Consider the following 72,089-nt stretch of genomic DNA (forward strand, 5'->3'; position numbering starts at 1 on the left):
TTTACCTACCTTTTGTGCCCCCATAAAAATTTTTGCACCTTCATAGTGTTGAGTATCTTATGTACACCAAGAAGTAACAATACCAATTAAATTCGCATCAGTTCTTGGTTGTAACAACAAATTGTGGAAAAGTCAAAGAGTTTGTGTGATTACAGTTGTCTAGCACTTCCAGGTTTTCATATTACTTTAAATGCATTATCAACCTGTAATCGTTAGAAGACAGTACTATTACATGGCAGTTGCAAGGCCTGAGGCTGAGAAAGTGTGATTCATCTAAGTAAGACTACATAGTGAAATTATGGCACAAGTGGAATTAGAACAAGAAATTTAGCGTCCTTCTACACTGTAGAAATACTGCGGTTTGACACCATTTTAAGTGCTGTGGCTCCATTGTATGGAATCCTGGGATTGGTAGTTTTACATTTTGCTTTCATTACCACACAGAGTGCTGGTGTCTCACAGATTCCCAGGATGCTGTAGGATGGAGCCACAGCAGTTAAAGTGATGTCAAACTGCAGTATTTCTACAGCATAGATGCATCCTTACTGATTCATAGCTCAATCTATTTATTCATTTAAGGAAAAACTAGAAGTCTAATATTGTCTTAGAAATGATTAGCTGATGTTCATTGAAATTTTGGTGACTTGATATATACAGCTAGCCTACAGTATCATTGAAATAATTTCTGCACACACACAGACACTCCTACACACACATATGCATAACAATGTCAAATGGCTGTGTGTAGGTAAAAGGTATATTAAATATATAGTATTTAACTGGCCTTTCCTCTTCCAGGATTAATTGCTTTATTTCACCTCCACTGATGCTTTAACAGATTCCATGAGATGTTAGAGTCATTCTGCTATTACTATTTTTCCCTCACCCATTTTTGACAAATAACACACAAATGGCAGGCAGTTTATAAATACTGAGAGCACACCAGAGCTTCCTCCATTACTCTGTCATCAAAGATATCAGCCTTAGGCTGGGCTCTGAGCATTAGCCCATGTAGCCTGATATGAGTTCATGAGCCAGGAATTCAAAACACTAACCAGCTGTGGGAACCCGGGAAGGAGCCTGTCACACTAAATGGTATCCAGATTAGAGCTGTGAGAATTCGGGAAAACCCATCTCACAAACAAGCCTCACTTACTTAGCCCAAGAGGTGGGGAGGGGGAGAAGGCGGCTAGGGAGAGAGAAGAAGAGGAAAAGAAAAGAGGCCCTCCGGCTGAGAGGAGTCCCTCCTCCGCTCAAAAGTAGCAAGTCTTAAATTAGCTGTCACTGACTTGAGGGTGGCCACTTACAAGTTCTCGCTTATTATTATTTTTTAAAGGAACACACTGAGACAAAAGAAGCCAAAAGAAGTCGCAGATCTGCAAAAAATGTACCCATCCTTATTTGCATGTGTGACTGAAACTCCAGAAAACAATTGCCACAGTTTTAATAGGAATAAGCTGTGTTTCCTAATAAATGGGGAAGGCTGTGATAGAAGGGCCTTCCAGATGAAACGTTTATTGTGCCAATAGCCTGACTCAAATATGGAATTTTATTGGGGGTGGGGGCATTTCCAGATGATGTCTCCTTTCAATTGTAATCTCCTTTTTCCCCCAGTACTACTTCATTTATTTACACATACATGCACACATGCATTCACACACATCCATTAGAGGGGGAAAGAAGGAATAGCTGCACAAACGCCTTTCTGACTCTCAGCACTAGGAGCTGGAGTCAGAGCCATAGCCATGTTAGTTTGAAAGATCAGTACCCAAAGGGATCTTGTAACATCTTTGAGACTAAGGGGCTCAACAGACCATCCCTTTGAAGCACCCCTTTCAGTGCTGGATCAGGGCTGCAGCAACTACATGCTTGGCCCTGATCTGGCACTAAAAGAAATGGCAAAATGCCGTTCCTTTTAGCACTAGCAAAAAGGCGCCCTTGCCACTGTGATGGCAGCTTTCTTGGCAATCCTTTGGCACAGCACATTTAGATGTTGCACCAATGGAGCACCGTGACGCCCCCCCACACACACACCATGCAGTTGGGTGCACGGTGTGACACCAGCAGGGAGTGGCATGGGGGTAGCCAGCATGCATACACCACACCCCCATGCCATATAATGCCAGTCTGTTTAGCCCCTAACTGAGCAAAAAAGATTGTAGTATAAGCTTTTGTAGGCTTGGCATGATGCTCTGTTAGCCTCAAATGTGCTACAAGTTCTTTGTGAGCACCAGGGGTTGTTTGTAATAGGTAGCCCAGGTGACCAGTGTACCTGCTCAATGCCTTGTCAAGGTAATGGATAATCTCAAGCCCCCTGCTTGCTCATCCTTTATATACTTCTTTGCTTTCCAAAAGCAAGCTTGGGTTGTAGAGATCTTCAAACAGACCAAGGATGGACAACCATGCAGGGGTCAAATTTCTTCCCTTCAACTCTCCCCATGGGCCTCATCCTCCCCAACTGTGCTCCCAAGTACCTCTATCTTCCTTGAGGTCTGACCCGAAATGATAACCACAAATGGTATTGCATGACTTCATGCTGCCATTTTTTTTTTTTTTCTTTATCCTTTTAGAGATGAAAATAAAGTATTTGGGAATACTAGGAAGATTTCTTTTTGGGATTGGGGAGTTTGGGCATACAGTATTTGGAGAGTATCCTGCCTGGTTTTCAGGGGGGGGAAATCCTCAAAACAGAATGCCCCAAAATTACAGTTGGTATGGTTGGGGGTTTGCGGGGACAGGGTGCAGCTTCTAAAGCCTGTTAGCTGGGCCCACCCCTGAAAGAGAGGCGTTTGACTTCAAACAGAGAAATCTGCTCTGCCATTTCAAAGGACCATCTCTGTAATAGAGGACACATGAGCAGATGGGGCACAACAACAATGAATGTCCATTTGTGGTTTAATTATCCCACTCAAAATATACAAATAATGTATTTCCCTTCCTCTCCATGATGGGTTGAACCCAGAACAAGTTGTCAGAACCTTGCCCCCTGCACCCCAGAAAGTCCCCATTTTATCACAGAAAATATTTAGACTGGAAAATGGACACAGCATCTCCAGCTTGATGAAATATATGTGGTGAAACAAGCTAGTTTTGTTCAATACAGTCTTTTCAACATGATTTCATCTTATGTGCGGTTGTCTCATACTCTGAAAGTTAGATCTGTTGAGGTTCTGCACAGAGGGAGCCAACCATGTCTGGCATGCAGGTGCCTGAGTTAAAGGGAGCAAACAAGTGAGCTAGGGCTCTAAAGTAGCAGCCAGATTTCAAGCAGGGAGGCTGAGCATGGAGAGACCACCCATTGTGTAATGCAGAAGAGAAAGAGATGGAAGGAGATGGATAGAAGCTTATGTGGTGTACCCACCCCACAATAAATTCCATGCTTGGGGGCAAAGCTATTACTCTCAGGCTTCTCTTTTGAATCTGAGCCACAATAATATTTTCTGCACTTCTCCACAACTGAAGGCACCCCCTTCCGCAATGAAATGGTATTTATGATCTGCTCTTGATGGATGTTCCAATCAGATTTTTTGCTTTACAGCATGCTTGGAAAGAATCTGAGTATGATAAAGTAAAATGAGGAGCATGGAGAAAGACGAGAAGTAGCAGCTCTTCAGTGCTACAGAAAAGCAAATAGGTATCTTCACTGGAGTCCAGCAGCAGTCAGAAACAGAGTGACTGACCATATGGCAAGGTCAGCCCTTACAGAATGTCAACTGGTAATGCTCATAGTTTTCTAGCTCTTCTGCTATTGCTCCTGCTTTTGCTGTTGCTCCTATACTCCTACTCCTACTCCTACTATTACTACTACTCCTCCTCTTCACCATTGCCTCTGCTTACCTGTTCTCTCCATACATACATGCAGTGACAAGAGTAAGGAGACAGGGGACTTTTTCACACGGGAGGCAAGCATCATTAAATCATGATTCAATTGTGCTAATAGCATGATCGGGGGAAGATTATCACACACCCCATGCATTCTCCTGTTTGTGTCCTGTGCATAAACAGTAATGGATGCATCATTGGGTAATAACGGAAACTCCCATTATTACAAATGATGCATCCGTTATTATTTACACACAGGGCATGAATGGGAGAAGCATACAGGGTTGTGATAATCTTCCTCTTGATCATGCTATTAGCATGATTTAATCATGATTTAATTATGCCTGCCCCCTCCCTGTGGAAGAGCCCAGGGACTTAGGCCAGTGTAAGCAACTGTCAGGGATTCAGGGGCCACATTGACTTCCAAATAGAACATGGAGGGCTGCAAATGCTCCCCACTACTATCTTGGGCACATGGAATCAATTTTGCTATGTTGGAGGGTTGGGGGTCTCCAGGTCATTTTAGGCTCAGTGAAGGCCTCTTTTTTATATATATAATAGGAGGTAACTCCCTGTTTTGGGAAAAAGGCCTCACCAATGCCCAAAATGTCTGTAGGAAGGGCAAAAATGTGGTGAAATTACCCCACCCCCCAGAGAGTACACTTTGGTTTTTCTTTAAAAATAGGTTTTGTTTTTTAATTTGGACCCTGGGTACTACAGTGGGGTGCATTTTCCCCACCCTAACCTAGATGGTGCTTTAGCTGTCGGGCACTTCAGTCTACAGCAAGAGATCAAGTGAATAGGGAGCAGTGGAAGTGGCAAGGTACACATACACAGCAGCCAGCAAGGACTCAGCTGCTTGTTGCTGTTGTTGTTTTTCCAGTTTGGTTTTTCAATTCTTGGGTACAAAAGCAAGCAAGACTTTCTTCAGACTTTTTCAGTCTTCATTCTAGTTCACAGTCTCTATCCTCTCAAGACTTTACTGCCTCTTGCTGACACTTTGCTCAGAATTCCATCTTAGAGCTTGCCACAGGAGTTTTCTTTTCTGCACATGCAGATTTTCTCAAGCTGTTATCTCAAGAGTCTTCTGCCTTTGCCCACAGTCTTCTGTCAACACTCTGCCTAGACTATATTTCTCAGTCCACCTCATCAAAATCTACTTTTTTTTAATTCATTCCATCCATCCATCCACGGAGTTTTCTCTTATATAGAGACAGCTACTGGTTTTCCATAAGCTACAAAATGCCAGTTCATGTCCACTTTGACAATTTGCTGTCATGACATTGAAATACTGTAAACTTCTCCAAACCAAATCCTCAGTAAATCATATCATTCCCTCTCACTGGGGACAAGGGTCTGGACACCATGCCTTATGAGGAGAGACATAGGAGTTTCATATGTTTAGCCTGGAAAAGAGAAGGTTAAGAGATGATATGACCGCCCTGTTTAAATATTTGAAGGGATTTCATACTGAGGATGGAACAAGCTTGTTTTCTGCTGCTCCAGAGAATAGGACACAGAACAATGGATGCAAGCTACAGGAAAAGAGATTCCACTTCAACATTAGGAGGAATGACCTGACAGTAAGAGCTATTGGACAGTGGAACACACTTCCTCAGAGATTGGTGGAGTTTCCTTCTTTGGAAAGCTTTAAACAGAGGCTGGATGGCCATTAGTTGGGGGTGCTTTGATTGGGAGGTCCTGCATGGCAGGGGGTTGGACTGGATGGCCCCTGTGGTCTCTTCCAACTCTATGATTCTATGATTCAAGAGCATCTTCAGCATAGCTTAAATATCCACCCATGTACTTGTGCTAGATTGCACATCTCCACCAGCAATTAAACAGGCACAAACCTGAAGCTGGTGATTCCTGTTGTATCACCATTTACTGTTAGGGGCACTTGCAATCTGGTGTGTTAAGGACTGCATTTAGGTGCACTCAGAGAGAAGCTCAGTGGGTTCCACAATAATTGTAGAACCACTTCACAGATGTGCTTGGGACACTTTTGTGGGGACAGAGAAAGTCCAGTCACTGGCTAAATGGAAGTAGCTCCAACTTTATCACCCAATATTATCATGATTGTTGTAATTAATTCTTTCTCTCTCACATCATGTTCCAGCATCAATACATTTAAATGTATCGAGTCAAATGTAACATAAGCAGCACAAGATCCTTCACAAGGATCCTTCACAAGATTCCAGCTGTGTTACTTATAGAAAATGCATATTGAGAGCCAGTTGAGTCAATCTTCATGAAAGTCCTAAGCATCAGGTTTCAAATCTTTGAGGATGTCACCACCTTTAACTTCAAAAGGGGGTGTTCAAAGGCAAGAGTTGTTTCTGGAAGTAGGATTTTTCCCCTAGGCCCTTGGTTGTTGACCCTGAACACAACAGCCAAAGAAAGAGCTAGGGCTTCCTCTCAAGGTCCAGGGGAATATGTGACTGTCTGGTTGATGTTACACCTGTTCAGACTTGTGGAAGTAGAGGATGCAATATGTCTAATGAAATCCTCATTTGTGATTGCCCCCTCATTACAATCAAGTCACTTTAGACCTTAAACTTTACTCCAGAGTCAGTGGGAAAGAAATGGAAAACTGTTTCCTTCTGTCAACATTTTAATCGATTCGATAATGGAACCAAATAAATAGTCCCCATCAAAAAGATTTTGAAATTGAATTTACTTTTGATCTTTTCACACAAGCATTTTAGTTGTTGTTGTTGTTGTTAAAATAAGTCAGCACCATAAAAACAAACAAGGTCAAAGAAAACATATATCTGCATACTTTCTAAACACACACCCCAACAGTGTTTTGCAGTAGTGAAGAAAGAAATGATGATACACTAGAGATAGCAATAAAGCTTAACTACAAGTGTGCTCGAATGGCTGTAATACTGTTCAGGCTCACTTCACAGGAAGACACATTTAGACTTAGATCCCAATAACAAATCCATTGGGTTTTATTGCATGTCAAAACCACTGGGAGAGAATATGAGCAGCTCCATAGCATCCCAGGACTCCTGTGTAAGGATTGCTCACAGAATGGGTGAGCTCTCACTCTACATTTCATTTGGCCAGATGCCAGCCAGAGTTTGCCATCCTGCCAACTTCATCTTGCTCCCTATAAATAAATCAGACTACATAAAACCAGCTTGCCAAGAATGCACAATTAGTCCTTTACTTTAACTCAAGATATTAATGGAAGCTTAAGATTCAGCTAGATGTGATCTGGCAGATACATGAAGTGTCTCCAAATTTATTTATTTTTAAATTTTCCTTTAGCCTCATGGGGAGCTGAATTAGAGCAGAGAAAAGAAAACAAGGGAACTTCCCAATGAGAATACCTCTGAGCTAAAAATACTCACCCACAAATTATTTCCCCATTAGATAAAACACATACTGATCCCACATCTTTTCCCACCTGGCTCTGAAACTATTTGTTTGAACGGGTGAAGAGTAATGTCGATTGGAAAAACATTTCGCCAGGCAGAGACATGGGAATCCTGTGGCCCTCCAGATGTTATTGTATGTCAATCCGATTGGCCCCAACCTGCCTGACCAATGATGAGAGTTTATAGGGTTAGCGTTTTGCTAAAAATGGGGCAGGGGGATAGGTTCCTCTGCCAATCCCTTCAACAACTTTGGAAACATCCAGTGCATATCCACATAGTGATGCATGAAACATCAGTCTCTTCACCTGACTCCTGCCCTATATCAGTCTGCATCATGGAGATGTTCCAGATGTCTACTTTGGAGGATAATCATGCCAATAGACAGATGGAGAGAGCAGTAACACAGCTTTCTATCTTGCTGGGTTTTCACTTGCCATGAAAGCAACAAATGTTGTTGAAAGGAATCACATTTTCTTGGCCTGTTAGTGACAATGTTTGATGCAAATAGCCCTGGAGCCTGATTACACAGGGTGTGTGTGTGTGTGTGTGTGTGTGTGTGTGTGTGTGTGTGAGAGAGAGAGAGAGAGAGAGAGAGAGAGACAGAGACAGAGAGACAGAGAGACAGAGAGAGGCTCCAGAATCCAAAATGTGAAGTTGCACTTACATTGTCAGGGGCTGATATATTTCTAGTGCCATAGTATATCCAACCTTGCAAGAAGATGATTTTGACACACTGTAATAGCTGTCAAAAAACTGTCAAGCATAGCAGAGTAGTTGTGAGATTTTTCATATTTAGTGACTTTTCCAAATGTTTCATTTGCACAATAGCCCATATAGTTCCCCCCCACCTCAAATCAACCAAGGATTGGGTTGGGGGGGGATTTTGTTTGTGGGAAACTATTTTTGTGGAACTGATTTTGCATACACAATACACATACACACACACAAAACCTTCTCTTAAAAATCCCCATAAACTTTCACATAAACTACATTTTCATGCACACACAAAAGTTCTGAAATGCAAAAAAAAAAAAGGGGGGGGAGGGACAAACCTCTCATAATTTTACCCTGAAGAGAGAAATACAAGAACAAAATATGACAAGATCTCTGTGCCCCTACATCTTACAAGGGGATTGTTGTCACTAAGTGGCTAGGAATATATGAGCACTGATAAACTTGGGTTTAAATTGTGGATGTCCCTGTAGTGAGCACTGGAGTTGCCACTAAGAAGGGTGAAAGAAAGGCTCCCAGATCTCTGGGGGGATGTGACAATCCACTGTAGCTGGTGCGTTACTTTTGGAACCTGGTGTAATATGCCAACATAAAGCTGAGTTGTTGGTTTTGACTACCTGAAAAAGTTGTGCCCAATTATTTTTCATGGCTCCTTTTCTCTTGTACACCAACAATTTTTTGTGGCCTCTCTTCTCCTGGAGCAGTTTTGTTGCCACTTCTGGCAAAGAATTGCCATGGCCTTGATAGGTGGTCATGACTGCTTTTTTGGAAACATTGTCTTTGAGTATTGTGGTTGTTGCCTCCAGTATGCACTATTTTTCTGGTTTAGATATTGGAATAGCACTTGGATAGGATTGTTGTAATTTTCCAGAAGTTGATATCAGGTCATTCTGAAGACACTGAAGGAGGTCTCTGGCCAATACCTCACTTATTATTTGATTTAGCTGGAAGTCCATTTAGCTCACCAATTGCTGACATTAACAATATTGTTAGCATTGCTAATAATAACAAAAGGGTACCTTCTTTGTACATGACAGGTATAACCTAAATCTTTGTGCCCTCTAAATAATTTCTTCCCTTCAACTACTTATAACATACTTTCCTTGACTTATATGGGATTGTTCATGCCTGCCATACCTATTTAAGCACAGGCCTGAATGAAAATCGCCAGTTTAGAAAAGCAGACCTTCTTCTGAAAATGTTTACATACTTCAAAAGACAGATTGCCCTTTTGTTTTCAAAACCAAGTGTCTTCGATATTTTAGCCATTCTTACAACTTTTTCTATTGTAATTCTGCATTTCATGGTTATTTTCTTATTAGTGACGTAATTCTCATCTGTTAAGCATTTGCATCTTCTATTAGAAACATCAAAGACCTACAAACTTTTTATGTCAAACATCTCCATCCATGCTTACCAACAAGAAAAGGGAAAATCCAGTGAGAACATATTCAAAGAAAACCGGTGAACATATAGAAATTAGCCATTAAAATTGCCTTATACTGACACTGGCCATCAATAGAGCTAGCTCTCAGTAGGTTGTTTCCATTCCCTTAGGACCTTCTCCAGAAAAAAATAACACAGAAAAAAATATGAAGATTTTGTGGAACAATAATTTTTGCAGCAAAAAGTCTAAAAAACATGAAAAATCATGAAAAATCTACAATAATTCTTTCAAACCTACCAACTCAGGGTGCATCTACACTGTAGAAATAACCCTGGGATTTGTAGGTTTTTGAGGTGTTTTGCCTTCTGTTCTAAAGAGTGTTGATGCCTCATAAAACTACAAATGCCAGGATTCTGTAGGATAGAGCCAAGGCAGTTAAAGTGGTGTCAAATTTCATTATTTCTACAGCGTAGATGCACCCACTAGAGAAAACATTTGACATTACTCCAACTTGCACATGAGAACAAAATAGGAAAGATGTGCATCCTTACTCTAACCTTGGGCCATTTCACACTACACAGGTATAGAATTATGATTTTACTTTAACTGCCATGGCAACATCCTATTGATTCCTGGGACTGGCAGTTTAGACCTTTAGCAGTTATCTGCCAGAGAGCTTTGGAAGCCCCAGGATTCCATGGAACGATGGAAAGGCAAGTAAAGTAGAATCATACAGTAGATTCTGTAATGTCAAAGGGCCCCTTGTGCAAGCCCAGGACATATCTTTCCTTGTTTTGATGCCAAAGTCATCTCAATCCTTCTATATGGAGCCCAGATCTGTACTTACAATAACTTTGATAAGTTTGAGATACTACAGACAAAATTTCTGAGAGGTATATTTTCAGTGCCATGTTGTGTGTTAAATGCAGCAATGCGCCTTGAGGTGGGCCTGATCACCATCAAAGCACGAGCATGGACTCTGATAATTAATTTCTGACTTAAACTTATGTTTATTCCATATGGGCTGGCTCTACTGGTTTTATCAGATAATTACTACTACTCCTGGAAATCGATGATAAACAGCATCTTAAGTATGTGTAGATTCTATCAGATAACCCTGATACAAATGGGCTATGAAAGGGCAAAATCAGCCTTTAGACAGCATATCTGAGATATAGAATTAGAGAACCATAGGGGTAAAATTAGGAATATCCCCATTTTAGGAAGACTGGAAGTGACTTTTGCTAGGCCAACCTATTTGGCCAAGCTTACAGCACCCAAACTTAGGGCAGCCTTCACTAGCTTACTTGCTAATTAGCTTACATGCTGTTCACCGCTATGATCTTTGGAATAGCGGTATATAAATAAAACAAATTATTATTATTATTTACAGCTCGTTTTAACGTCCTTCCCTCTGCAGTTTTGGAAGGAAAATCCCTTATGAGAATGAGACATGCTTATGTTCTGATACTTCAATTGAATCACTTCTGCACGTTATATTGCATTACCCATTCTATCAAGGTGTGCTCTCCTTTTTAATTTACCCAATTTTACAAAAATTCCTAGGACAAATGGCTGATTACTACTTGACATTATTGTTTGAGGATGTAGACTCACAAATAACTGAGAACATGGCTTGATTCTGTGCAGCTGTCATTGCTACACATAGACAAATCACTAAGGACCAAATTACTGTTAAAAGTTGGAAATGGGATGCTAGAAGATAGGTCCCTCCATCCTGGTGTGAGGTGCTACCCGTCTATATTCACATTTGTGTTTTAATTGATTTTACATAGATGTACTGGCATATTTGTAAGTTTGCTTTTACTGGTTAATTTTAATATATTTTTGAGATACTTTGGTCAAATGCTGTAAATAAAATTGATTGATTGATTGATTGATTGATCTTTCTTTGTCTAACTACTAAAGAGTTTATAATGGATCTTTAAGCACATGCCCTTCTATGCAGCTCTGTTTGCAATTCAATGTAATAACCAGTAAAAATAGGAAGAAAGAGGAGGAGGAGGAGGAGATGGTTATATTAGATTCAATTTATCTTCCATTCAAAAACGGTAACTCCATTTTGACTTTTTTTTCCGGTTTCTATATAGGATTCAGAATTAAAATTCTACTATCAGACCAACAGACATTAATCTTCTCATGTCAAATTCAACACTCAGATCAGATCTTTGGGGTTCTCCATTTGTAAAAAGCCCCAGTTCTCCCACATAAAGCTCATACAATATAGAGACTGAGCAGATGGGCCAGGAAAGCACAGGCTGAGCCTCTCATCAGTCCTCAGGCTGGTTCCTCCATCATGGGCCCACTACTACCATGCACCTCTTACCTAGTCCTTACCTATCCGCCCCTCGCCCCCCCCCCCCCGCACCACTACCTCTGAGGTTGAAACAGGTGCCTTGCCATGTGGATGCAGCCAGGTGCCCATTTTGACATCAGAAGTGGTGATGGTGGGTTTCTCACTAGCTGAAGCAAAGGAGTAAGGTAAGGGGTGTGGGGCTGTCTGGTTGCTTGGGATTTTTACCATGGAGTTTTGGAGAAACTCTGGGGCAAATGGCAAATCATACTGACCTGCATTAAGGCTTAATCCCAGGTTAATCCCCTTGCCCCAGGATTGACACAGAGCTACTGGATCTGCATGCAGTCTGCTAGATCTGAGTCCAATCCTGGCCTAGAGTTAATGGCCTGTGTCATTCAAAGAGAATGACATAAAGCCAGGGGGAACATGGACCATTTGGCCCATGTGGACAACCTCATAAGGATTCATGATTTGCTATTTGTTTCAATATAAAAAGTCTCTATAATACATTTGATAATCAGTAAAAACAATAAAAGCTAGGGAAAATGAACTAAATATGTTTCATTTTTAAATTTTCCATATCATTTTTTTTTTGTAAAATAGGAAGGATAGTGAACTTGGAGGGGGGGGCAGCAAGTAAAATAATAACATATTGGACCTGAACAGACAGGCCAAAATAAAGCTGCTTCGGGTCACTTTAGGGGTATGTTTAAATGACACACACATCTTAAAAGGCGAGAAGCAGTCCTGGGACTGAAGCATGGTTTTGGCGCAGCTTGCGGCCTCTTAGGACACATGTATCATTTAAACACCACACTTCCAAAGTGGCCCAAAGCAGCTTTATTGTGGCCTGTCTATTCAGGCCCATTGATATCTGAATATTCATTTTTAAAAGTTTCAGTGCCTTTATTTACTTAGTTGCTATTGCTACTTCTGTTTAATGCAACTTTCTTAATTTCTGGAACTTCTTCTGGATTGTTACATTGGAAATCCTGGCTAATTGGGGAGCCAATAGAAAATGAATTACGTAATCAATTAAACTTGGCAACATGATGACATCACTATAGGCAAATGGGAGCAATCCCAAACAAAGACAAGTCAAGCTCCTGTTTCCTGAATTAGTCATGCTGATGGCCCCTTTCAACTAGGGATCAGTCAGTGAATGGGATGACATCATAATGTTACTATAGCCAGTCAGATTCATCTAAATGATTTAAAAGTGAAAGCAACAGAAGCCCTCTGAAAGAGAGGGAAAACTGAGCAATCCAGAAAGACAAACAAATGGGTCCTAGAGCAGATCAAGCCAGAAATCTCCCTGGAAGCCTAGATGTCAAAACTTAAGTTGGCATACTTTGAACACATTATGAGAAGACATGAATCACTGAATAAAACCCAAAAATGCTAGGAAAGGTGGAAGGAAATAGAAAGAGAGGAAGGCTGTGCGCTAGATGGATGGACTCCATTAAAGAGATCATGAGTATGAGTTTGCCAGAGCTGGGCAAAGCAGTAAAGGACAGGGGGTCTTGGAGATGTCTCATCAACAGGGTCACCATGAGTCAAGATTGATGAGAAGGCAGTTAACAACAACAATAACAAAAGGTTTCCCAGCAAGAGATCCAAACTGTACTAAGGAAGGAAATTTAGACAATGACTGACTGACAGGATGAAATAATGTAACAGACATTGAGCACCATCAAGGACTGATAATTATGGACAAAACAGTGCTCTGTGTGAAGGATTTAAAATGCAATAAACTCATATCTCACTGATCTCTTAGGAAGCTATGAAAAGTGGGGTGTCACTGAAATGATACCAGATTCTCTATGCAATGCTATCACCAGGATTTATGAGACCATCAATGAAGGCTCTTTCTAGAAGAGTCCAGGTGCTCCAGACTACAGGCAGGGATGAAACTTGGGTGGCAGGAAGGGGACAGAGGGCTGCGCCAGGTGACACTCTAAGAAGGGAGTGACACGACTGCTCCCCAAATATCTGATTTTTGGCAGAAATGAGCTCTGGTGTTTGCCTGTGTCTCTTGAAAACACTGAAGAGATGGTGTGAGTGGGAAGAGAATCAGTGGGAGGAGAAAGGAGATGCTCAATTGGGAAATAAATAAATAATAAATTAATAAATACGTTTATATATATATATATATATATTTATATTTATTTATATTTATTTAAAAGCATCACATTTTATCAAATTTCCACTTCATCCACATGAAATTATGAACATATAAATACATTTAGGCTGTGCATATGATGTTGTAATTTAAATGTATAATTTTAAATTTTGCTAGTTCTTTATGTGACAACTATTACTATAACATTCATCGATATACAGGAATTATGATTTATGAGTAACATTAGCACAAAAAAACCCATCACTAAGGAATCTGTATAGCTTGCTGCGGGTGGAGGTCAATGGGGTGGGGGGAATAACACCATGAAGCACAGAGTGATGCCATACCTAGTGACATCACTGGCTACAGTTGTTGCACTGATGGGCAAGGGGGAGTTGAACATATTCTAAGACTAGAATGTATCCAGAGCTAGCATCTTCTGTAGTTACCCTGCTTTGAATTAACACTGATCCATATGGTGATGAGATAAAAAAATATTTTGATGGGTATAAAACATTCATGTCAGACTGCAGCAAGTATTCTGAGAACTGATGCTCAAAACCATCTTTTTCACTGCAGGAAAATGTCTAGGTTTCTGTGTCCAAAGGACATCTTAGAAAATGTGTTTCCTCTTATAATAATAAAAAAAATCTACTGAAATCAGTTAGATCAGACCTAGCAAATAATCGAGTCCATCAGTGCATATGAGTTCTATGTATGTGATGTAATCTGAATGCTTTCTTTCTGAACAGACATACAGAATGATGACTTAATCAGTTTAGTCTCACTTACTGGGAATGTTTCCATCAGTGTTCCATGTAATAATGATTGACTCTACAGTCAATAAGCAGTGCATTGATACAGCCTTGGGACAAGCCAATACAGGAGGTACATTCCCCAAATACTTGAGGCAAAGTGTGAAGCTTATCTTTGGAGTTCCCCTTCTGATCATTACAGGTGGAATGCATTATCTAACAAGGTGACACTTATGTCAGAGATACAAGGAGCCATATTTGTTTACCTGGAAGAGTTTCTTTCCCCCATATCATTTCCTCATTCTAAGATAGCATTTTATGCTACTCTCTACAGTGCAGTATCTATTTTGATCTTACAGTCACTCTTCCATTTTTGCGGGGGATCCATTCTGGACCCCCCTGCAAAAACAGAAATCCATCAATAATCAAGCCCTATTGGCTTGAATGGTGGTTGTGGCCCCACTGGCACACACAGGCACACGCCATGGGCATGTGCCCCATTCTAAGTCCCTCTATTTGTCCCTCGCAAGTAAGCGAGGGACACAGATCTGAAGTCCGCACAAACTGAGGGACTGCTGTATTTATTTATATGTTGTTTATTACACTTACATGTCCCGCCCTTCAGTCTAAAGACTTTGTGTACAATTAACAAGAGTGTCAACATTATAATAGTACTAAATGAAAACAAGAGGATTTAAAAGCCAGCAAGTGCAACAGACCTTTCAGAATAATACACTGAAAATATAAAGGTAAACTGTATTCTGTTTATACAAAGAATATAAAATGGCCTTGATCAATCTAATGGTCTTCTTTATTTGGTGCAAACCAGAGGTAAGTGCCTGAACACAACGAGATATCTGAATAATCCTTCTGGCACATAAACATGCATGACTGTTAAGAACGTTTTCAGAAGTCTTTCTCTGAGCCACTTTGCCTCTGGAAGTTAGGAGTATGGTAACCAGGGACAAGGACTTTTCTATTGTGGCATATCATTTCATGAACCTTTTTGCAAAAGAGATTCACCTGGCACTGTGTTGTGCTTGTTTATGTGTCAGAAGGCAGCATTTTGATATACCAACATGTTCAGATATTCAATTGTCCACATTTGATAACTGATAATGAATGTGCTTGTTTCAAGGCTGATAAAATGTATTTTCTATTGTTGTTTCAAGTCAAAGCTCTAATTGTAGAGGAATTTCCGCGTGGTTTTCAAAGGCAGAGTCAAATATATTGGGGCACGTGGCAGAGAAAGGTTCTTTTTTGGTGCCACTCAGTGTTTGGGGGCTGGCGAAATCATGGCAGATATTGTGCGGCGTTGTCGGAGAACTCATACACAAATACCTCACATCTTAAGAAATCAAACTTAGTGTCTGGATTTTCATTGTCATACAAGGATCTCATGGTGTGTTTGAAAAGGAAATTTCTGCACAGCACTTGGGGCAAAACAGGTACTCCTGCAGCAAATTCACTGATAATCAGCAAGGATGCCTGCTATGGCCACCAGTCATTTCATGGCAATTTGTACTTCAGATGTAGGAAAACAGATATAAGACAAAGTCAATAGGAAAAAGAAAATTAGTTATAACTCATGGCTTTACCTTTCCCTCTTCTATGCATCTCCTTCTGCCTCTAGCAGAATGATACTACATAGCCAGGTTCCCAGAATAACAGTATTTCTCAAATTACCTCCTCATAGCAAGCCTCCCTATGTGAAAACCAAACCCAAAACAAACCTCAACTTTCAAGCAATCCCAGACATAAAACATGATATAGTAGAACCTTGTTGGTCAGGGCTTCTTTTTGGCTAAACATATTCTCTGAAACACACTTATGACATGCTCAACAGAGATTCTGAAATGACATTGTTGTAAGCTTAGTTTTATTCTATAGGCAGCCCCTCCTATGAGGAATATTTTGGCTTCTGTTCAAATTAGTTCACATTTCTACATATTTCTTGATTGAAAATTGTTATTCTACCACTGTCTTCTCCTCTTTTTACCATTCTTTGTTTTTACATTAATAAACTAAAAACTTAGGTCAAGATCCTGCATCATCTAACTTAACAACTTCTTGTATTCATTTATGTCCTGCCTTCCTCTCAATAATGAGCCTATGCTGATCAGCTATGATAATTCTCAGTTCTATTCATGTTGTTACCTCTAACAATGCCATCCCCCACAGCAGTTTTCCAATCTGGCAACATCCCCAATTGGGGCACTGGGGAATGAAGTTTGCACTTCTTTCCCACTCATTGAGAACAGGCAGGCGGAGAAAGCCTTCAGGGTCCTGTTGCAACTGCTTGTCTCAAGGCACTCTACCACTAAGAGAGAACTCCAGACATCACTTGCCAGTGTTCTAAACTGCAGTGTCTCAGAAATCCTTTGGTTGGGCTATTAGGCTGAAAAGGTAGGGTTTCAGGATCACATTTAGTCTTTAATGACCATAAACTTGAATTCCCAATAGTTGCAATATCATAAGTCCACCTTACAATCTCATAAATACATGCCAGCTTTTGTCCTAAGTGTCATCTTCTTTCCTGTGCATTGCTTGTGAATGGAGCAGTATTACTCCATTTGCAATAGGTATTGCTCAAATGGTAACTTTTTTTTTGGTTCGCATTAGATTTAACTCCACTGGAAGAATGGTAGAGACTAATGGAAATGTGATGCTATTGGCCTTCTTATGCTTTGCTCCAGGTAGACCAAAGTGAACATAAACCAGACAGTGGGTTTACTTTGTCAAGAGATGCAAACACAGTGCCTCAACAGTAATGAGGCATGATGGTCCTCTAACAAGCACCATTTCACAAGTAGTCTAAAAGGCTGATGGTATTTCTGCAATCTACCTTAACAGAATATCAACAATCTAAGGTATGCAGACAACACCATACTAATAGAAGAAAACATCACAGGCCTAGAGCAACTACTAAGGAAGATCAAGGAAGAAAGTGCAAAGATAGGCTTCTCACTGAACCAAAATAATGACCACAGAGAATTTACACAAATTCAACCTAGACAATGAGGAAATAGAAATAGTAAAAGAGTTCCCATATATGGGAGGAATAACTGATCAGAGTGAGGATGGCAGTCAAGAAATCATAAGAAGACTAAGAATGGGTAGGGCAGCTATAAACGATCTAGAAAACATCCTAAAATGTAAAGATATACAATTGAGCACAAAGGTTAGAATCATACAAGCTATTGTATTCCCTTTTAACATGTACAGATGTGAGCACTAGATAGTTAAGAAAGTGGATAGGAAGAAATCAATTCATCTGAAATGTGGTGCTGGAGAAGAGTGTTGAGGATTTCATGAACAGCCAAAAAGACAAACAAATGGGTCCTTGAGCAGATCAAGCCAGAAATTTCCCTGGAAGCCAAGATGACTAAACTGAGGTTGTTGCATTTTGGTCGCATCATGAAAAGGCATGACTCATTGGAAAAAAACAATAATGCTAGGAAAGGTGAAAGGAAGTAGAAAGAGAGGAAGTCTGCATGTTAGATGGATGGACTCTATTAGGCAGTTCATGGGTATGAGTTTACAAGAGCTAAGCAGAGCAGTAGAGGACAGGGAGTCTTGGAGATGTCTCATCCTCAGAGTGGGTCAAGTTCAACACAAGGGTAGTTAACAACAACAAACCTTGTTGTTCAGTTAAATCAGAAGACTGGTGACATATTTTATGCCTAAGTGGAAACAAGCATATCAGAACACTCTCTATCTTTTTAAAAGCTATATTTAAAAATACCATTATGAGAACTGAGGCTTCTTTCACTTAAAAAATAAATAATGAGAAGAGAAAATGTCAGGACAGTGACATGAAATAAGAACTAGAAAACCTTTTCCAGTATTCACTCTTGAGGCTGAAACAGAATCTAACCAGCTGGTGTAATTTTGGCACTTTTCCTGTTAAAACATTTCCCTAATCAGTTCAGCATGTTAGATATATCAACATTGAAGCACATGTCTATGGAGCAAACAGAATTCTTTATATATGTGCTGTGTGGCATAATGTCTGCATATTTCACTTTAAAAGCTTTCTAGAGGCAAAGGTAGCTGTGTGGGTCCAAGGAAAGATGTTTAAAAATAGTAAAATCCATTGTTTCTTCAGATTTGCATCTGCCAAAATCCATTGTTCCTTTATATCTGCATCTGCCAACGCAATGGTTACAAAATATTATGCAAGGTTTTTCGTTCTGGTGATCTCTTCATCAGGGTATATGGTAACCAAAGCAGAAAGGAGGAAGAGAGAAAGTGTCTGCCACTGAAGGGGGGGGGGGAAGCAGGAAAATAATTATAATGGTGTGGTAATGCCAAGAATCCTATCCTTATCAGTCTTTTTAAAGCTAGTGTGAATGTTAAACAAATTTACAAATGTTCCAAATGATCTTAGTTCGAGAAGTTGCTTTTCTGAGTTTGATTGCTGACATTGTCTTTCATAACATGATATTTAGTATTTTGAAATACCTAAAATCAGGAATTGCTCCAAATTTTAGCACTTTAAAGTGACTGACATCACACGCTTTGGAACAATTCCTAAACCTTAGCGTTACAAATTTGCATGGGAAAATAAAAGGTGATAACTGGTACAGAATGCTATTACTTCTGTAGTCCTAGACTGTTATATAATAATCTCTGCATCTGCAAAGGAACTGCACACATAGATAAAACTTTCTGTGAAAGTTAACATTCCCAGAAAGGCAAGCCACTGAAACATCTGGTGTTTAATAGTTACAAGGCACATTTTGCTATCTGAGGAAAAGAGCAAGCATTTTCCACCTCATTCCAGTCCACATCATCGAATAAGCTCTGGTCAACTTAATAGGGCCTACCTTTGAGTAGACATGGGTAGACATGCCCTCTCTGAATGTTTGTTTGTTTGGTTTGTTTGTTTGTTTGTTTAGGCAACCCAACATCCACACACAACATAGGTTTTCTGTCAATAGAAGCATTCACATATGTGTTTCATTCCAGACCTGCAGCGTTCCTATTTTTAAAAGCAGGATTCTGACACAGTCCTAAGCTTTCATAAAAATCTGCCTCTAATCATGGCTGCAATTGCTTGTAGAACTACCCCTATATCTAGCCATTTACCACCCCCTGGCCTGTTAAGCATCCTCTCCACAGTTACTCATGCCCAGAGGACAGTGGGGGAATCACAAGAAGAATTTGGCTATATCCCCATTGCCAGATGTGAAGCAGTTACATCATCCACTGAAGTCCACAGGGGTCTCCCAGAGGTTGCAATGGCGGTGGGGACATAGTCAAACACTTCTGCAATGCTCCTACTCTCATCCAAGCACAAATAGCCATGAATGGGAGGCTTCAGTGAGTCTGTGATAGGTCCATAGGGGAGTTTTGTCAACTGCAGATGGAAGAGGAAAATTCCAACCAGGCATAGGATTAATTTACACCAATGTAAGCCTCTAGACAAATGCTAGCCAATATTGGGCAGCATGTAAACAAACTGCATGCCAAAGGATAGTGTGTAGGGAAGATTATATAGGAATTATTAAAATCTTTATTCAGAGAAAACAACATAAAAAGATAACAAAATGTTCAAGGAAGAATGACCAAACCAGTGTTCAGGAATTCTGGAGCAAAGATTGGTTTGCCAGAGGGGTGGTATACAAATTATTATTATTATTATTATTATTATTATTATTATTATTATTATTATTTTCCACTGGCCAAAGGGCAAGATGAGCTCACCTCCCTGACAACCAGGCACTGAACAGCAAACTTCACTGTCTTCTTTGCTAGTGCTTTGTGATCAGAGTTTAGCTGGGGAAGGAGAAATTAAACTGAAAGGTAATGTGTGGCAGAGTGGCAGAGTGACAGAGCTGGATTCAAAGGAGGAAGGGCAAGCTATGATGCCTGCATTTCTAGTTCAAGGATCAGCAGCCCTAAGGTTGTTTGTTGTAGCTTCCCCAAATCAATCTGTTTATTCCAAAAAAGAGGCGGTTGACACACCTCCCCTGGAAGTTTTCAGGACCACCAATTTGCCCTTTAAATAGGTTTTTGAACCCTCCTGCACTGTTTATGTTTTTTTATTAATAATAATAATAATAAAATCTTTATTTATATCCCGCCCTTCCAAAAAGATCAGGGCGGCTTACAACAATGCAACAAGTGCATACAAATACAGATTAAAAACATAAACATCAATAAAACACAATCTAAAAACAATAGCAAAGGCCCCAATAGCCCATCCTCATGGCCACGGAAGAGGAGGGAGGCCCACAGGATATTTAGTCGGGGAATGCCTGTTTAAATAGGAAGGTTTTAAGATCCTTCCTAAATTGGGCCAGGGTGGTGGATGAGCGGAGTTCCGTGGGCAGCGTATTCCAAAGGGCTGGGGCAGCTGTAGTAAAGGCCCTTCTAGAAGTAGAAGCTAGCCTAGCCCCAGGCACCTTCAGTAGTTGCTGCCCAGATGTTCTGAGGGTGCGAGGCGGATTGTACGGGGAAAGGCGGTCCTTTAGGAATCCTGGACCCAAGCCATGTAGGGCTTTATAGGTAATAACCAACGCCTTATATTGAGCTCGGAAGCGAATAGGCAGCCAGTGGAGATCTTTAAGCACAGGTGTTATATGGCTGGTCCTGGATACGCCAGTGACCAGCCGGGCTGCCATATTCTGTACCATTTGGAGCTTCCGAGTTTGGTATAAGGGTTGCCCCATGTAGAGTACGTTGCAGAAGTCCAATCTCGAAGTTACCAGAGCATGTACAACAGTTTCTAGGTCCCTCCGGTCCAGGTATGGGCGCAGCTGGCGAATCAGCCGAAGCTGGTAACAAGTGCTCTTGACTGTCGCATTCACCTGGGCAGTCAGGTGGAGCGACGAGTCAAGAAGCACCCCCAGACTGCGCACGGAGTCCTTCACGGGGAGCGTGACCCCGTTCAGGACAGGTGGAACCACCGCCATTCCCGGACCGGGGGAACCTATCACTAGTACCTCCGTTTTCTCTGGATTTAGTTTGAGTCGGTTTTTCCTCATCCAGCCCATTACTGACTCCAGACAGGCCACGAGAGGAGAGACGCCATCCCCGGTCACTGCATCAGTCGGAGACATAGAGAAAATGATTTGGGTGTCATCAGCGTACTGATAACCCCGCGCCCCATGTCTCCGGATGATCTCTCCCAGCGGTTTCATGTAAATGTTAAATATTATTAATATTCAAATCAGAAGTGGATTTAAGGCACTTCTGGTTTCTTTTTGCTTCCCTTTTTGTTCCATTTGTGTGCATTTTATGCAGTTACTGTAGCTCCTGGAGAGTCCCAAATGGTGGGAAAGTGACCCCCAGACCAGCCAAAGTTCCCAACCTTGGAGTTTACCGCACAGCCCCCAGGGACGTTCCTGGTGTGGAACAAAAGAAAGCAGGCTGGGAACAGAATGGGGGCTATCACACATTTTATCGCGTGCCAGAACACTGCCGCCACCACCGGAAATTCCCATTCTGTTCCCAATCTGTCTCAGAGGAGACGATTTTCAGGAACGGTTCAGAAGCGTTCCTGAGACTCACCTCCTCTGGGACGTATCAGGAATGGGATGGGAACTTCTGGTGGCATTGGCAGTGTTCCGATGTGTGATAAAATGTGTGATAGCCCCTATTCTGTTCCCATACCACTGCCTTTTATCCCGCGCTGGGAGCGTCCCTGTGGGCTGTGTGGTAAACTCCCTGGTTCTACCACTCTACAATATTTCTGTACTGTTGGGCTCTAGAACACAATCACATAGTTTATCCTACCTTTAGTTCCCTATTCAAAATTCTGAGACTGGAACACCCAGCCCAAAGGTTGCCTCATTTATAACTCTTTCAATGGTTGTCACACAAATGCACCCCCTAAATGCCTAAACCTCCAAGTAGATTGGTTTCTATGGCATGAACATGGCTTTGACCCCACTACTAGGGAAAAGATAAACAAAACTATGAGCTTTATTAAAGGAAGGATCTGGTCCAAGGGACTAAAGCATTGTGTTCCATCCTTTGCTTTATCTCAAAGATTAGATGTCTGAAGCATTCAATTATTTTTAAAGTGACTATAGTTGGAAATATTTTCTTTTATTTTGTGACATGGAAAAAATAAGTACTTGTTTTTTGTAAAACTCTAATTGTAAAACAAAAATGTAATTACTGTACATTGATAGCTAACTATTTTGGGGTATGAAGTCGAAGACTTTCACAGCCGGCCTCCATAGTTTTTTGAGGGGTGCCTCGGAACTATAACTCTAACTAATTACTTTTTAAAAGTAATCTTCCATGTTCTGGCACATTATCAGGGAGTGGAGACGATGGAATGCTATTTGTATTCCCTCCAGTAATGAAGAAATTCCAAGTTTGTTGGCTGTTTTTGCAGCCCATGATTTCATATAGAAGCAGAAATATCCTTAAATGTATGCCAGCTAAGAATGGTTTTGTATTTCTTAGCACATTTCTGTGCATTCCTCAGTTCTGGTTATAAACCTACATGGCAGGGTATGTAAATAAATGACTCCCGAAGGAGAATTCATTGGGGCTGACATTTTTCTTGTTCAAGCCCAGAATCAAGATGTCTCTCCAAGGGACATGTGAACTGTGTTGCCTAAAGAAATTAAAGCATAGTTCTTAACATGCCAAGGAACAAAAACAGCCATTTTATTCTTCCACTGAGTATATGCATACTTGAAAAGTCTAATATTCTTTCACAATGCTTATTGTGACCACACTAACTATCTCTTTTGGAGCATAGTAGAATAAGAAAAAAGTTCATTTGTTTTCTCTTACGTAAACAATGACGAAGAAAAAGACAATGATATTGTCATTTATTTAATCAAGTTGGCATGTGTCACATCTTAGTTGTTCATTTAGCTAGAACCCCACTGTCAGTCCACATTTTTTAGGAGTAAGTCAAGATGCCAGGACTAGCTGTGTGTACTCACTCATGTTAAAACTGTAAAGTTTGGAAAAATTAATTTGAAATCAAAGCTTGGAAAAATTAATTTGAAGACTACAAGTGCCGGAATAACCCAGTCACCATCACCAAGTCAGCCCTCCTAATATGGAGATTGTGGGAGCCATAGCCCCTTGTAGTATCAGCGTGGCATAATGGTTTGAGTATTGGACTATGACTCTGTAGACCAGGGTTCAGTTCCAAGTTCAGCCATGGAACTCACTCACACTCTTTCAGCCTCAGGGGAAGGCAATGGTAGACCTCCTCTGCAGAAATCTTGCCAAGAAAACCCCATAATAGGGTTGCCTTAGGGTCACCATCAGTCATAAATGACTTGAAGGCACACAACAACAAGTATTTCCTTACAGATGTTGGTGTTCTTTGTTACTATTCCCCTGTCTCTAGGAGCCATCAACTCCAGCATAAAAATCTTCTGAAGATAATAGATTTGTTCTCTCTTCTGGCTTCTTTAATTGGCACATATTTTACGACTGACTTTACTTACTTGAAGGTGCTTCACTACCCACCCTTCCACATCACTGATCAGCATCACTGGTGAGAATGCTTGAAGAATTCAAGTTTTGCAAATAGTGGAATAAAGTAACATGAGCAACCTCCCAGTTTAATGGTATAGACTGCTATTTAGCCAGATCGGGGCCATGGCAACCTCACGCCGATCTGGCCTCTTGAGGGCCCTGTACAAAAGCGGCTCCTTTTTGCATCCTCGAAAGGGTGCCATAGCCATGTTGCCACAGCTATATGGCACCCCTTCAGTGCTGTGTCATATGGATGCAGCTCCATAGGAGCGCCATGAAGCCACATACTGTGTGGAGCCGCATACAGTGCCAGGGCGCCCTGGGGACGGAGTCGAGCATGCATCATGAGGATGCTACACCCCAACTCTGCCCCCATGCTGGCCTTAATGGCTGGTATATACAGGGCCTTTCTTTCTCACTCAGTTTCTTACTTCCTGAATATTCTGATGCAATGGGAGAGGAGAGAGGCATCAAAAATATTAACATTAGATACTGTGTGTAGGTTCAGATGGGATGGGGCTTACAAATGCAGCATATGAGACTTTGTGTATCTCCTTTTTCCTTTTGAATATATATATATATATATATATATATATATATATCTCACACACACACACACACACACACACACACTTTTTTCCTTAAAATGTCATGCAACTTTCCAAGTGTTGCTATGGTATCTTTCCCAAAGATACTTGAAGAAAGTTGTACAAAGCACTCCACTGCTATGGTGCTGTGGCTTCCAGAAAGCTATCAAATGTCTTTATTTTTTATTATTATTTTTAAAAGGAGGGTATTTTAAAATGAAAGAAAGAAGCAAAGTGTCCCTCTCTGACATAACTATAAATCCTTTCCCTTTGAAATGATTCCTTTTGAATTAGCTCTCTTCCCAATTTCTTTATTTTAGGGGTAAGGCCAGAATGCTCACAGCTCTGGCAAAATCCTCAAATCAAAATGAAAGGAGACCAGCCCAGATTTTAAAATGTGTATTTTGAGACAAAATACACTCAGTTACGTGTATTGTGAGGGGGGAAATGATTCAAATGCATATTTTGATAGAAAACAGATATAAAACTCTGTTTAATAAATACATATTTCAGTACAAATTATCCTGTGGGTCTTTTTAAAATGGAAATGGGGTGGAATGGACTTATGGTTGAAAACATGTGAAAGCAATGTGGGCTGCAAATAGACTGATTTGCCCATTCTAGTTGTCGGGGATTTCAAAATATTGAAACATAATATTGAAAACATGAAACCTCTTTCTTACTGGGATTCTGAAAAGCGGGGGAGTCTAACATTTTTATCATAAAGACCTTTTCCCATCATTATGAATGATCTGTTTCTGGCTGTTTATTTGGAGCTTTATATTTATATTAGAATCATTTTGTTTGTGCTCTGTTAACCACTCCTCATTTATAGAAAAACAATCTACAAAGCCTTTAAATTGATTAATAAATTGATTGCCACAGAATACCATGGGCAGTCAAAAAGACAAACAATTGGGTCCTTGGACAGATCAAACATAAACTCTCCTTTGAAGCCAATATGATTAAATAGAGACTGTCATACTGTGGCCACATCATGAGAAGGCATGACTCATTAAAAAAAAGGCAATAATGTTGGGAAAGGACGAAGGCAGAAGAAAGAGAGGGAGACTGAATGCCAGATGGATAGACTTGATCAGCAAGGTCATGGGCCTGTATCTGCAAGACCTAAGCAGAGCAGTGAAGGACTGTAGGGCTTGGAGATGTCCCATCCATGGGGTCACCATGAGTTGAGGTCTATTCTAGGGCAGCTAACTACAACAACCTTTCAAAAGTAGAAAATATTGTGAAGAGAATGGTCAAGGCAAGCATCATTGCCTTGATGGCTGTACAGTTGCCATCCCAGCTGCTTGATTACTCTTGCAGTTAGTCTGTTCTCCAAAGCCTACTTCAAGGAAGTCTTAGAAGCAGAAAAGGAGAGTGAACCTCTAAATCAAGGTGTGCCTGGAGAAACCAGCACTGAGTAGGAAATATTTTTGAGGGCTACAGTATGCAATTTCCAATTTAGCTCCATCTCTGCAGTAACATCACTTTGACATACTGCTTTGCTGTACCTTTAAATGGTCATGATCCACATTCAATTGAAGAATTTATACTCTTAAGGGAAGTGGTGTCATATAGGGGGACAGCATATGTTTTGCTAGTTGAAAGTCCATAGCTCAGGGCCTGGACAGTCCAAAATAAAGCTGCTTTGGGTCACTTTGGAGGTATGCTGTTTAAATGACACACACATTTTAAGAAGACTAGAGCATGGATTTGGTGCGGCTTCCGGCCTCTTAGGACACATGCGTAACTTCCAAAGTGGCCCAAAGCAGCTTTATTTTGGCCTGTCTGTTTGGGCCCTCAGTCTCTAGCATCTTGAGCTTAAAGTTTAAATAGCCAATGACTAAAGAGGGTGGAATGCCTGAAATGCTAAAGAGTCAAAGGAGACAGTGCCTGTCAGTGTAGATAGTACTGGACTAGATGGGCAAACTAGTAGAAATCTAATTTCTAGCCTATATTAGGACAGACCCAATTACGTAAATCCCATTGATTCAGTGGGTCTGTCCTAATTGGGATTAATAACTGGATTCAGGCCTTGGCTTCACCTATGCAGAGGCAGCTCTCTATTTCACTCTGTCAGCAAATGCCACATTGGGGGAGGGGGAGACATGCATTTTAACAAATCCTTCATTTTAGTCATTGCTGTGCTAGGGATGTAATCCTTTGCTAATTTCATTCTTGAAGGAAGAAACAAGTAATTTCAGCACATTTTTCCTTCTCTGAGAAAAGTTTTGACAACTGTGCAAAAAACTATTTGCAGTTTGGGACTTTGCATAAAACTTTGTACTGAAAATGGCATTTTCTGTGCAAGAAACAGCATTTTATACACAAGAAACAATATTTTCTGCTGTTTTATGCACCAAAAAGTATGACATTGTGCAGAATATGTCCCGAATTGCAAAAATTCTCATCAGACCAGGACTTCCCTCATCAGAGTCTTCCAACATCCAAGAAACACAATTTTCAACTATTTTTCTAAACTTTCCAAATATTCTTTCTGTCCCTAATTCCTGCAAAACTCTTCAAACCAAAGAACTGAGAACATACTGTCCACTGTTTAAACAGATCGGCCGTGAAGCATCTGCTGAGAGTTCCAGACTCAAAATATGCCACAATATCACGTAGGGCCTTTACCAGCTCGGCCCCTCAGCTCTGGAACTCGCTTCCCGGTGAGCTCCGCTCGGCCACCTCCCTTGATCGGTTCAGGAAGGAGTTAAAAACCTTCCTGTTCCAACAAGCCTTCCCCTAATTGCTCCCTTGCTAGCCTCCCCTCTTCCCCCCTCATTGTTACTATTGTTGTACATTTTAAGCTAGCTGGTTATTGTTATATTGTGGTTTCTATTGATTGTATTTGATGATTGCTATTTTAATGTATATCTGTTGTGTTTTTATCTTGTAATGGCATTTATGGTACTTTTTGTAACCCGCCTTGATCTGAGGAAAGGCGGGCTAAAAATAAATTTTATTTATTTATTATTTATTAAACGAACTTTTTATTTTATTTTATCAGGTTTTTCTCCCATAGAACTCCTCAAGATTTTGTAGGGCCTGTACCCTATAATATGGTACCCTATAATACTATGAAAAAGAGTGAACTGCTTATTGGTGTAAGTGACTTTTGTTCCCATTCGAAACCGGTTCTGATCCTTGTGTGATCAATTGCATTCGCAATGAAGCAAGGCAAAGGCAAAAAACCCAGTTTTTCCAGAGAGTAGTTTGTATGCGGTCTTTTTCAGAAGAATCGATTCTGAAGTGAATTCAATAAGTGGGAACGACAGATCAGAATCGATTCGTTCTGGAAGGGAGGGATGAATGGTAAAGGGGTGTTTACCATCCCTCCTCAGTTTTTGACAGATCCACCATCCCCACACTGTCAGTGCTGTCTTTGTGCTTGTTGTGTGACTGATGAGTGCACGTTTTGTTTTTTCAAATAAAAATCATAGAAAATTTGATTCATTTATGTTGCAACTACTTGCAAATGCAAGTAATTGCAAAACCAATAAATCAAATTTTATATATATATATATATATATATATGGAGAGAGAGAGAGAGAGAGAGAGAGAGAGAGAGACCCTGGCCACCCTTGGATCAAGTGATCCAGGCATGGCGGGGTCTGGGAGGGACCTGCTTAGATCACTGATGAGGCACAAATGATTGACATGCATTTTGAAGTGGTGCAAACTAGTGGGACAACAATCACGGCAAAAAAGAAGTGATTACAGGGGGGTAATGAAAACATCTGCTTTCATAGTTGGAACGAGGGACCTTTTGGAATCGATTTACCAACATGGAGCGAATGCAAATCGCACTCTGATTTCAATGTAAGTGGGAATGAGCCCATAGACTCACTACTTATTTGGATTGTCATCATTTGCCCCCACCATCCTTTGCCTTCACCATAATTTTCCCTCATTTGTCACATGACCCCACCATTCACTTTCTTGTAATTCTCTTTGTTGGTGTCAGTTTGCATCATCATGCCAGACTTTTTGTTGCTCTACAATCCAATCCACTACATAGATCCCTGATCAAGCAGGATCGTCCGTGTGACAAACTGGGAAACAAAAACAAAGTAAAGCTGGCAAGAAACTGTGCAAAATCAGTAGCAGTTAGGAGAAGCAATGATACTAAATAGAATCAGAATCCTTTGAGTAGAAATTTCACACCTCTAAAATGCCCCAAAAGATGTATTAGATGGTTAGAGAAATAGAGTATTTTTAATAGTCCTAACTTTGAGAACCATAACATCTTATTTCAGCTTATAAGTAGCCAAGCTTCTGAAGCCCCTTACTAGCTACTGACCTCTTTCTGCAGGTTTGAATATGTTTTCCATTGGACACTCCTGCAGAAGAACAATAACAAAGTTGGGGCCAGACTTCACAACCTTTATTCACTCCATTCAATGAGAATATAGAGCTTCCCTAATTACTGTCTTATAAATGGCTGAGAATCTGTGTGGCTTTTCCCAGGCCTGAGATACCCTATTTAAGATTGATCCCACCCAGCAAGACTTTCCACTGGGAAATGAAGGGGAACTGCTGCAGCTGTAGGGTGTCTCCCCAAGTATGACCCTAGGTCAACAGTGGTCTGCTCCGATAGCATGAATGACCGAGGGGGTTGTGGAATCCCCCACCCTACTCCACTTTGCCTCTTTTAAGATTTTCACAGTTCCACATTTTTCTACTGGCACAGTTCTAATTCCTCCCCCCATCCCCGCTGCAAACATAGCTTGAGAACAATACACAAATGTGATTCCAATTAGGTCAATAACAACTTCATGAAGGTTCAGCCCTTACCATCTGTGCAATGAGAGAGAGAGAGAGTGATGCTCTGTCGCCCTCCCACACCCCCTTTTTGCCATTATTGTGAAGATTCCACTTGACAAACCATCTACATTAATGAGATTAAAAGGGCTTTCCTGAAATGAAACAAAAGAGGCCAGATTAATAGTGAGACTGACTTAATTCCAAATACACTGGAGCTTTGCATAATCTATCACTTAGGAGCTGCATAATTCAATCAGATTCAACAAGGTTTCATATGGTACATAAAGACCAAGGGAAATGGATCCTTATACACAAACCTTTATAAAACAATGCATGACTCAGAAGCAAGTCCAACTGAACTAATTAAGATTTAGACCTAATCTGCACTGCAGAAATAGTGTAGTTTGACACCACTTTAACTGCCATGACTCCATGCTATGGAATCCTGGGATTTATAGTTTATTGTGGCACCAGAGTTCCCTGGCAGAGAAAGCTAAATGTTTCATTAAACTACAAATGCCAGAATTCCATAGCACTGAGTCATAGAAGTTAAAGCAGTGACAAGCGGCATCAATTCTGCAGTGCATATTAGACTTTACTCCTGTAGTCAATATGCCTAGGGTTTCGGGTTCAGTAGCTTTGTATGATTTCAAAGTTTAACTTAATGTTATCATGGAAATACAGATACTTCTGTTTTTAAAGAGCTGATTAATAGATGATAACAAATAACACATTCCAGAGGAGCAGTGTTAATAGTTTGCCAGAACAATAAAACGTGCTGTAGTTTAGTGCGCAGAAACTTTCATGCCTAACAACAGTTTACTTCAGAAGATGCACAACATTAAATAGATTAAGTAGTAGATATAAATATACAACAGTTGAGGAACACTAGAATATGAATCATGGTTTGGGGTTTTTTTATTTTTTTATTTTTTTATTTTTTTTTTTTTGGGGGGGGGGGGGGTTAATGACATATGAGCTAAATGAAGATATTCTGAACACTGGACCACTCAGTGAGGGTTCATAGCTTCCTTGGCTGCACCTGCGCTGCAGAAATAATGCAGTCTGACACTGCTTTAACTGCCATGGATCAATGCTATGGAATTCTTGGATCTGTGGTTTTGTGAGATATTTAGCCTGCTCTGTCAGAAAGCTCTGGTGCCAGATAAACTAAAAACCCCAGGTTTCAGTTACATTGAGCCATGGCAGTTAAAGCAGTGTCAAACTGCATTATTTCTGCAGCGCAGATGCAGCCAGTGTCAATGGGATGATGAATCTATCTGGACCTCGGTGGCATTAGCCAAGGAACTCAAAGTCAATCCAGGACCTTGGATAATGTCAGCAGTTGTTTATGCATCTTGCCTGCCATATTAAGTTATAGTATAAAGATTTAAGATAGGGTTAGAGATACTCACTTCTGTAATGGGATATACAGTGAGACGAGTATTGCAGAGAAATGTTTATCTCAGCCGAAGGTGGAGGGATAAAATTGTAAAGGAGGCAGGCATGATTCAAGCTTGCTCAGGGTCACTCCTGTATGAAGAATCTGGCTGTAAGAACAAGGGGGGGGGTTTATAGGAACCCAGTGGGGAGAAATTTTTAATGAATAGGAAGACAGCTTGCCATTGATTAGATATTATATATAATTTAATTAGACATTGTTAACACTTGATGTTTAGTTGTGACAGTGAACGTCTCAGGTGTGGATCTATAATTGCTGAATAAAGGTTTACTGAGTTTTAAATATGTCTGAACTTGGTTCCTGGCTGGGTTTAACAGATAATATCTTTAATGTTCAGACTCAAGCACAGTGGATTCATCACTGACATAGTGGTTTGGAGACCAGTAGTTTGGAGACCAGGGTTGGAAACCTATTGGGTAACCTTGGGCAAGTCACACTCTTTCAGCCTCAGGGGATGGCAATGGTAAACCTCCTCTGAACAAATCTTTCCAAGAAAACCCATTGATAAGTTCACCTTAGGGCCTCCATAGGCTGGAAACTATTTGAAGGCATACAATAATGACAACAACAATAACAACAAACCCTGGAGACCACTCTCAGTTTCATGAGCACAATCTAACTCAGAGGCTTGTCTGGCTTCTGCACTTAAGTCTTTTCATGTTTGCCTATTCTCCCAGTTTTTTGGTGATCCATATTTTTTTTTAAAAAAATAGCGATTTTTAGATTTTGAACTGCTACCATTTTGATTAGGTTTTCTTTCCCCTTTTGTTTTACTATATTTCTGGCTTAAATCTGAAGGGGTGTGTGTTAATTTTATTATGGAATTATATTGTATGATTTTTAACTTTATTTTTCAAACTATCCACAATGCTTTGGCTATTTGCTGATATTAAGATATAATATATAAATAAACCCAAGTGGGAGAAAATGTACATTCATTTACAGCAGCAGCCATCTATAGCTTCATCTCAAGCACTATGAAACATAGTCTGATTGGTTAATAATTTCCAAATTTTCAGCTACCAGGTCCTGAATTATTCTTCAGAATTCTCCATTTAAGCCAAGCCTACAACCAGAAAAGGAAGTGCTGAATGTTAGTTGTAATTAGGGAGAGATGAATTGTTCTGTTTTGGGTCTGTGTCACTTTGCATATGTTCATTCACAAACTCATGCACCTGTTCTATCCCCTTTCCATATTAATCTGCAGGTGAACATATGAACTAAGATATCATGACTTATCTCAGAAAGTCCAATTCCTCTACGTAGTTTCTTTCAAAATCTAGCTTTTAAAATGTATTTGGATTTACTTTTGAGCCGAAAGCTCTGTGAATCATGAATCATGAAAGCCAACAGGCAACCAAGTTCTAATGCACACATGCTTGAGGGAGAGGAGACACACATAAAAGGTCAGTTTGTATGGGAATTCATAAAGATCAAATTCTTTAAGCATCCCTTGTTGTGACTAGTTTGTTACCTTGATTCAGAAATATCTACACCTTAAATTTTCCATGTGAAATGTAACCAAGCACTGAAAACCCCTTCTGATGTTGCTTTCTGGTCTGTTTCATATTAGTTGATAGTTCAAAAGCAAAAACAGGCATTTATCCTGGTGAGCTGACCCATCCACTCCCAGAAACAGATCAAGTAAGCTCATTGTAGAGCTTTTTACCTGAAAGCTGTACAAAGCACCAAAAAAGTTTTCATGTAGAGCTTGGCACATCATGGGTATTACTAGGGTAATCCAGGGGCTGTGGGTCATGCTGACATGCCAGAGAAGGATGTCAACCAGTGAGGTGGTACACAGAGAGGGACTGGTGTGGCTACTGGGCGAATGAGAAGGGGCAGTGTCTCTCTTTCCCACTTATCCAGCACCTGCACAGGACCCTAAGCGGTCCCTCCACAGGCTGCAGCAGTCTGGGTGGGTGGATAGGTGACACCAACCTCAGTGATGCTGCTGTGGAACATGGCCCCTGTGTGTGCTTGTTTATAGTCTACATAGGGACCACAAAACACAGTGTTCAGACATCAATCAAGGAACACAAGAGACACTGCAGAAGTGGGTCAGCTAGAAAAATCAGCAGTAGCAGAATACGTTATAAACCATCCTGGGCATAAAATGCTATTTGAAAACACTGAAATTCTGGACCATGCTGACAGCTATCAGGTCAGTATGCACAGAGGAGCCATTGAAATCCATAAATAACAGGACAACTTCAAAAGGAAAGGAGGAACCCTGAAAGTAAACAAAGTTTGGCTACTAGTCAAATGACAACTACCCAGGGTCAGGGATTTCCCCAGCAGACAATGGATCATTACAATACACATGCAAATCACTCCTGCTTTTCCAGGTCACACAATATATATACCCAGTTCCTTTCCAGGCAAGCATTCTCTGAAGATGCCAGCCACAGATGCTGGTGAAACATCAGGAAGAAACTCTTCTAGAACATGGCCACATAGCCTGAAAAACCCACCAAAAACCATGGATGCCTACCATGAATGCCTTCGACTTCACAATGGATCATTAATTAAATAGGCACCCTGAGACCTTGCCATTCAACAAGAGAACAATACACAAATTAACATGCAAATCGCTTCCTCTCAAACAACAATATATATAGCCCAATCTCTTCTATGCCAGCAATCTCTGAAGATGCCAGCCACAGCTGCTGGTGAAACATCACGAATAAACTCTTCTAGAACATGGCCTCATAGCCCCCCAACCCCCCCCCCCCCCCAAAAAACCCCACAAAAACTGCTTTAGAAACTAAACAGCCCTGCTAATAGAAGGATTTCCAAGAGCTCCTGATCCAACTGCTTATCACATTGCCTTACTGTTGAAAGGTGAGTGGATGCTTCCTTGCTCACTGTCCTGTTTTCTATCACCTTGTAAATCCTTCCTTGGCAAGGCTGTTTGGCTTTTAAGGTAGGTTTTGGGGAGTATTCCCAGTTATTGCAATGGTGTAATGACCATAAATGTGAACACCAAAATTTATAATGTTGTAAAATGGTTTTATAATATTATAAATACTGTACAGAATGCTAGCTGTAATTTTTAAAAAAAACTAAGAGAAAAATAGATCTCAAATATCACATAGAAGTGACGTATGTCATTCATCAAGCCAATGACAGAACAGAACAAAAATGTACCCATGATGCAACCATCATCCACACATCACTTACCACCACATTTTCTGGACAAGCCTAAACTGTGCTTTGAGCAAAGGGAAATGTAATGTTCACATAACACTAATTCCAAGAATATTGTCTAAATGTTATTCCCTTGAATAAGACTGTATTTTGGCAAACCTCCCTAACATAAAGGTGTAATGGAGATAGGACTTCATTGCTTTCCCCCTTTTTTAGCCCAGCCACCACTTCCTAAACCAGTGATGAAGAACTGAAGTGGGAAATTGAACCGGAGTAGCAATTCATCAAACTGAGGAAGCTCTTCATTACCACAAAACTGGAGGCGAATTTGAAGGCTGCTAGGGAGACTTTCTCTTCTTTAATGCAAGAATAGTGATGAAGTTAAGATAGTGACAAAGTTAAAATTGAAGTGGAAAACTGACAGAAACTGAAATTAGGGAAGGTAATCATTGAAGTGGGAAGCAATAAATTACCAAAGGTCTGGAGGCTGACATTCTCTTCCTTGCACAATCAAGAAAGAAAGCTGTGAAGCATGGAAAAATTGGAGGGGGAATGTCCCATGTATCACAAAACATCCTGGCTAACCCACTTCAGACATCTATGATCACTCCACCAACAATCATAGAGTTCCTATGCTCCTGCTCACAGAAGATTTCCAGCTATACAGTCAGCCCTCCCCATAGGTGGGCTTGCCTTCCATGACTTTGAGCCTATGTGGAAGGCAAGCCCTGGCAGAAATAATGGGGCGCATACACACGCCACTGCAAACATGCACCACCATGAGCACTCGCCCCATTATTTTCTTTTTCTTTTTTTATAAATTTTATTGAGATATTAAAAACATACATTCTGCATACATAATTCATACATATTTCATTATTACTCTTATATTTCTTGTTAGCTACAAAAGAAAAATAATAACCATACTCTTTAACTTCTCGCCCCCCCCCCCTACTATGCCTTGCATATCGGCTTTCTACAACTATATATCATTAAACATTCCAAAGTATGCTTTTTCAGCTATCTTGTTTATTCCTCCTTCCTGCACTGTATTTTGTCCTTATCAGATTTTTCATACACCATTATTATTGGTTTGGAGAGAGTGTCTATAATTACCTCATTAATCTCCTTAATATTCTCATTCATTTTATGTTTATCTTCTGCTTTCCCCAATACAACAAATGTTTCTATCTTTGCTTCTATTTCATTTCAGTCCTCACTTCTGTTTCATTCTATATGCCTATACCATATATTTTAAAGACATAAATGTTTTACATTCATGCCACATACATATGTTTCACTCTAAAATTCATGTTTCGTCTTTCGATCTGTTTTTGCAATACTTTATGAAAGGATTCCAGTTTACATCATAATGTTCTTTATGTATCTGATCTATCAATAATCTAGTCAAATTATCCATATCAATAACTTCCGCAGATTTTATTAGCCATTGAATTGTTGGGATTTCGTTATCCTTCCATCTCCTTGCTATTGTTATTCTTGCTGTAGAAAATAAATATAATAATTGTGTCAATTTCTTTCTAACCTTCTCTTCTTCAACAATGTTCAGTAAACACATCACTGGCTTTAATTCAAACTTAATCTGAAAAATTTCTTGAATCGGCTTGTGAACCTCAATCCAAAATTTCTTAATTTGTGGACAAGTTCATTACATGTGGTAAAAAGTCCCTGGGTTCTCCTTACATTTCAAACATATATCCCTTACATCTTTATTAATCTCTGCTAATCTTACCGGTGATAAATGCCATTTGTAAAACATTTTTATAAAGTTTTCTTTGATATCCACACATGAGGTGAAGTTTAAATCCTTCCCCCATGCTCTCTCCCAACTTTTTAATGGTATATGTTATATTCCTTGCCCATGAAATCATATTGGATTTGATTGTTTCTGTTGATTCTATTTGTAAATTTAAACATATCTTGTAAAATTTTGGAAATTAAGCCTTTCTCATTCAAATCTTGCTCAGTTTAGCTCAAAACAAACTCAACTTCATTGTGATCCTCACTGATGGCTACGTTTGGTTCCATCCTTGTTGTGCATCAGTTTGCGTTTTAAAAATAAAATAAAATGTGTGCCTGAATATTTGTATTTATTCTTTCTGCTCAGTTTTAAAAGGGGGATGCATTTTTGCAGAATTTTTATTTGCAAATGGCATCACAGTCTTTAGCAAAGTAGGAGTTTCATTACTGATCCATGAATTGTGAATTTGGTCAGTCCACAGCATTAACAGTCATATAATTGCTGATCCCAACTAGAGTAGACCCAATGGATCAATTTTTGGATGCTACATAGTGGTTCTACTCTAATTGGGTTAGCATCTGGATTTATGCCAACGAGACACAGTCACATTTCTTTTTGGTGGGTTGTTTGGTTTTATTGTTGTTCATGTTTGTTGTGTTTTTTTTTTCATTTGGCCCATTTAAATATATTGTACAGTGTCATAAAGCTGAAGATCATTATTACTAACCTCTGGTTGTTTCTCTTGCATATCCTTTATGCCACAGCCATGTAAAACAAAATATCTGCTCCAGTTTTATAAAGTAAGTGTTCATGCTGATGTGAAGCAAAGATGAGGGATCTCAGTGGATATTAATTCATATTTGAGTGTCTGCCAAAGAAAACAAATAAAGATCAACTGCTTCTATCTGAATGGCCTGGGAGACATCTAAAACATTTGAATAATTAGAATCTGGGAATGCTGTTTATGTAGGGTTACACTGATATGATACTACTAGAATGCTGTTACAGGGTCCTTCTTTCCATTGCAATGGATAAAGGATGATTCTTTTTTGTATTTATCTGATGTCCATCTAACTCTTTTGGCTCCTTTGTCACTCTGCTGCTAAAGAAAAAGAAAATGGCCTGGCACCTTGAAACTAAAAATGTATTACTCAGGCCTTCCAATTTTTTGACATTCCTAACCTTCACTCTCTTAATAATTTGGGATCATAACTGACCTGCAAAGGAATGTTAAACTATGTGAAGACTTTTTCAATAATTACTGCTACATGATAATTTTCACATTCTCTTCTCAAAAGTGGGGAGGGGTGTCAAATGAACCAGTGGTATGTCAACCTGCCCCTTCTACTTTGTCCTTCTTTTTGTGGGTTCAGGTTTGAGGCACTTGGGCCCAGCTAAAATAAACCTGACTCTAACCTGAGTTCAGAAAACACTGTATGGCCATGTTATGGGAGAAGTTGTGGCCACAACACTTGACAATAGAACACTTCTATTGATGTTAACACATCAGTTGTAATGAGAAGGAATTGATTTTTAATTTGTTTGTAATATATTTTTTTAAAATCTCAATGAGCCATTGGAGTGAGAATCACAGAGAATCACTGGGGTTTATTACAGGCCCCAAATATCACATACCCCATGCTATAAAAACAGATATACGTCTAGAATCATTTTATAGTACCATACATTCCAACATTTCACAAATGAAAACTGAGACACATGTGGCCAAGCAACAAGAGGAAGAACACACAAGCTAGAAGAGGCTATCACAGTTTGCTTTTGCTTGAGTTTACTAGGAAGATTCTGGTCACTCCTCTATTCTCCTTCATGCTGAGGTTATCAAGTGCCAATGCTTTTTGTATTTTGAACTCAAGTTTGTAGCAAATGCAGCAAGATGAGGCTATAGAGGAAAAGTGGGAGAAGGAGAGAGAGACTGGAAGATATTAAAAGCAGCAGAAAAGTGGGATGACAGAGCATTAATAGGGCACTTGTCACTTTATGTTTGCATCATATACTCACAGTTTTCCTTTGGAGTTTCCTTCTGCAGCAAAAGGAACTTCCTGATGGCCCAGTATTCAGCACTTGAAAATCCCACATTTTTTATTAACATGATGCTATCAATGATCTGGAAAAAAAATCAGAAATTAGAGCTAGAATCCTGCAAATTGGCAAGTTACAATACAAAAGAACACTTTTTGAAGCTACAGTGACAAAGGTATGGTCAAATTTTGAGAAGCGGTTTGGGCCAAAAAAAATTCAGCACCCTGTCTTACATAGAGATAAAAAGGGAATGGAGAAAGGTAGCCAACTGTTGCACAGTCTCTTTAAGCTTTTTATGCTCCTTTTTGCCCAAACTAGCCCACACATTTCTTAGGTGTGTTACATGTGGACATGTTTCATGGTGAGAGTGAGGTGCAGGCAGCTTCTCATCTCAGCAATTGTACAGGGCAGGGATGGGTGACTGTGCCAGCAATTTCCTAACCTGCCCTTCCTCAGGTCATACCAATACAATGGAACTCGACAGACCACCCCTTTTCTAACTGGATTGGGGCTGCAGCAACCTCATGCCACAGCCCCGATGCAAAAAGGAAAACTGGGAGGTGATGCCCTAAACCAAGAAGCAAATGGGAAAACACAGAGTTTAGGGAAAAAATGAAGCTAAAAAATCTGTAATTTTATTAGGACAATATGTTAAAAACTAAACCAGAACTGAAACCTGCTGTGAGGCTTGTTCTAGCCTATAAGCTGCACTGTTAATAAGTAGAACTGGGCTTGAAAACTGCAAATCCCAAAATAATACAGAACTATCACAATTCCTCTGCGTCTCACACCAAGTATGGAAACAAGTACACACAATATAAATATATAGTTACAAAGTGCACAAACAGAGGCTTGGTTGGAAAGGGATATACAGTATGCCCAAAACAGATAAAATTGTCAAAAGTTACAAAAAAAAGACCAGACGCGTTTCGACAATTGTCTTCCTCAGTGGTCCAAAGAACTGTGGGAATAAAATAAGTGAAAATCAAACACTGTGCTGACAAAAAGAAGACCATATAGCTAGAAAATGGTAAATGTATCGGTACCTACTTAAGCAACCTTGTAAGGTAGAGCATGTGGGAACCACCTGTCCTTTTGGTAAGTGGAAGGTCAACTCATACCTTGAGCCATGCCTGAAAAATTTAGGCAAAATTTGATAAAAGATGGATTACAATAAAAGCTGTTTTGTGTGAAGCCAATTGCTTACCAACTCACCTAGGCTGGGGTGTCCCACAAGTACTTGTCAGCTCTGATGCTGTTATGCAAAGGGAAAATTTAAATCCTTTTGCAAACCAAAAACTAATACACCTGTTAGATCTCATCAAAAATCATTCTGCAGTGGATGCGATCCTGTAAGTAATAACAGTCCCTGCCATTATTAACAGAAAATAAGAAGGCAAACATTTGAAATACTTATAGAACAGCAGACCAATTGCAGTTGTCATTCAGACCATGCGGTTTCTGGGTTTGTAGTGTGTATATCCAAAACAATTCCCTGTGCCGGAGTTTTCTTTCAAGATGTAATCCAGTTCCCGGGACTCTTTCTATTGTCCAAAACCTGATATCCGTGTCCGAGTGGTTGCAAAGAGTAAAATGTTCAACCATTGGTGCGGTCATCCTTCTATTCCTGATGCAGCTCCTGTGTTCTGATATCCTTGTTTTTACACTGCGAGTCGTCATCCCGATGTATAGAAGGTCGCAAGGGCATTGGATGGCATAGACCACTCCTTTGGTATTGCAGGTAAACAGATCATTCAAGGTATACACTCTATTATTCACTGGATTGACAAACTCCGTTAGTCTTACACAGTATTTGCAAACACTACAATTATAACAGGGAACATTCCCTTTCGTTCTACTCTGTGGTGAATATGGTAGAATCCCTTGAACTGTACATTTGCTATGGACCAAATGATCTGCAAGATTCTTGGCACGTTTGTACACAAATAAAGGTTTATTAGAGCACCCAGGAACATCCTGGAGCAAATTCCAATATTTAAGAATTGCATTCTGTATGTGCCTGGTATTGCCATTGAAAGTGATGGGTATGAGCATTCTGGTTTGTATTCCCTCTCTCTCTTTTTTAACAAAGAGGCTCCTTCGTTCCATCCTCCTTACTTTAAAGTAAGCCTGCTTCAAACTCTTTTTAGGGTATCCCCGTACAACAAACTGTTCTATGAGAGTTTTTGCATGTTTATCAAATTCCATCAGACCAGAACAATTCCTTCTGAGTCTGAGGAACTGGGAGTAGGGAAGATTTTGCTTCATGTGGCGTGGATGAAAACTATCATACCTCAGGAGGGAATTTGTGTCAGTTTCCTTCCTGTACAAATCAGTTTCCAATAGAACCCCTTTTTTTACCACTAGTACATCCAAAAAATTGATTTTAGCATTATCAAAGTTCAGTTCAAATTTAATTGTATTGTGCACACTATTAATGCTTTGTTGAAAATTAAAAAGCTCATTTTCCGATCCATTCCAGATGATAAAGATGTCATCCAAATATCTTTTAAACTCTAGTATGTTAGTTTTATAGATATTATCTTCATTTAATATATGCTGTTGCTCGAAATTATCCATAAAGAGGTTTGCTAACTCTGGAGCAAATTTGCATCCCATTGCTGTACCTGATACCTGCCAGTAATACTTATCCTGGAATGAAAAATAATTTTGTTTAAGGGAAATTTCAGCTAGTGTACACAAAAAAATGGGTAGGGGGATGTGAATGGTCTCTTCTCTTATTAAGGGTTGATTCTATAATGTCCATAGCTTCATCATGTATTATGTTAGTATACAGGGATACTACATCCAATGTCACCAGTAAACAATGTTCATTAGGCAAAACAATCTGTTCCAGGATCTGCAAGAAGTGTCCAGTATCCTTAATGTAGGTTGGAATCTGTGGGACAAAGGGTTTGAGAAAAAAATCTACATACTCTGCAAGGGGTTCCAATATGGATCCACAGCCAGACACAATCGGTCTGCCTGGGACTGGAAATTTTTTCTTGTGTATTTTAGGTAGCAAGTAAAAAAGGGGTATCCGTTCCTCCGATTCCAACAAAAAATCATGGGTGTTTTTATTAATATAACCATACATGAGGGCCTCATAAACAACATCAGAGATGGATCTTTTAATTTCCTTTGTGGGATTACATCTACAAGGTGCATAATGTAACGAGTTATTTAACTGTCTATGTGCCTCAGCAATATATTCTTGCAAACCCCATACCACTATTGCTCCTCCCTTGTCTGCAGGCTTGAAAACAACATCCTGGAGTTGGCAAAGTTCTTTAAGTGCTATGCTCTCCAATTTTGATAAGTTGTGCCAGACTCTAGGTGGTTGATCCTTAATGGATGCTAGTTCCTTAAGGATAATGTCCTCAAAAGCCAAGATGTTATGATTAGTAGTGACTGGATAAAAGGTAGATTTTGCTTTAAAATTATATACCTCAGTGCCCTTATCAATCTGCTCCATACCAAAAAAGTCTGCAATCTTTATTTTTCTGAATAGCCTTTGTGCCTCAATCATAGTCTGAAAATAATCAATTTTGGGTGTAGGCACAAAGGAAAGGCCTTTTTTCAGAACCTGAAGTTGGTAGGGAGTGAATTCCCTTGTAGAAAGATTAACTATCTCCTGGTCTTTAATATCTTTTTGCCGGGAAATCTGGCAGGTCTGGTGTCCTGTCTTGTTCTCATGTTGTATGTATTTCTGTTTTGTTTTGCATATAAAAAAGATGATGTGGAGGAAGGGGCTGTTGAAGTCATGGAATCATCAGTGCCCCGATGCAGCCTTTTGAGGGCGCAAAAAGGAGCCCAAAAAGTGGCTTCTTTTTGCACTCTTGACAGCACACCATAGCCATAGGAGCAAGACAATATGATGCACCTTTGGCGCTGCGTCACCTGGATGCAGTGCCAGAGGCGCACCCTATAGCTGCATGTCATGTAGAGTGGTGCGTGGCATCAGGGCACCCAGGAGTGGGAGAGTTGGGCACGCGTTGTGAGGACACTATGCTCCAACTCTGTCCCCATGCCAGCCCAAAGTGCCAGTCTGTATAGGACGACTCATAAAGACAAAACAAAACCCATTCATTTTCAGGTAATTTGTAGCCTTTTTTATTTTATAGGAATTATAGGAGTACCCACCACATTTTATGTGGCTGTGCAACAGTTTATTTGATTCCCCTCCCCACAAAAAAAATTAATTGAGGTTATGAGAGCTCCAAGGGTGTCCTGGAAAGTTGGAGTGCAAACAGGGATTGGGATCCATGGGGTCCATGAGCTTCATTTTCCCCAACCCTACTATACAGTCACCTTATGCCAGCTTTGTTCAGATGTTCTCACAATTTCAGCGCCTTCAATCAAGAAGACGAATGTGTCCCGCCATCTTTATCTTGGCATCTTTAAATGCTGATGAAACTCTTGAGCAACAGGAACATGACACACAGGTGGAATGATGCTCATAAATAATCTGCCATTTTTGAGAAATTAAACAGAGCTTCATGGCTCACCTTTGGCCTCTCTTCTTATATGAAGGTGGCTCAACATGACAGCAAATTGAGACAAATTCACAAGGACAGGCTGCAAAATCAATTCCACTACTCTCAAATCATTATGAAATGTCTCAAGTCAGAAATAATTAATGGATTAGCCCCAAGAGATAGTCAAATGTATCACTGCAAACATAAGCAACATCAAAGATTTTATAAGTGGCAAAAGATGTACAGTACCTTGGAAAGCATGTGCGGAGCTTTTTAATCTAGGTTGGGATGTGTTGTACATCTGCAGTTACACTCTGCTTCCTTGTTGCGAAGCATATTACAAGCCAGTTATTAGGTGTGGTTTTTTTCTACCCATGTGGGCTGACTATTTCCACTATAGGCAAGGCCAGTAAGCAGCCAAAGAACAGAAATGAGACTATTCCTGGAGGATACATTGTTCCACAGCTGGGGCCAAGCATGGAGTATGATTCATAGTTTTGAGCCTTGCCTTCTTGGTGGATTGGCTATGAAACAATCAACCATTAAGCAGAATCATACCCATAAGGGTTATGAAGTATCACCTTCCCTTCCTGAACATTTTTGAGGTAAAGAACAACATCGTCAAGAAATTGTGTCGGCAGCAAACTACATACTCACCCAATCCACAGCAATGATGCTATTAAAAACAAACACAAATTTGGATGTTTAGAGGAGCAGAAATGATGCTTTAATACTGGGGAAATAGTTGTGCAGCACTGTACTTGTATTAAATGTTTTTGAGCAAATACCCTGTACAGATACCATACTTGTGCAATTTCACAAGTGATATAGTGGTACTACCTTTATTGGGATAACCCAAAAGGCACAAAATGTATGCAAGCTTCTGAGATCTTTTAGTAGAAAGGAGGACTTGCTTGAAACAGAGAGAAGATATCCTGAACTGGAAATGGCACTCATGAACCTTCCCAGGGTTGTAATTCTTTGAAGGAGATCATGGGATTGTCATTCTTTCTGCCTCTGAATTCACTTCAGTCAGAGATATTTAGAATACAATTTTTCCTAGTAGGAAACTCATCTTCAGGAAGAGTTCTCAGCAATTTGGAGCACTTGCTTTCTAAAATATGTTTTTTGGGAAGAGGGATCAGAAATAGCCCACTTCTTGAAGTGTGTGTGTGTGTTTAAGCAGCTTCTAGGGGCCCTTCCATACTACTCAATTATAGCGTTATCATTCCACTTTTACTGACATAGCAACAACCCATGAGGTCCTGGAATTAGGAGGGGGCTTGAAAATCCTCAGCCAGGTAGCTCCTCTGTTGCCTCTGAAAAAAACTGCAAGTCCAAGGATTCCAGAGGTACCTAAATTGGAATCACAGTGCTATAATTGTACTATGTAAAAGGGTCTCCAGAAAGGTCATGGAAAAGGCAGATTCGAAATACAGCAAAAAGAATCAGTTGGAGAATCGCTATGAAAGGACCTGTCTACTCTGTCTAGTAGAAATAATGAGGTAGGAAACTGATACCATTGCTTGATGGACATTTCATTTATTTCACAAATTAATTACAGTTATTGGTGGCATGACATAAATAGAGAGCCAGCATGGTGTATCCTGGTCTCCAGACTACAACTCAGGAGACCAGGATTCAAATCCCAGGTTTCAACTCCCATGGAAACCCACTGGGTAACTTTGGGCAAATCACACTCTCTCAGTCTCAGAGGAAGGCAAAGGCAAAAACCCCTCTTAACAAATCTTGCCAAGAAAATTCCATGGATATAAGTCCATAATATAAGTCCATAACATATCCGAGGATATAAGTCGGAAGTGGCTTCAAGACACACAACATTAAATAGCATAAATACCAAAATCACCCTGGGAATAAAGTCATTATTTTTAAAAAAAGATGAAAATGTTTACTGAATAGGCTGTTAAACGAAAGTCTGAAGTATGGAAAAGAAAATTTAAGGTCTTAAAAAGAGAGTTTGTCGTAATATGAAAATCTTATACAATGTATCATAAAAATGTCCAGTTTTCTCTAATGCATGTGTCTTCTATGTTCTAGCTTTCTAAGACTGTTGCTTACGTGTTTGTTACTTACTTTGTGCAATATAACCTATACTAAAAAAACTAAATGGAAAAAAATGAGGGAGTGTGGGAAATGTTGCTAGGTAACATCACAATTCCAACATATGGAACAGTTATGACCAAAACATTTAAGGTTTCAGCACACACACACTCTCACACACCTCTTCCTCCCCCACCCTTGCAGGGATTTCCAAGAATGTCCACATCATTGAGGTTTATGATCTTTTCCAAAATAAGGGATCATGTGCCTTTGTCTCAACATTCTAAAACAAATGTTTAAATTCAACTGGATTCTATTTGGGCACAGCTGGGGTTTATATGGATCAGCTTACTGAATCAGGTCCGGAGTTTCTTTACACACTGCTACATTTCAGTCAATATTTAGTCAAAACTGATCTCAATTTACAACCAGGCAGGAAGTTTAGGAACAGTATAGTGGGCCCTTGGTATGGTTTTGCTCCAGGCCCCTCGCCCCAACCCAGATACCAAAATCCATGGATGTTCAAGTCCCATTATATATAATGAGATAGTAAAATGGTATCCTTTTTATAAAATGGCAAAATCGAGGTTTGCTTTTGAATATTTTTAAAAATATTTTCAAGCCATGGATAGCTGAATCTGTGGGTGCAGAATCTCTGGATATAGAGAGTTGACTGTACTGTGTACTGTCCATTGGGTCAGGTGGCTTTGGAAATAGTAATTATCAAGTCTCCCACTGTTAATAGGTCTCTTTACAACTCATACCTCCATTGCCAGATCACAAAGCCATACACCATCACAAAGATAAATATGTAAATGGGAAGGTATGACAAGTCCATTATGATGTCACTGTCTCAGTATGTGGTGGCAGTGAGGCTTAGTTAATGGTCTTGGGAGATAGTCTTGGGAGACCTCCTGACTCTGCCATAAATGCTCCCTCACATTTAGACTCAACATCATACATACCTGGTTTTACAAAGAAAAAGCACAAGATAAGATAAACAGGACACAGCGCAAGGTACATATGTCTAATGTGAGGGCATCAGATAGATGTACTTTCTCTCTCTCTCTTTCTCTGTCTAAAATTGGTGTCTGTGTGTGTGTGTTCATAAGAGAGAAAATATAAAAATAAGATGAGTTATCTCAAAGTTTGTTAAAGATCTGTTACATTCATATCCTGTTTAGCCTGAACTTATGTTCCTAGTATTGCCTTCGAAGCTAACTGCTTGGAATCAATATCAAAGGCTATCTTATGTGAAAAGAAAGCATTTATTAAGGAAATGAAACATCTGATAGAGGAAAGGATAGGGCCTTCCGAATGCTGCTATGTAACTAAGACCCAAAACAGATTAGTGAGAAGCACCGTCCTCGGGCCAAAATTAGGCTTTAGGAATGTGGAGCAACATCAGGAAATGCTAGCTACCTGTTTCAACTTTTTCTGCATCCTGTAGAAATATAGGGGATGTACAAATAGCCCCTAAGGAGTGGCATGCAGCTGCTCCTTTACTGGACAGATTAGGGCTGCAGCCACCACACACCATGGCCTTGATCTGGCCTCTGGAGAGCGGGAAAAGGAGCTGCAAAATACAGCTCCTATTTGCACCCTTTAAGGGTGTTACAGCTGCAGCGGCGCAATTTTGTGATGCCCTTTTGGTGCTGCATAATCTAGCTGCAGCGCCATGGTTGTGCCATGATGCCACACGCTATCTAGAATAGTACATGGCATCATGGCAAAAGGGAGGCAGAGTCATGGCATCAAGCGTGCAGATGTTCCACTGTGACTCTACCCACAGGCCAGCACTTTGTGCCAGTCTGTACCGGGCCATAGTTACTTTGTACAAGTGTAGTTTTATATTCCTCTATTTTTAATGCATGTGGTATACAGTAGCACAACATTGGAAAGCCACATTTCTAGATGTATGCAACATGATTGCAAGACAGCATTTAGAGGGTTTATATATCCACCATTTTTCATTGTGCTTCACTATACCGTACTATCAAGAGCTGGCAAGCCTACTATATGCTCCTCAGCTAGGTAGGAATGTGGAGTTGTCAGATCTGGATCCAGTGAAAGCAATCCAGGACCTTCAGCTAAAGTAAACCCGGAAGCTTTAACATTTAATGAAAACCATCCTGTTCTCTCATACAGATTCATATTTAACAAAGTAGCACTTTGTGTTCAGAACAAGATGATTACAAGAAAGAGGGCTTAAACTTTAATAGAGTATATAAAAGAGTAAATGATTAAGTTCCGTGATGTGACAGCATACCAACTGATACCATGCAGGAATCTCACCTTTTGGCATTAGGCTGACACAGAAAGTATAGTCATATGTCACCTTATCACACTCTGTACTGGTATAGCTACTGATAAAATTGTACCTGCAAAGAAGATTTGTGGGCATTTTCAGTAAAGGAACTAAATGAGCTAAAGCAGCACAATGAAACTCAGAAAAAATGGGTAGAATACATTTTTTAAAAAAATCTGCTTTTTATCAGAAAAACCTTAATGCAATACAGAAATTACATTACAAAGAATATACCCTTTTTGTTTTCTCCTAAATACACAATTGAAAATCCCACTACCTTATTCAAAGTGAAAAGGACCTGATCCTTAGCCCTGGCAACTGCTGCTCCTTTCTAGCTTCAGCAATCCCTCTCTTTCTGATCTCAACCAGAAGGTACAGCCCCTCTTCCTTAGGGTTTTCCCTGCTCACAGGGGCAAACAAATACTGCCAGAGGTTACAATATAACATCTGATTCGGTCCATGAAGGGGGTCACAGGGTCAAGAATAGGTTACATACAACTCCCAGACAGTAGAATTTAGAGGCATAGGAGCTTATCACTTGGGCAAATAAGATGGCTTACCTCTTCCAGCTTCAGTTCAGTATCTGGGATGCCCATGGATGTTATCATACCTAAACTGCCATCAATTTAGCTGGGATGCCACTGCCCAGATGCATCCTGAGTCGATTTCGCTTACCTGGCCAATTTTTGAATTTGGAAACTCCCTGACATCGAAAAAGTGCTGGCTGGGATCAACCTGGGATGCATCTGGGTGCTGGCATCCTGGTTAGATCGATGGTGATTTAAGTATGATAACATCTGGGGGCATCCTGGATCCAGAATTGAAGCTGGAAGATGTAAACCGGCTTATTTGCCCAAGCAATAAACTCCTTAGCCATGTTAGTCTAAATATCAGTATGTAAAGGGATCTTGTACCCACTTTGAGATTAACTGTGCAAAAGAAGTTGTACCATAAGCTTTTGTAGACACTGGAATTTATCACACAGGAGGTTAAGTGCCTAAATCCCGTGCAGAAACAGGATTTAAATCCCAGAAAACCCCCACAAAAGCGGGATCATTTTCAGACTTATCGGAAGTATTTAGCATTAATGCAAAAATAACCCACACAGAAATTGGACAAAAAAGGTCGCTTTTTACGTTCAGGAGACTCATGAAAGTAAAAAGCAGCCTATTTTGTCCACTTTCTATATGGGTTAATTCCTATTTAATGTTCAGTGCCCTCAACGACATGTGAAAACGATCCCCCTTTTGCGGGATTTATCCACTTTCTGTGCACATTAATGCATGACGCCATGTGAAACAATCCCACTTTTGTGGGATTTTCCTGGAAGGACTTTTATAATCAGCTTATATGAATAGCCATAAAAATACTTATGGATATGATGAGGAGGTAACAAATTCAGTTTTAATGATGGTCACTGAAAGACGAAGGCAGGTGGAAAGATGTTTCCTAAGGCCAGGGTGGGTGGCTGAGCATATGAATGGTGAAGGGAGTTCTGAAATGTGGTGTGTGCAGGCTGGGAACAAAACAAATAAGCAAACAGCTTCATTTATATACCGCTTCATACTGAGCTAACAGTGTCTAAGCGGTTTACAACTGTAAGCTAATTGCCCCCAACAAGCTGGGTACTCATTTTAGTGACCTCAGGAGGATGCAAACCTGAGTCGAGCTTGAGCCCTTTTGCTGGTATTGAACTCACAACCTTATCGTTTTGAGTGAGTGGCTGCAGTACAGGCATTTAACCACCAGAAAGGATATGTGTGCCAGGAAGCCATTGTCTCTGTCCAGCCCATGTTAATGGATTGGCTGAATTCAGTGCAATGCCACATCATTGTGCACACAAGCCAGCCAGGCTGACCCTTGGTACCAGCACTGTTGCCCCACAAGCCAAGCAGCTCTCTGCAAGAACCTGGACATCATCATTATGTCTTTTGAGGTCAAAATGGGGTGCCCTACCATGTGATTAACAAATAGAAGGTCACTTTCCCCTCCTTATTCATTGCATGGGCATTCTAGAAACTTTTGAAACTCCAGAGTGAAGTGCAGATACTCTTAAACTGGATTAAAAGCTTAAAACAGGGTGTTTGCTGCAGAAGTGATGCTACATTATCTTGTTAGATCATACTGGGACCGGGGGGGGGGGGGGGTTATTATATATTCTTAGTGCAGACAAGCCCATAGCAGTAATGAATACATTTTCTCTTAAAAAGAAAAAAGAAGAAGAAATGCTTCTCTGTTTTTATAGAAAGGACTTCTGAAAACTACCAACAAAAAACATCTTGTGGTGAACATTTGCATTTCACATAGCAACCCTGTTTAATGAGCTTCTTTACATTTGGTACTCTCTACTTTCTCCAAATATTGCTGTTAACAGAAAACGTACTGCACACCCTGAGGAAGGATATTGCTACTTAACCTCAAACATTATTTGGGAAGATTTCTCAATTGCAGATTTAATTAAATTTTCTTGTACATATACATCAGTATATCCAGTAACACCCTTCCAGGCATTTTTTGTTTTCAGAAAAACATGCAGAAAAAACAAAATCTTGTTTCTGATAGCAGAAGAAAACATAAACCAGTGCTGGCATTTGTCCATAATCCCTTTGGAAGATATACCTAAGGGTGTTGCTCTCCCTCAATCAAAAACAATATGGTTTGGAAATTACCCTTTTACCTCCTTTGATGCAAACATTCCCATTCCTGTTGCAATTACTTAATTGTTTAAAGCCTAAGTAAAGCAGAGGAGATTATGGGAGGAGGTGTCTCTTGCAGACAGTGCTATGGGAGCTGCTTTTCACATTCACCCACAAGAATGGCAGTTCTAAGCCAAAATAGCAGTTTCTATTTGGGATTCTTCAGCATTCTGCTGCATATGCCCATAGCTACGGTATACTTTAAAAACATTTTTACATGCTTTCCCCTGCTTTCTTTGCTGCAACCTGAGTCGAGTGAAACCTGCAAACTCAAGGCAAAGATGAATTTGAGCATGCAATTGGTTTCACTATTCACATATATTTCCTCAGCCTAGGTATCATGGATGGCAAGAACATTTGGCTCTTCCAGATGAAGCACTAAGACATGTGTGGGCAAAGTATGACTATAGGTCACAGGCATTCCTCCATGGCTGTTTTTCTGGGCCCCAGAATCCCCTGTGGGAGTCATTCTTTCAACAACAGCAAATAAAAAACATTTTTAATTTTTTAAATAACTAAGTGGATGCCTAGGTGGCTGGGGGGAGGGGCAGAGAGGCAGTGTTGCTTAATGGTTTAAGTGTTGGACTACGACACTGGACACCAGGTTTGATTCCCAGCTCAGCCATTACCCATTGGGTAATCTTAGGAAAGTCGCATGCTCTCAGCCTCAGGGGAAGGCAATGACAAGCCTCTTCAGAACAAATCTTACCAAAAAAACCCCATGATAGTTCGCCTTAGGGTCACCATATGTCAGAAAGAGCTTGAAAGCATGTAACAACAGCAACAAAGCAACAAAGGGGGATGAGGGGCATTTTGCCATGTTTTCATCACTTGTCTGGGCCCGTTTACATCCAAGGGCTCATTCCCACTTACATTTAAGCTGGTTTGCAATTCGCTTTTGCTCCATGTTGGTAAATTGATTCCAAAGAGCCATCGTTCCTACTATGAAAGCGGATCTTTTCATTATCCCCTTGTAATTGCTTCCTTTTTGGCACAATTGTCATCCCAACAAGTTTGCACCAATTCAAAATGCATGTCAATCATCTGTGCATCATCAGTGACATAAGCAGCAGCCTGGTCAGCCTGGCTTGAGAACTGTGTATGTGTGCTGAAAGAAGATTCGATTCATTGGTTTTGCAACTACTATGAACTGCCATCAGATCATCCAGGTAATTGTAAGTAGTATCAAAACCAGTGAATCAAATCTTCTATCAATTTTTTAAAAAAAGAAACAATAGAAGATTCAATTCATTGGTTTTGCAGTCTTCAATATGACACCTTTTTTCAAGTACTTAAGCATGGCTATCATGTCACCTCTTAGCCTTATTTTTGCCATGCTAAACATACCCAGCTCCCTATGACACTGCCTGACATGGTTTTCTTCCCAGTTATAGTAACTTACATTTCTTCCCATTGCTTCATTTTGTTAGTTTTGGCCCAGTTCTCTAATCTGTTAAGTCATTCTGAATCGTGATCCTGCACTTTAGGGTAACCTTGCAAGGATTTGAGCCTCAACTTGAGACTTGAAGACAGAGACTTGAGACTTGAGTTGAAAATATCTTGCAAGGATTTGAGACTTGACTCAGAATAATAGAGTCATAGAGCTGGAAGAGATCCCAAGGGCTATCCAGTCCAGTTCTCTGCCATGCAGGAATACACAATGAAAGCAGCCATGACAGATGGCCATTCAGCCTCTGTTTAAAAAACCCTAAAGAAGGATACTCCACCACACTCTGAGGGAGTGTGTTCCACTGTCAAACAGCCTTTACTGTCTGGAAGGTTGTCCCAAAGATGAGCTAGAATCTCTTTCACACATAATCTTGTTAAACCAGGTGTCCCTCATCCTATATAGATGCATTTTATTTTTTCTCCCATTTCTCCCTGTTGAAATTCATTCTGTTAGTTTTTGCCCAGCTTTCCAATCTATTCAGGTCATTTTCAATTTTGATCCTCTTCTCTGGGGTATTAGCTACTCCTCCTAATTTGGTGTCATCTGTAGATTTGATAAGCATGCCCTCTATGCCTTCATCCAAGACGCTGATAAATATGAACGGGATCACGCTCCCCGTGAAGGACTCAGTTCGCAGTCTGGGGGTGCTCCTTGACTCGTCGCTCCACCTTACATCTCAGATGGATGCGACGGTCAGGAGCACCTGTTATCAGCTTCGGCTGATACGCCAGCTGCGACCCTACCTGGGCCAGGGGGACCTTGAAACGGTACATGCTCTGGTGACCTCTCGGTTGGATTTCTGTAATGCACTCTACATGGGGCAACCCTTGTACCACTCTCGGAAGCTACAACTGGTTCAGAACATGGCAGCCAGACTGGTCTCTGGATCCTCCAGGGCCAGCCATATAACACCTGTGCTTAAAGATCTTCATTGGCTGCCCATCCACTTCCGGGCGCAATACAAGGTGTTGGTTATTACCTATAAAGCCCTAAATGGCTTGGGCCCAGGGTACTTGGAGGACCACCTCTCTCCATACAATCCGCCCCGCACACTCAGGTCGGCCGGGAAGCAACTGCTGAGAGTTCCAGAAGCTAGATATTCTACCACCGCACAGAGGGCCTTTTCCATCTCAGCCCCTAAGCTCTGGAACTCGCTTCCCGGCGACCTCCGCTCGGCCTCCTCCCTTGACCAATTTAAAAAGGGACTAAAAACATATCTTTTTCAGCAGGCATTCCCCTAATGCCCCGATGTAGCTCCTGCTCTCCCCTTCTGCTGTTTTACTGGTGCTAGTTGGAAATTGTTTATGTGTATTTTTAACTGTATAATTGTACTTTGATTGCTGCTTTTATTATGTGTTATGTGACTGCACAATTTATTTATTGGAACCTGCCTTGATCCTTGGAAAGGCGGGCTAGAAATAAAGTTTTTATTATTTATTATTTTATTATGTTGAATATCATAACATAAACAGACAGATGGCATACAGGACAGAACCCTATAGCCCCCTACTAGTCACTTCTCCCCAAGATGAAGAGGAGCCATTGCTGAGCACCCTTTGGGTTTAGCTGGTCAACCAATTACAAATCCACCTAACAGTTGCATTGTGCAGCTTGCCTTTTACTAGCTTGTTCGCAAGAATAATATGCGGGACCTTGTCAAAAGCTTAACTGAAATCTAAATATTCTGCATCCACAGCATACCCAAGGTGGTTATTTTATACACACACACACACACACACACACACACACACACAGGAGATTAGATTAGTCTGGCATGACTTGTTTTTGTGATTATGGCATTCTCTTATAAATGTTTACAGACTATCTGTTTAATGATCTGTTCTAGAATCTCTCCTGATATTGATGTCAGGCTAACCAAGAGGTATTTATTTGAGTGCTCTTTTTTCCCTTTTTAAAGATCAGGACAACATTTGCCCTCCTCCAGTCTGCTGGGACTTCTCCTGTTCACTGGGAAAATTCTCAGAGATTATTGCCAGTGGCTCTGAGATTACTTCTGCCAGTTCTTTTAAGCATGGTGTAGTGGTTTAAGCATTGGACCAAGAACAGGGTTTGAATCCATGTTTGGCTATGGAAACTCACTGGGTGACCTTGGGTAAGGAACACTCTCTCAATCTCAGAGGAAGGCAAAGGCAAACACTCTCTGAACAAATCTTGCCAAGAAAACCCATGATATGGGTGGCCTTAAAGTTGCTGTAAGTCAGAAATGAATTGAAGGCACACAACGACAATAAACTAATAACTAAAATCTGGGAAGTAACATTAATGCTGAAATTCCAACTTTAGCCAATCAATTATGTTAAAAAGGAATTTTAAAAAGTTGAAAAAAAATCTAAGTTAAATGACAGCTTAATGGATTGTAATTAGTTCAGTCCTATCACTGCAAATCAGCGCACATTCCTGTAACCCATAGGCAAACAGAAGAGGCCAAGCAGGGGACCTATGATTAATCATATTATATTTCTGGAACTTTACAAGCTTCTTAAAGTACCATATTAGCTGGCCAAGTTTTTTTTAATCAACCTTTCTCTTCTTTCTTTCTTTTTTTTCACTATATCAGATAACAAGATTACATTGGTTTTCATTGCATTTCCCTGCTTTTCAAGAGGACTATAGTTTCTATCTTTTCAGGAAAAACCCACACAGAAATATCGTCTCTGCATTAATAATTTGCTGGTTATTTATGTCGTACATTTAAGACAACGAGGAAGGTCTATTTCTCTTAATGTTGCAATAATCCTCTCAGAAAACCCAGTACAGAGGTGATGAGGAGAAGAAGCAATAATAGCTCTGAGAAGCAGATTCCTGAGCCAAGAACTCGCTTGCTTACAGACAGATGGCAAATATAGCCAACATTATGAAACTGCAGCTGTGTGCCTCCAATCCCTTAGATCTATGTGTGTGATCATTACAGATTTTCTAATCATCTAATAGAGCACAGTCTCCTAGAGATTTTGGGCAATTGTGCTTCGCCAAACTCTTTTTGCTTTCTTTTCAAACAACCACATTCATCTTATGCAGTACACAGTTAAAGGAAAAAAAACTTTCTTTTTTGTTCTGTTTTTGCTTTTGGATAAATATACACATAAAACTGACACATAAAGAGAAAAGGAAATTTACTTTTTATCAGGTACCAAAGAATTTGGATCTATCTGTCTATTTCTAGCTATCTGAAATACTTTTGCACAAAGTAGGCTACCATTATGATGTTGTAGAATTCGGGTTACTTTTTTTGCTGTACTTCCCAGAAATGTCTAACCAGCATGGTCCGTAGTTTTTCCAAGCTCTGGATTTCTGATCATAAATGGAGCTATTATGATAATTCACTGCAACAGATTAAAATACCTAAAGTAGTTTTACCTAATCTGCTCAGAATCTGGCACATGGAGGGAAGGAGTTCTTGATGCTGTGTGACTTCAAGTCATTTCTAACTTATGGTGACCCTAAGGTAACCCTATCATGGGGTTTTCTGGGACAGAGCATGTGACTCATCTCAGGCCACTCAGTGGGTTTCCATGGTCAAACGGGGAATTGAACTGTCTCCAGAGTCATATCTCGCACTGAAAGCACTATACCAGGCTGACTCTCGGGAAAGGGGTAGCACTTAGTTAATGGAGAGAGTGAAGCTCACCAGTTGGGGAGGCTTGAAGATTAGTTGCATTTGGTAGTGGCTGTTGATGGGACATTGTAAGTAAGGAGAATAATCCTTGATGTCTCAAGGCAGAGTTTGGTGATGCCAGCAGTGTGAAAACCCTGCTGCATGCTCCCGAAGCATGCATGCAAATCAGTGTCAGCATTCTGGGCACAGTGTTTTTGTGTTAGTTTTGGCACTTGGATTCTGTCAGTTCATACATAATTCCCAGTGCAAGACTCCAAACAATGATTTGTTACAGCATTTGGCATTATGCGGACCTCCGTTTAGTTTTAAAGTGAAATGTGTTTCTGTGCCATGTGTTACTGTAGAACTAATTGGCAGGCTCTGTGTCTTGTGCTCAAAGGTCTTGTGCTCAAAGTATCAAGAGAAAGTACTTATTTGATTGGCCTCACTCACATGTTCTGGTATTCATATTCTATCCAAAGTCTAAACTTGTCCAAGGTTCTGAGTTCATCCTGGATATTTTCTTCACAGTTAAATCTAAAACCTGGAGTAGATACACTCTCCCACCAACATGGAAGCTGTCAGAATACAGATAACAGGACAAATGTGATTGAGGACAATCAAAGGAGTACTTCCTTCTGATCCTTTGAGCACAAGACCTTTGAGCAAAAGGCAAAGAGCCTGGCAATTAGTTCTACAGTAACATGTGGCACAGAAACATATTTCACTTTCAAACTAACTTGAGGTTTTCATAATGCCAAATGCTGTAATAAATCACTGTTTGCTCAGGGAATCTGACAGGATGTAAGCGCCAAAACTAACTCAAAAACATGATGTTCAGAATGCTTCAGAATAAAATTGTGCAGGGCAAAAGAACTAGCCAGCTCAGAAAGTTAGGAAGGTGCTAACACATGGGTTTGCTTCTCAAAGGAGATTATCACACTTCTTCTTTTGCCTGACCTGGACACGGGCTGCAAACGGGCTTGAAGAGGTGGAAATGGGTGTTATCACACAGCAAAACACAGACGATGCCACCAGGAGAGGAAAAGCTGTCTCCCAGATGCACTTAGCCCGTCGATGTTGAAGTATGGAAGCTTTACATCCTTGCAAAATCAGCGGCCTAAGCGCGGCTGGCTTTTAGTCTCCTGGTGGTATCAGCAGTGTTTTGCTGTGCAAGAACACCCATTTTCACCCATTCAAGCCTGTGCCCAGCCAGTGTCCAGACTGGGCAAAAAATGAAGTGCAATAATCTCCAAAGTCTCTTGGCCTTGTGAAAAGCAGGGAAATTCTTCTGTGAAAGCCCTTCTTGGATAAAGAAAAATATGCAGTTTTTTAAAATGTGAGAACAACCCTTTAACTCACCTGATAATGCTTGTGCACAAGCAAACATAGTGTTGCTTACACCATGGAAATGCAGAACAATTCTAGCTTCCCAAAAAACTGACCAGCTCTGGTAAATTATGCCCAGGGATTCCAAAGTTTCATCTGGTCCTCATTTTCCATCAGCTGTAAAATGATACGCTGATGTATATTTTTTTTATTACAAAATCATTGTAGCTTGTTTCCCTCTAGTTTATATTTCAGAATGCCCTGCTTTTCCAGCCTGATTTCTTGTATTAAATGGGAAAAAGTGAGTTACTCCTCTCTCTCTTTTCAGTAGCCGACCTAGTGGCACCACCACAGCTCCAGAGCTCATAGGTTCCAGAACAACAGCAGAATCTCTGGTTTCTCAGCATAAAAATGAGTGAGGAGGCTGGCACTCTCCTTGGTTCTCATACCCCCTCAATTTCTCCCCTAGAAACCAGTAATAGAGGCCAGCAGAAAGAGAGGAAAAGAGAACACCTTCAAAGGCAGCGGCATACCCTTTTTTCATAGAGCTTAGAAGCTGAATGATGAGTTACATTAATAGACTGGACTACTTATTCCATTTAGTTCACCACAAGGAGGATCAAGTTCTACTAAGTTCCATGTGGAGTATTCCATTGTGCCCCTCTGCCATATAATTAAAATTACTGTGGTTAAAATTTTTCTAGTTTGAAGGAGGAGGAAAATTGCCTTATTCAACCTGGCCACATCCAGACAATTGCCTTGATCCAGCTAGGCAGGGATGTACCTATGCATGCTTGAACACAGATATTCCCATAGTTTGGGGAAACTATTTTTTGTACTGCAACTCTCGGCAGTCTATGGGAAACTTGGTGTTATAATCCAAAACTTTTTCCAAGCTCCTAGCTAAATCAAAAATGGATTATACAGTCCAAAGTTCCTCCCCTACTCCAGCTGGTGGGGTTGTGTGTGTGTGAAGGCTTCTTCAAAGACTTGTGATACTGCAGATCAGCTCTCCAGGAGTGGGGCATTAGATGAAGTCTCCCTGCTCCCTTCTTCTATCTGAGAGCTCAGTAGCATACCTACTAGTAGTCCCATTGACGTTTTCCTAAACATGTTTCAGGGGCTGTACAGACAGCCCCGAAGGGGTAGCATGTAGCCACCCCTGTTTCAGCTAGACCAGGGCTGTGGCAACCACATGCCACAGCCCCGATCCAGCCTCTGGAGAGTGTGAAAAGGAGCTGAAAAAAGTAGTTCCTTTTTGCGCCCTCCAAAAATTGGCTTTATAACGCCCCTTCGGGGCTGCATCTTGTGGATGCAGCACCGAAGGGGCATCATGATGGCATGCACTGTGTGAACCAGTGCACACCAAAATGGCATCGGGGGTGGTGTTAGGGCATCCAACTTGCAGATGCTGCACCCTAACACCACCCACAGGCTGGCACAAAGTACCGGTTTGTATAAGGCCTCAGAAAAAAAATGTTTAGGGTTACTGAAGTCCACTTCAATAAGAGCCCTCATTTTTTAAAATCTGCTCACATCAAAGGTAAAATAGTGTGAGATTTATGATAATAAGAGGAATATGTGGATGTCTGTATTAAGGTAGTAATGTATGCTTGTTTTTGATAATTAATTGTGAACTAAAACTATTATGTCCCAAAAGATAATGCTCACCTCCACTCTCACCCCATTCCTGCCAGCCTTTGCCACCCCCAGAATGTCTCCCTGTCAGCATCTCACCCCAAAAGAAAAGTAGCTCAGAAAAGCTATTTGTTTGAACTATTACTCTCAGAATCCCCTATCCATCACAGTTACTAGCACTGGGGGGTGGGGGTTGTTTTCAGAAATTTACCTGTTCCAATCTCTGCCACCTCACTTAGAAGAGATAATTTCTACAGAGGTTATTGGAATGACAGTCTCTACCTGCTGAAATTCCTTCTTCTGCACAAGAAACGTGTCCTCTTCTCCATTGGGTCACACTGTTCCTGCCAGGCACACAATGATGGTGTGATTCGTGGGTGTGCCAGTGTCCCTGCCCCTAGTTTAACATGAACAGGTGAAGCCTTTATAGGGGATCTTGTCTCTCTGGTTTGCTGAATTGTAAGATGGTGAGGTTCAAAGCTCAGGGGATAATGGGAGAAAAGGTTTCCCATGGGCCAGCTTTACACCCAGACGGACAACAGCATTCCTCACCCTGCTTTCAAATTGGCCTGGGAAAATTATCTAAATTTTCCTCTCCCTTGATTCAGCAAAATTCTTGATAAATCTGGAGCTGATCAAGAAGAGTTTTGGGAAGCACACCCTTTCTTATTATTGCTTTTTTCACATGTGGTTGAATATACAACTGCCTTTGCTGTTGCATGTGAACAGAATTGGATCTAGGGTTGCCAGACTGAAAACTGGGGATGGGTCTTGTACCGTTAATAATTCTCTGGAAGAGAGAATTTCAGCAGGTGCTGCTCGTCATACAACTAGGTAACAAGTGCTGAAACTCCCCCTTCGACGAGCATTAAAAGGTCAGGAGCCATCTCCAATGTTCACTCTGGTAACCCTCTTTGGCTCAGTGCTAGTGCAAAAAGAAGTGACTGGCTAGACACCTATGCATACACATGATTCCCACAGACCGCCAATATGGGAAGATAATTTTTGGTTGATCGGTGGTGGTTATGGTAGTTATTTTACACACACACACATATAAAAAAAAACACATCAGAAAATGGAAAAATCTCTTGTAATCTAACACAGCTGAAAGAAAACATTTAAAAGTTTTCTTTCACAATTGAAAGAACGACATAAGCAGACACTGACATATGTCCTGCAGAATAGTGTGGCCATGTTAAACGTTCAGAGCTATCATTGGTTATGCCACTGCATGGCCGTCATGTAAAATGTGTTGCAGATTTGATCTTCATGCAGGGCTGCAGACAGCACTTTCAGATTGTCAAGAATGACCTTAAAGCTCCAGCTGCATGACTATCTGAATGTTGGCTCTTTCTCTTGGGCTGATGTCCTTGGTGGATAAAAAGTTCTTGGACTGGGTCAAGGGAGCAGTGCCTATCCTTACTGGGCTGGAGAAGGAAGGGAATGGCATTGTAGAATCTCAGTCACATAAATGAAAAGTCTCAAGTCAGGAGTCACAGTCCCACAGACAGGAACAACATTGACTGCTGTCCAAGATATTTATTTACCAGATAATTTTAGAAAAGAAGAGAAAGCAGCACAGGGCCTTCACATACAGTACAATCTGTTTTAGAATGAAGGAGCATTAATTTAATGTAGCATCTGTGGATGAGATAGGAACCTGGCTTCACTAGCTATAGGTGTATTGTATGTGTGTGCACATGTGTCTTCAAGTCACCTATATGCTTATGCCTATCCCATGAATTTCATCGACTTTTCATAGGCAATGAATCCTCAGAGGTGATTTTACCAGTTCCCTCCTTTAAAATATAGCCTAAATCACCTGGTATTCATTGGTGTTCTCCGATACAAGTACTAATCCGGGCTGACACTGCTTAGCTCCAAGATCAGATGGGATCTGATGTCTTTAGGATACTTAAATCATAGATAGATATACTGTACTCTCTGGTTATTTTTTTTTTTAAAGTTAAGCATGGTTCAACAAGATGAGATTTGTTTTGCCAACCCCTTAGGTTGTTCCAAACGTGAAAATAAATCAAAGCAGTAGCTTGATTTCCAAAGCCTCCAACCATGTCACCCATCCAACAAATTAATCTTAGCATAAGCAGAAAAACAGCACTGGGTAAAATAAAAAGAAAACTGTAAACCTTTTTTCTAGAAATATGTGCTTAGCCACTCTCACTGAACATGACCTCCCTCGGCTTATGAGAAGGCCACATTTTACTTAGTCCACAATCCAATACATATTTACCTAGAACTACATTCTACTGAATTTCCTTTTGAGGTGACATATATAAGATCACACACTACTAATGTGTAATTTCACTATTAGTTACCGTATACAGTCAATTATAAACTGACCTCCCGTATAAGTCGAGCACAGGTTTTGGGGTCAAAATGATGGATTTTGATATGGTCTGTGGATAAGTTGAGGGTAAAACCTAGGGGCATGTAACAAAGGATCTAAAGGATGAAGCAAATGAAAAGAATGCCAAAGGACTAACAAACATAAAGCAGTCATAACTATTTGCGCTCACACTAAAAAGGATGAGAGTAAAAGGAGGTCAGTGCTGCCAGAACAGATTACACTATTTCCTTTTACCTTTATTATTTAATAAGAGTTAAAATACATTTCTTACATTGGATAAGTCAACTCAGATTTTTGGATCAATTTTTGGACTAAAATTTATATACATGAGTATATACAATACAGGTTCCTCTATACTTTAACTTCACAATAACTCTGTGAGGAGAGAGTGGCTGAAATGAACTTCATGACATAGGCTGCTGTCACCCTGCAGAATTATTACAGTTTGACACCACTTTAAATGTCATGGCTCCAGCCTATGGATTCTGGGATTTCTAGTTTGTTCTGGCACCAGAGCTCTCTGACAAAGAAGGCTTAAAATCTCACAAACAAATCCCAGAATTCCATAACACTGCTGTATTAAAGTGGTGTCAAACTGCATTCATTTGGCTGTGTAGATACAGGGTGCATCCATACTAGAGAAACAATGCAGTTTGACAACATGTTAAGTGCTGTGTCTCCATCCTATCAAATCCTGGGATTTGTAGTTTTACAAGGTCTTTACCCTTCTCTACCAAAGCGTGTTAGTGCCTCACAAAACTACAAATCTCAAAATTCTGTAGAATGGAGCCATCAGCCTCAGTGAGGATTAGAAGCTGGATCTCACATGTACCAGCCCAGCACTGTATCTGCTACACCATGTTGGATTTCATTTTAGTATCTGTATGTTTGGGGTGGGTGATATATTTAGAATAGTTTTGCTTTTGTTGCATTTTTCTTCACTAGCATAAAGTCATCAAACTGGGGGAAAGACGGAAAAAGCAGCAAATTCTGTAACATGCTTATTTGGCAGCCCGTGTTGTTTTCTTTCAAAAGGCATTAACAATGTGCTTCTCTCACTCGGAGAACTTCAAGAGAAGATAATTATTCTTGTCTGCCTTGTAATATATATTTAAAAAATGTTCAAATGTGGCTTTTCAGGGAATTCTGCCAAATATTTGTAAGGCACCAGCTCCAGCTTTAGTTAATTTTATATTGCCTTCTCAGTCTATTATAAAATATTATTCCATCCAGTTGGGTAAAAACTAAGGCTGAAATTTACAACTGTATATTAAAAACATTTTAATGAGGGGGAGTTTTTCTCTTGACATTACGATCTTTAATTTTTTTATGTGATTACAGTTTCAATTCATAGCCATTGAAATAAGGGCTGTGCTGCCCTCTCAGATAAATCCTGAATTCCAAAGGCAACTGGGTCAATTTTGCACTGTTGGGGATTAGGTCAAAAGGGGATCTCATCAGCCCAATTCAGTTTTGAAGAGGACTGGCCAAGCCCAAAGTGTTTTGGCTCAGTTCAGGACAAGGGGTCCAGATGTTATGTCTCCAACTATGTCATATTGGGAAATGCCATGGTGGGGTGTTGGAAAGGGGGAGCAGATGGCTTTGTCATAAAGGCAGATCTAGCTTTGGTGCAAGAATCTCACCAAGATGCTCCAGTCACAGCATGTCGATGGAGCAGAGTTGGTGGGAGATCACTGAAGGGTGTATAATCCATTCTCTTTCAGTTTGGGATTGTATATTTTAACCTTGTAAGCTGCCCCAATTGCATTTTGTAGAGAGGCGGGATATAAATATTATTATTATTATTATTAGTATTAGTATTAGTATTTATTAGCTTTATGCTCTTTTTAGTTGTTGTTGTTTCTTTTCTTTTATTATTATTATTTTTTTACTATTTTTTCATATTTAGCTACTGTAGTTGCAAGAGATCTCTGCCTGCCTGCCCATCCACTCAATTGTAAATCAACCTCATTTATAAGTCAAGGGCACATTTTGGGGCCAAAATTACGGATTTTGATATGTCCCACAGATGAATTGAGGGTAAAATGCAGAGGTGTGTAACAAAGGATCTAAAGGATGAAGCAAAGTAAAACAATGCCAAAAACCTTAACAAATTTCCAGCAGACGTAACTGCTTGTGCTCACCCTAAAGGCTGGATGGATGAGAGAGTATGGAAGGGAGGGGGTCCATGTTTCCAGGAGAGATTACACTCTTGTCTTTCACCAGGGGATTGCTCCTTTTAATAAGAATTAAGGTACATTCCTTAACATTGACCTGTGGACACGACAACCTAGGTTTTTAAAATTAATTTTCTGACTAAAATGTCTAGGCTTATACATGAGTATAGACAGTACTTCATTTCCAGCTATTATTTCTGATCTTTAGCTGTGCTTGTCAATATAGTTGTACCTGAACTCTGAGTCTCAAGGATTGTCTGAAGGCCATGGTTTCCCTTCGTAATCTAATCATTACACCAGGCTGAGCTCTCCAGACAAAAACGTTGTGACATAGATTAGATTTAGCCATTACTCATACACATAGAGCTTAAATATAGTAGGAAGGACAGCAGCACACCACATCACTGACCCCACTGCCATGCCATGAGGCCATGCTAGTGACTTCACCCTTGACACTGGCAGCTGAGCTAATCCCATTTCCCAACATCTGCACACTGAATGCAAGTGCCTGAAGTGAAATTTCTAAGTCTGAGGAATTGCTCACATATAGGTCCTTCTTTGGGCATGCCTACTCAACGTTCAGATGTCAAGTTATCACAGCATGACACTGCAATGGAGAAGCCACTGGAGTCATCCAAATGGGCAGGGGCAATTATCATGTCATGCCCTCACTCCTTCTCCTGTGGACAAGTCTGGTGTGAATTGGCTTCAGTTCACCCAGCGAGCTTCCTGGTCAAGTGTGAATTTGAACCTGGAGTTTCCCAGTCCCAGTTTTAAAAGGACTGTTTATTCTTTCTTCCCATTATTGAACATTTTTATTCTCCTATTGCCTTCTATATAATTAAGGATTCTGCCTCTCTATGCAAGTCTATCCAAGTCTCACAAAGGAGGGCTTTCTCTTAGTCCTAGCATTGTTGCAGGCCTGTTTGGAGAGGGCATGAGAGAGGCCTTCTCAGTGGCTGCTCCCAGGATGTGGCATTCCTTTCCATGGGAATCTAGGGTGGCAACTTCTCTGCTCCCCTTTTTCTTGCAGAACCTTTTCATTCAAACAGGTATTTGATGATTAATTGGTTGCAGAAGGTTTTTTTTTATGGTGAGGGAAGTGTTTTGTATTTTTATCTCTTGTTGTTGTTGTGTACCTTCAAGTTTTTCTAACATATAGTGACCCTAAGGCAAACCTATCATAGAGTTTTCTTCACAAGATTTTTTCAGAAAAGGTTTGCCATTGCCTTCCTCTGAAGCTGAGAGCATGTAACTTGCCTTGGGTTTTATGGCCAAGAGGGGAATCAAATCTGGTCTCCAGAGTTGTAGTCCCAAACTCAAACCACTGCACCATGCTGGCTCTTTTTTTTCCCTTTACAGTTAAAGTTTAAATGGTTGTATACTTTTTTTAAATTAAGGGGTGTTTAATTGTGATAGCTTGCTTAACTGTGGTTTAACTTTTTAATTATCATGTTTTCTTGGCTCTCTTTCAAATGCACAAGAGGGACCAACCAAGTACCAAGAGATGTGGACATATTAATGTGTCTGTCTGTGTGTAAGACACACACAAACACACTCTCAGATTTGAGATTCTGAGTATCAACAACCAACCAACTTTAAAGCTCCAGATGCAAGAAATAAGAAAAAATAGCCCACTGCTAATTTCTGATTCTATAGAAAAGCTAAAACAACTCATCATCATCATCAACATCATGATCATCACCACCACTCTGTGAAACCATCAGGTAAGTAGTGCCCAATTTCACAATACTCTGTTTGATGGACTAGCAAAAGATAATCCTTTAGTGGTGGACATTCTGTGTTAAAAGTGATGTCAAGTCGCAGACTGGCGTTATGCTGCCATGAGAGCAACATAAGGGGCATGGCGTATGCACTCTGGCTGTCCCCACACCGTCCCCACACTGGCATCATGCTGTGCACCCAACCATAAGGTGGGGACATCATGGTGCTCCACTGGCACTGTGTTTAAATGCGCTGCGCCAAAGGGCATCTTTCTGCAGCACAAAATGGAGTCACCTTCTCTTTGTGCCACAGAAACGCCAGTTCAGATCCACGATGTGCAGTTGCCGTGGTCCTGATCTTGTGCTTCCAGGGGCGGTATGGAGCCACCCCTTAGAGGCCATCTGTTGAGCCCTAAAATCTGGTTTAAAGAGAAAGCACCATAAGAGAGAGAGCTGCAAGAGCCTTGAAGTTTCCCATCAACACTTGATCTCTGGAGTGCAGACAGAGCAGGCACACAGATCACAGTTGTCCTAGTATGTAGCATGGCATCCCTCTCTAATTACAGTAGTTCTTTCTAGATATGCATCTATACATAAATATTAGCACATGCAAATTTATGCCATTACATGTCTTTTTGGTGCTCTTTTTTGGCAATGCATATTCTCTGTTTTCGCAAGCTGTAAGTGGCAAGCTAGAGACTAGTGTCCTGTTTAAAATAATTTATCCAAAGATATTAATGCACATGCTGACAATAAGATAATAGTTTGAATATATTTTGTATTCTCTATCTAAAAATGTCTTCAGATGTTTGTTCTATATAGCAAGAACACACAACAACCTGAAAAACAAATCGCACAGGTATAAGCTAGACATCTGTGTAACTCACTAACAGGATGCCAGACACAGTATGAGAATGTGGAAGAAGACCTTTTCCCCACCCTGGTTATGGAATGACCTTCTTTTGGAGGACTAGTTTGCAATGACCTTGGATTCATTGCAGCATTAGGTTAAAAATTGGTGCTATCCAAACCTTTGGAGCTTAGTGACTTGATCCAAACCTATATTCATGTGTGATGTTCGATCATTTTAATATTTTTAAAACAATAACAATTTAAAATTTAAAATTGCTTAATTGTTAATTATGTTGTAAATTATGCTTCAGGATTTTCAGGAAATAATTTGGGAGATAGTTCCTTACAGATGTTGCTGAACTGATAGGAGGGGGAAGATTGTCACAACAAATACTGCATAGTAAGTGCACAAGCCATATTGGTGGGATAACCATCCTTACAAGCAAGCAATTGCAACCTTTAAAGACATGCTTGCTACTTCCTGAACATTCTCCTAGACCTCCAAAATGTTAAAGTCACAGGCCTACATTTTGTTTCAAATCTTATTTCTATTGTCAATTTCAATGCAGGTAGAGGCCATGCTCCTTGACCATACAAGGATAGGGACAAAGGGCAATACAGAGAATCCTTGAGAAATTCAATGTTCTCTGCCTAAGAAAGGGGCACTTAGCTTCCCATAGGATAGGGACAGCCTGGATCCCAAGGGAATTTGTTTTACTCTTGCTATTTGGAGTTGAAATTTTATTACCCGTCTTTTATTGCCCTTTTTCCCTAGTCCCTACATGGCCACTGCGTGCACTGAGATCCTTCCAGACCATTTTAACTGGCAACAGAAGTAATATCTGAAACAAAATGTAGGCTTACGACTGAAACATTGTCACTTTTCTTGCTCTTCATGATTTTTAATATCTTTGCCTGATGAAGAACCCAGCTTGCATGATGTATTTTGTACATTTTGATTGACCACTGTTTTGTGGATTTTGGATTTTGTTGTATTACCATTAATAGTTATCAGTGCTCACTGCCAGATGTAGGCAAGCAGATAAGGCATGTGATTCAGTAAGGATTCAGCCCAAATTCTGACTGCCCAACCTGCATAGAGGAATGTATTGCTCCACATGAGGACACAGAACAGAATCACTTAGCAGTTATATAAGGCCAGATGGGAACCTACTAGCTCCCCAGTTAACTGCCTCTGCTGCTACTTTGTTCCAAACGTGTTTCTTTCCCTCCATTTCCTATCTACTCAAATGATTGCAGGTAATCAGGGAGTACACAGTGGTTGTGATCTCACAGTTTTATGTGATCCAGTTTAATTTTGTTGAGTACTAATATCACTAAGAAAAAACGAGGAACAAAACTTATTGAATAGATTATACGGTCAGCTCTAGCTAACCAGAGATCGCTCTAAGAATCCAATCATTTCCCTCAACATTCTGAACTATCATTCAAAAAATCGTTGGAAGCAGAAACTCTTTCAGCTCTGATTCAGCACTACTCCCATCCATAACTCTCAGTGGGATGTGAGAGACTAGCATGCGTAACAAGAGAAATACCAGACTTTGTTTCAAATACAGATGAGCCAAGGGAAAAAATCCATACCCAGGCTGAGGCTCACCCACTCCTGTTTCATTCCTCTACACTGCAGCCCACAGAGACCATCTACTCATAATTAAGTACAAACAATTGTGCTAGTAAAGACAAATATGGATGATAAGGCTGTGAGTGGCGAGTATTACAGCTTTATATTACTTCCAGCATCAGATGAAGTATGTTTCTCAATAACAATTGCTGGAGCATCTGACTGGGTGGGTATTCTCATAATCATATCCTGCCTATGGGCTTCACTTGGACATCTGATTGCCCATTTTGGAGATTTGATAAACGATTAAGTAGGTCTCAGTCAGATCCAGCAAAGCTCTTCTTCTGTCCTTATGTGTGATGGGATTTGTAAAAAAAGGTCTGACTGTTCTGCTAGAAACCCATAATAATTCCAAACACAGAGACAAAGGCAGAAGCAAAACTGTAGGCAGTCAAGCATTCTGGTAATTGTGGTTTTACCATTTTCTTACCATTTTACCAAGAAATGTTGACTTTACACAGAGAAACAGAGGAGATATTTGGAATCTGATATTTACCTTATTTTACACAAGGAAACAATCCCTAAGAACAACAGACCAGCCCAAACAGATTAATGCAACTAGTTCTTTGAAAGACCATGTATTATTAGCCTTGATAGGGTGGTATCTTTTCAGGACAAGTAAACAGTGCTGGTAAATACACCTCTGAGTATTTCTTACCTAAAAAAAAACTATGAAATTCAGGGGGTCACCACAAAATGACAAATGATTTAAAGATACACAATGTTAGCACACCCTGCATACCCTGTGTTGAATTTGGGTTCTCCATATCTTCATATCTGGAGGCAGTATGTTCTTAAGAGGTCACAGTGATCTTTTGGAACACTAGTTGGAATTCACATGAGAAAGAAGCAAAGACCTAAGGGTATGTGCATGATCCAGATAATGCTACGATCAAAATTAAATGGGCGTGCTGGCTACTGCCTCACCCGAGGCTCTTCTGCATTTTCTCTTGCTAAGAGACAAAGCAGGTCTCATTGCACCAAAGCAGTAAGCCAGCTTTCACTGTCTACCCCCGTGTTTCTGCTATGTTTCTGGTCATTGCTCCTGTCCATCCAGCATGCCCTTATGTTTTCCTCATCCAATCACTGTTTATGCTACCCTAAAGTTAAAGCCATCAACCAGTCCAGAATCCCATTGCCACTTCCTGGGAAAGGACATCAGGTCTTTCCCAAACACTTTGAAGAATGTTTGGAAACTTCAGCTGGTGCACAGAGCTGTAGCCAGGCTGTTAACAGGGGCAGGTTACAGAGACTACACAATGCCCCTCTTGAAACAGCTCCATTGGCTGCTGGTTTGTTGCTGAGCACAATTCAAAGTGCTTGTTATGACCTATAAAGCCCTATAGTTTTATCTTTTTAATTGTATTTAATTCTTTTCATATGAAGCTTGTTTTAATCTTGTAATAATTTACTTCTATTTTAATGTACTATTTTTGTATGTTTTTAATTGTACTGTTGTTTAAATGTTGTTAGCCACCCTGAAGGGCAGGATATAATAATAATAATAATAATAATAATAATAATAATAATAATAATACACCATTTGAGGATAGATTTCAGGTATAAATATTGGTCCCAAAACCCTAGTCTCTGTGCACATGGTATGCATAGTTAGTCCCCTGTCTGTGTTCCATGTATGAGCTGTGTCGCCCTCAGACCCCAGTTTGAGCCATTCCTGCTTTCTATGGTCTACACTTTGGACAAGTAACTATCACCCCTCTTTGCACCCCTCAAACTCTACTTTCCATTTTCCAAATTCCCATTTCAGTCAGCTCTGGATGCTGTGTCCGTTTGAATTTCTATCATGTATTTGATCACACGCCTGCATATTTCTTAATAAAACCTCCTTAATTCACCTGAACCTGGAGTGTCCTATTCAGTTATTTCCAGTATACAAAGGTTCCAATGGTTTTAAGGTTACCCAGCTTCTTTCAAACTTAAGTGAATTCCCCCAATATTTAAAGTGAAGCTGATAGTTGGTGAGGACCCTCTACTCTCCCATCTTTCTTTGAGTAACACACACACACACACACACACACACACACTGTAAAGGGTGATTCCCCTCTTGCTCCTGAGTAGGAGAGGGGTCTCCTTGAGATTATCTAGCTGCCATCACCCACAGATTTTAATCCCTCCTCTAACCAGTAATTCAGTGGGAGGGTATTAGGGCTTTAACTTGCAGTTTTTCCACCTCAGACACTTTAGAGACACCCCCCACCCCAGGGGGAGATACGAATCCTATGAAAACATTCATTTACAAACTGAGAAAAAGGCATGTGGATGAGTGTGGGAAGAAAGGCGGTCTTTAAAGAAAAGCTTTATTCTAACCAAGCAATCTACATAACAAAAATGTATCACATCATGTTACAAAGTTACAACAGCCTAGGTCATATTCATCCGAGGTTAAAGAGAAACATAATTTCCCTAACACATCTAGCCACGCGTTTCCTATTCTACTCACAATACTGGTGGAGTCTGAATCCTGGATGTTCATGGAGAAGGCTGGAGTCTAGACTTGAGAGGTCCAGCCTACAACCAGAACTTCACCTATGTGTGGTAGGCACTTCAGTTGCTAAATATTTATTTATTTATTTATTTATTTGGATTCTGCTTTTTTCACAAAGGAATCAAAGTGCATTCCAACATTATAAATAAAACATCAATTAAAAATTACAGTTTAAAAACCAACAAACCTCAACCCTTTTTCTCTCTTTTTGTTTGACCCTGTGCCTCATGGCATCTCAAGGTTTTATATCCCTCCCTGGCAATGCATCTCGAACTTGCATCTTCGCACTTCTGCCCAGCTGACCATTCCCATGGGCCAGTTGTTTCTTGTGATCTCTCTGACTCCTCCATGATGCTGACTCCCAAAAATGTAACTTAACCCAGGGGGAAGACTATACCCCTGACCTGTATTGCCCAGCTAATGGGAAAGCCATTCTCTCTCTCTCTCTCTCTCTCACACACACACACATGTTCATGTCCCCAAAAAAATCATCTGAAAGAAATACACTCATTTGTTAAACGTTGAAATAATCTGAAGCTTTATGTGTACATGGAAACATCAAAAACGAAAAAGAAAAGAAAGGGACACGTTGCAATGAGCTGACAGATACTACTAGTTCAAAGAATGGCCAGTAACAACAGAAATAAGGGTTAAAACAGCTGCAGAGACTGGGAGGTGTCTTGTCCTCCTGTATCCTAAAGGGAGGGAGCCAATGAGCACATGAGCCAAAGCAGAAGAGAGCCCTGCCAGGCAATCTGGCCCTGGGCTAGGTAAGCAGCCAAGGAAGCAAAGTTGGGAAATTATTTATTTTTTTGTATTTTTTAATACTACAATATATAAACAAATCTACTTCTCCTGGAAGAGATATTCCTATTTTACCCTGGATAATTCTATTGTAGAATTGAGGAAGAAATCATAATATAGTGGTTTTATTGTTTGTTTTGCTTAAAATGTCTTCCATGTTTTACTGTGTTAGCTACTACACAAGAATTTAAAAAATCTGTAAGACAACATTTTCCTCAGGCACCTTTATAGAGAATTTTCCTAAGTTGTAGCAGTGCATGCTTTGCATGCAGATAAGTCCAGTATATCTAAATAGGGCAAAGAAAGAATCCTGCTTGAAGCCTTGGGGACTTTTCAGTTACACATTTGTAATGCTTTGATTTCACTTGAGTTACCATGGCAACACCCTATGGAATCATGGGGTTTATAGTTTCATCAGAGGCATCAGATGAGCTCCATGGCTAAGCATTCTAAATGTTCCTCCATAAACTTCCAATCTGAGGACATTATCACACAGACCCAGGGTAATGCAATTAAAGTGGGACAAAAAGTCCGCGGGATGGGAACAGAACGGGGAAAGGACACATTTTGCAGCATGCTGGAACACTGCCGATGCTGCTGGAAGTCCCCGTTCCATTCCCCATCCATGCCAGAGAGGGCAACTTTCCCGAATTGTTCTGAAGAGTTCCTGAAAATCGGCCTCTCTGGCACGGATGGGGATGGAACGGGGACTTCCGGCAGCATTGGAGGTATTCCGGCATGCAGTAAAATGCATCCTTTCCCTGTTCCGTTCCTATTCTGCTTCCTTTCGTCCCTTTCATTCCCCGGGGCCTGGGCAATAATGTCCTAAAAATCCATCCCAGCTGTTTAAGTAGAATAATAGCAGTATAATTACATAAAGTGGGCCTTTAGTATTCACAGAGGTTTGATTCCATGACTCCCTGTGGGTGCTGAAGTCTCATTATATACAATGGCACAGGAAAATGATGTTCCTTGTATAAAATGGAAAAATCAAAATTTGCTTTTTGGATTTGTTGTTATTGTTCAGTAATTTTAAATCATGGATGTTTGCAGAATCCATGGATACAAAGGGATGACTGTAATGTGAATGGGTCTCTGGAGGCTGCTTCCAATCAGTACAGGATTTCCGGCTGTGAAAAAAACAGGACAAGGTTCCTGTCTCTTGAATGATTGTGGAGAATAAGCAGCATCTGCTGAGATTCTCTCTTCTACAGGACCATTAAAAGGACAGCAGCCCTGTCCCTGATTTTATCTGACATCCTTAAATCAGTATTGAGCTGGATTCATCAATGGATTGACTGGGTGTCAGGGCAGTGTGTCATGTTCTTCTGTTTCTTGCATCCACAAAGCATATATGATCTGTTTCCTTTTGTGTGAGACATTTGAAGACAACTTCAGGAGGAGTAAATATCAGTTCACTAGCCCCTAGGCTTTGTTCTTTTCCAAAAAATAATAATATCATGGTTAAACATTTTTTCCCAAACAATGGCTTTGAAAGGGAATGTGGATTTTTATACAGAGAGCCAGAAAGAACATTTTTGAGGCTGCTCTCTCCTTGTTATACAAACTGTTTACCCATCCACATGCCAGTGGCACCATCAAGGATACTGTAAGGAAGAGGGCAGGTCACAACATGCATGGAAACATTTACCATTTCAGTGGAAGCCTATAATCCTCTCATAACCAAAATCCTCTGTGTAGGGGGCAGAAATAAATACAAAAAGAACGGTGGCAGGAGAGACATGGAGTTGGAAGATCAAAGTACAGGGAAACAGCAGATGATGATCCAACAGAATGAGAGATAGGTTAACAACCACAGGTATTCCCAGAGAAAGGAAAACTGGTTGCGCACAAAAATAATCTAAATGTTTGCCACAGTTGCTGTTACCTAAGACATGCTTTGGGCAAAAAAGCAGGAGAAACCATTTCCAGTGTGCAAATTTACTAATTATGTGTTGACATCCCCACTTACTACCTACTGTCAGGTATTCAAAACTGAACTTGAAAAACAAGATTCCCCTTCCACAACATACAATCCCAAATCTTGGATAATAGTTCTGTTTATTTCAAGCGTGATTCTCAACCACTGTGGACCCTATTGTGCTTCTTTAAAGATGACAACAACAGGGATGTAATACTTCACTAATTTTCTTCTTGACAAATGTTCTTCCTGCTATGAGAAAGTTTTGAAAGATTATTTGCAATTCAGGAATTATATTATGTGTAAAAATTTGTGCATGGTTGTATTGCATAGAATAGGTTGTATTGTGTTTAGTTGGTTTCCAGGGGTGAGTGCTGGGTTTTTCTCTCTGTGTTGTATTGCATAGAAAATAGCATTTTATTTTATTTTTATACAAATAACAGTGTTTCTGTGTATTTTGTTATGCACAAAATGCTGTTTTCTGGCAATAACAACCATGTGAACTTTGTGTAGAATACGTCCCAAACTGTGAAGATTCTCATTAGTCCAGAATTTTTCTCATCAAGGTTTTTCAATACATTTCCCACCCATTTAAAAATATTTTCAGATATTCTTTCCGCCCCTCGAGTACAATGGAGGTCTGATCTAGACCTCAACAATCTTGTTCTGTGTAGTCTCCAAGCTTCTCTCCTATCACACAACTATTTATCTTAGTCACTTTCTCGAAACTCCTACTTCTCTGGTTTGCATGTTTACTGGGCT

At 40.3% G+C, this 72,089-nt stretch overlaps 1 protein-coding gene across 1 annotated transcript; it reads right to left on the reverse strand.

Moving 5' to 3' along the window:
- Nucleotides 1-39,170: 39,170 nt before the first annotated feature.
- LOC121936109 lies at nucleotides 39,171-40,376 on the reverse strand. Its single transcript, XM_042477983.1, has 2 exons — nucleotides 39,582-40,376; nucleotides 39,171-39,425 (listed from the first exon to the last, which is right to left on the reverse strand). The coding sequence occupies exons 1-2, from the start codon at nucleotides 40,374-40,376 to the stop codon at nucleotides 39,171-39,173; spliced, it is 1,050 nt and encodes a 349-aa protein (XP_042333917.1).
- Between the last annotated feature and the right edge of the window lie 31,713 nt (nucleotides 40,377-72,089).

This window comes from Sceloporus undulatus, chromosome 1, assembly GCF_019175285.1.
Source record: "Sceloporus undulatus isolate JIND9_A2432 ecotype Alabama chromosome 1, SceUnd_v1.1, whole genome shotgun sequence".
In the NCBI taxonomy this organism is placed as follows: domain Eukaryota; kingdom Metazoa; phylum Chordata; class Lepidosauria; order Squamata; family Phrynosomatidae; genus Sceloporus; species Sceloporus undulatus.

Excerpts from the sequence above, each read along its gene's own strand:
- LOC121936109 (XM_042477983.1), bottom strand. The coding sequence starts at position 40,376 with ATGGGATGCAAATTTGCTCCAGAGTTAGCAAACCTCTTTATGGATAAT. Across the intron at positions 39,426-39,581 it reads ATGTTCCCTGTTATAATTGT|AGTGTAAAAACAAGGATATC; the intron begins AGTGTTTGCAAA and ends ATGACGACTCGC.